Raw genomic sequence first — 72,089 nt, forward strand, 5'->3', positions numbered from 1 at the left:
AACTATAAGCAAGAACCAGGAAGAAATGAAGAATACAATATCTGAAATTAAAAAAAAATACACTTGAAGGAATTACAAGCAAGCTGGATGAAGCAGAGGACTGAAGAAATTAGGGAGCTAGAAGAAAAGGTAGAAAGAAGTACCCAAGTAGATGAGCTGCAGAAAAAAAAAGACTAAAAATATGAAGATAGCTTAAGAGAACTGCATGAAATTATGAAATGCAACAACACTCGAATATTAGGAATACCAGAAGGAGAAGACAATGAGCAAGAGATAGAAAACTTGTTTGAAAGAATAATGATAGAAAACTTCCCTAACCTGGAGAGGGGAAACACCACACAAGTTCAGGAAGCACAGAGGGCCCCAAATGAGATGAATGCAAAGAGGCCCACTTAAGACACATCATGATTAATGCCAAATTTTAAAGACAAAGAGAGAGGACTTCTGGCCAAGATGGAGGCATAGGTATACACACTGTACCTCCTTGCACAACCAAAAGGAGGACAACAACAAATTTAAAACAAAAAACAACGAGAACTGACAGAAAATCAAACTGTATGGAAGTCCAACAACCAAGGAGTTAAAGAGGAAACATTCATCCAGACCAGTAGGAGGGGTGGAGATGGGCAGCCAGGGGCAGTGGCTGGAGGACTGTGTGGTCCAATATCTAAGTGCAGATAAACTGGGAAGAAAAACTGGGGAGCGAGACAGACCGTGAAACCCAGGGTTCCAGCGTGGGGAAATAAAGGCTCAAAACCTCTGACTGAAAAAACCTGTGAGGGTTGAGGCAGCAGGAGAAACTCCCAGCCTCACAGGAGAGTTCATTGGAGAGGCCCACAGGGTCCTAGAACATATATGACCCAGGAACCAGCACCAGAAGGGCCCAATTTGCTTGTGGGTAGTGGCTGAAGTGACTGAAAGCTGGCAGAGAGCTGAGCAAGAGGCTTTGTTCCCATAGTGACATGGGTTTTCCCAGCCTGGTGAACACCTAAGCCTCCACCCCTTACTGTGTATGAAACAGGTGCGCCAAGACAAAACAAAAATGGCCCAAATGAAAGAACAGACCAAAGCTCCAGAAAAAATATAACTAAGCGACAAAGAGATAGCCAACCTAACAGATGCACAGTTAAAAAAACTGGTAATCATGATGCTCACAGAAATGGTTGAGTATGGTCACAAAATAGAGGAAAAAATGAAGGCTATGAAAAGTGAAATAAAAAAAATGTACAGGGAACCAACAGTGACAGGGAGGAAACTGGGACTCAAATCAATGATTTGGACCAAAAGGAAGAAATAATCAGTCAACCAAAACAGAATTAAGAGACAAGAATTAAAAAAAATGAGGAGAGGCTTAGGAACCTCTGGCACAACTCGAAACATTCCAACATCTGAATCATAGGGGTTCCAGAAAGAGAAGAGGAACACCAAGAAATTGAAAAGTTATTTGAAAAAATAATGAAGGAGTACTTTCCCAATTTGGCAAGGAAATAGACTTCCAAGAAGTCCAGGAAGCTGAGACAGTCCCAAAGAAGTTGGACCCAAGGACCCACACACCAAGGCACATCATCATTACATTACACATGATTAAAGTGAAGGACAGAATCTTAAAAGCAGCAAGAAGAAAGGAGACAGTCACCTGCAAAGGAGTTCCCATAAGACTATCAGCTGATTTCTCAAAAGAAACCTTACAGGAAAGAAGGTTCTGGAAAGAAATATTCGAAGTCATGAAAGGCAAGGACCTACATCCAAGCTTACTCTATCCAGCAAAACTACCATTTAGAATGGAAGGGCCGATAAAGTGCTTCCTAGATAAGGTCAAGTTAAAGGAGTTCATCATCATGAAGCTATTATTATATGAAATTTTAAAGGGACTTATCTAAGACAAAGAAGATAAAAAATATGAACAGTAAAATGACAATAAATTCACAACTACTAATAACTGAACCATAAAAAAAAAACCTAAACAAACAACTAGAATGGGAAAAGATCACAGAAATGGAGATCATATGGAGGGTTATCAGTGGGGGAGTGGGAGGAAGAGAGAGGGGGAAAAGATACAGAGACTAAGTAGCATAAATGGTTGGTAGAAAATAGACATGGAGAGGTTAAGAATAGTATAGGAAATGTAGAAGCCAAAGAACTTATATGTATGACCCATGGACATGAACTAAAGGCGGGGAATGGGGATCGGAGATTGTGTACAGGGCAAAGGGGAATAAAGGCGGGAAATGGAGAACTATAATCACATAATCAATAAAATATATATGTTTAAAGAATAAAGACAAAGAGAGACTCTTAAAGGCAGCGAGGAAGAAACAGAAAGTAACATATAAGGGTACTCCGATAATGCTAGCAGCTGATTTCTCAATGGAAACACTACAAGGCAGAAGGGAATGGCAAGAACATTCTGACTAATGAAAAGCAAATGCCTGCAACCAAGAGTACTCTCTTCAGCAAGGTTCTCATTTAAAATGGAAGGAGTTTCCTAGACAAGAGAAGGCTGAAAGAATTCACCTCCATCAAACCAGCACCACAAGATATGCAAAAGGGACTGCTATAAGAGATGAAGGAAAAGAGTGAGAGAGAGAGGAGCACAGGTACAAAGGGGAAAATGCCTAAGTACCTATCAATAATAACCTTAAATGTAAATGGAGCAAATGCTCCAATCAAAAGACATAGGGTAGCTAAATGGATAAGAGAACATGATCTGCACACATGCAGCCTATAAGAGACCCACCTCAGAACAAAAGACCTACACAGACTGAAAGAGGATGGTCGGAAAAAAAATATTCCAAGCAAATGGACAGCCAAGGTAGCAATACTCATATCAGACTAAGTAGACTTCAAAACAAGGGCCATAAAAACAGAACCAGAAGGTGAGTTCATAATACTGAAGGGAAGAATCCATCAAGAAGACATAAACATTATAAATATACATGCACCCAACATAGGAGCACCCAAATATATAAGGAAAATCTTGGAGGACTTCAAGAAAGATATAGAGAGCAACATACTTACAGTAGGGGATTTTAACTCCCCACTGTCAATAATAGATCTTCCAAACAAAATATCAGCAAGTATATTGTGGCATTGAACAACACCCCAGATCAAATGGATTGATCTATATAGAACTTTTTATCCCAAAGAAGCAAAATACACATTCTTTTTAAATGCACATGGAACATTTTCAAAGATAGGCCACATGATAAGGCACAAAACAAGCCTCAAAAAATTCAAGAAAATTGAAATCATATCTAGTTGAACAACAATGAAAGAAAAGAAAAGAAATCATGTCAAGCATTTTCTTGGACCTCAAGGGCCTGAAACTAGAAACCAACCTCAAGGAAAAAACATAAAAAAATTCAAATTCATGGAGATTGAATAGCATGCTATTAAACAATGAATGGTTTAATAATAAGATCAAGGGAGAAATAAAAAGTTTCTGGAAACAAATGAAAATGAACACACAACAGCCCAAAACCTATGAGACACAGCAAAGGCAGTCCTGAGAGGGAAGTGCATAGTGATACAGGCTTACCTCAAAAACATAGAAACATTTCAAATGAACAAACTAACCCCACATCCACAAGAACAAACAAAGCCCATAGCAAGTAGGAGGAATGAAATAACCAAGATCAGAGCAATATTAAATGACATAGAGACTGAAAGAACAATTCAAAAGACCAGCAAGTCCAGGAGCTGGTTCTTTGAAAAGATAAGTGCAGTCAACAAGCTTTTAAGCAGACTCATCAAGAAAAAAAGAGAGAGGACCCAAATAAATAAAATCAGGAATGAAAGAGAAGAGATTAGAACTCACACTACAGAAATACAAAGCATTGTAAGAAATTACTATGAAGAACTATATGCCAAGAAATTTGAAAACCTAGGTGAAATGGACAAATTTCCAGAAAAACATAATTTTCCAAAACTGAATCAAGAAGCAGAAAGCCTGAAAAGACCAATAACAGCTGGCGAAAATGAAGCAGTAATCAGAAAACTCCCAGCACACAAATGCCCTAGACCAGAGAGTTTCACAGGAGAATTAAAAAAAAAAATTTAAGTAAGAGCCTACCTCTATCCTTCTCAGATTATTCCAAAACATCCAAGAAGAGATAATACTCCAAAACTCTTGTTATGAGGCCAGCATCATCCTAATCCCCAAACCAGATAAAGACACAACAAAGAAAGAAAACTACAGGCCAATATTGTTGATGAATATAGATGCTAAAACCCTCAGCAAAATATTGGCAAACTGCATCCAGAAATACATTAAAAAGATTACACACCATGATGAAGTGGGAATCATCCCAGGAATGCAAGGATGGTAATACTCACAAATCAATAAATGTAATATATCACATAAACAAAAGGAAAGACAGAAATCACACAGTCATATCAATAGATGCAGAAAAAGCATTTGATAAGGTACAGCACCCATTTATGATAAAAACACTTAGCAAAGTGGGAGTAGAGGGAGCATACCTCAACATAATAAAGGCCATATACGAAAAACCTACAGACAACATCACACTCAATGGGCAAAATCTAAAAGCTTTCCACTAAGATAGAAACAAGACAAAAGTGTCTGCTTTTACCACTTGTATTCAGCATAGTATCGGAAGTTCTAGCCACAGTGATCAGACAAGGAAAAAAATAAAAAGCATAGAAATTGGAAAGGAGGAAGTAAAACTATCATTGTTTGCAGACAATGTGATAGTGTACATAGAAAATCTCGTAGATTGACCAAAATACTACTCAACCTAATAAGTGAATTTGGCCAAACAGTGGGATACAAAGGCAATATTCAGAAATCAAAGGCATTTTTGTACACCAACAAGGAAATAGCAGAAACAGAAATCAGGAAAAAATCTCATTACAATAGCAACAACAAAAGAATAAAGTACCTAGGAATAAACCTAACCAAGGATGTAAAAGACTTTACAAATTAAGTTACAAATTTTACAAATTTACAAATTTAATTTTCTTTAAATTCTGAAAACTACACAACACTGAAGAAACAAATTAAGGAAGACACAAATAAATGAAAGCATATGCTATGTTCATGGAATGGAAGAATTAACATCAGTAAAATGTCCATACTATCCAAAACAATTTATAGATTCAATGCAATCCCTATTAAAATATCAATGGCATATTTCACAGATATAGAACAAACATTTCAAAAATTTAAATGGATCCAAAAACTACCTCAAATAGCCTCAGCAATCTTGAGAAAGAAGAACAAAGTAGGAGGGATCACAATACCTGATATCAAACTGCATTACAAGGCCACTGCAATCAAAACAGTCTGGCCCTGGCTTGTGTGGCTCAGTGGATTTCCGGTTTGTGAACCAAAGGGTCACAGGTTCCATTTCCAGTCAGGGCATATGCCTGGGTAGTGGGCTAGGTCCCTAGTTGGGGCACATGAGAGGCAACCACACATTGATGTTTCTCTCCTTTGCCTCCTCCCTCCCTCTGTCTCTAAAAATAAATAAAATAAAATATTTTTAAAAAACATTCTGGTACAGGCATAAGAACAGACACATAGATCAATGGAACAGAATAGAGAGCCCAGAAATAAACCTTTTCTCTATGGTCAATTAATATTTGACAAAGTGGGAAAGAGCATAAAATGGAGTAAAAATAGCCTCTTCAACAAATGGCGTTGAGACATCTAGGCAACTACATGCAAAAAAATGAAACTCGACCACCAACTTACACCATACACAAAAATTAAGTCAAGATGGATAAAAGACTTAAATATAAGTTGCGCCACCACAAAAGTCCTAGAGGAGACCATAGGCAGGAAAATCTCAGATATCCCATGCAGCAATATTTTCACTGATATGTCCCCTAGAGCAAGAGACATAAGGGAAAGAATAAACAAATGAGACTTCATCAAAGTAAAAAGCTCATGCACAGCTAAAGAAAACATCAGCATAATGAATAGGGAACCAACCATATGGAAAAATATGTATGATACCTTAGACAAGGGTTTGATCCCCAAAATATATAAAGAGCTCACATGACTCTATTCCAGAAAAAAAAATCCAATTAAAAAATGGGCAAAGGACCTGAACAGACACTTCTCCAAGGAGGATGTACAGAGGGCCCAGAGACATATGAAAAGATGCTCATCATCCCTAGCTATCAGAGAGATGCAAATTAAAAGCACAATGAGACACCACTTTACACCTGTGAGAGTGGCTATCATAAAGATATCAACAAACAACAAGTGCTGGCAAAGTTGTGGAGAAAAGGGAACTCTAGTACACTGTTGGTTGGAATGTAGACTGGTGTAGCCACTGTGGAAAGCAGTATGGAATTTCCTCAAAAAGTAAAAATGGGCCCTGGCTGGCGTAGCTCAGTGGATTGAACACGGGCTGCGAACTGAAGTGTCGCAGGTTCGATTCCCAGCCAGGGTACATTCCTGGGTTGCAGGCCATAACCCCCAGCAACCACACACTGATGTTTCTCTCTCTCTCTCTCTCTCTCTCTCCCTCCCTTCTCTCTCTAAAAAATAAATAAATAAAAACTTAAAAAAGTAGTTAAAAAAAAAACAACTAAAAATGGAACTTTTTTTTGACCTGGCAATTCCACTGCTGGGATTATACCCTAAGAATCCTGAAACACCAATTCAAAACAACCTATGCACCCGTATGTTCATAGCAACATTATTTACAATAGCCAAGAGCTGGAAACAGCCTAACTGCCCATCTGTAAATCAGTGGATCAAAAGACTGTGGTACATTTACACAATGGAATATTAGACAGCAGAAAGAAAGAAGGAACCCCTACCCTTTGCAACAGCAGGAATGGAACTAGAGAGCATTATGCTAAGTGAAGTAAGCCAAGTGGTGAAAGACAAAAACCATATGATCTTACCTATAAGTGGAATCTATTCAACAAGAAAAACAAACAAGCAAAATATAATCAGAGACATTGAAATAAAGAACAAATTGATAGTAACCAGAGGGGAGGGGGAAGGAGGATAATGGGGCAAAGAAAGGGAAAGGTCATCAAGGAACTATATAAAGGACCCATGGACAAAAAACAGGGGAGGGGAGAAGGTTTGAATGTGGGAGGTGGGGGTGGGGAGGGTCGGGGAGAGAAATGGAGTAAAATGGGGACAACTGTAACTGCACAACAATAAAAATACAATAAAAAGTATATTGCTTTAGGAGACCATTCTGCATGGTGTGGGCCCAGTTCCCACTCGGAGATGCACAGGACCCATGCCCATGGATAGGTTCTCCCGTGGGGAATCAGGCCTGTAATGTACCTAGGCCACTTTGAGACCTGTTTTTCATAATAGCTTAAACTGTAGAGAGAAGTATGGATAATTTGCAAATTATGAACATACCACTAACTGCAGAAAGTTTTCCTAAGGATGAACATTACCACTATTGTTCATTTATACAAAATCTCAGATGTAAAGACATCACTGTCTTTAAGCTATTTAAGAACTACTTCTTTATGATGAAATCTTACTTAAAGTGATTAACAGAGTGAAGAAACTTTCCTTAATCAACAGGTAAACCATCCAGGAGAATCCACATCAGGAGGATCCCAGAAGCTGAGAAAATGATCTTGCACAGCTGGACCAGACACTCATATTTAGGCTGGAGCTCTGGAGGAGAAGGGAGCAAGGTAGAAGGAGAGAATGGCCAGACACAGAGAATGCTTTTAGGGACCAAACACACAGCCTGTTTCAGGTCCTGAATGCCACAAGTAGAGGAAGAAGTCTAAAAGGGATGTGGGGTGAGCAGCTGATCACAATAAGAGATGTGGGAGATAGAAGAGATAGAAGAAACCAGAACCTTTGGTGCCCTTAAAGGACAATAATGACCTGGTGACTGGTTATGTCGGGATGGGGGTGGGGAGAGGAGAAGGACGAAAGTCTTCACATCAGGCTTTGCTTTGGATGATCCCCTCTGATATCTCAGCATAAGAAGGGGTTGGTCCTAACAAACACAACTGTTTCTAGACTCTCTCATTAAAAACCTAATTGTTACCTGACTTGCTGTAGTGGACCTGAATTAGTAATTCTGTTAAGTCTGGCTATAGCAGTAAATTTGTCACTTGAGATGAAGAAATAATATTTTTGTCCGAGTAGTACTTAAATAGTTTTTACTATAACTATTTGTTCTTTTAAAGATGATTACATGCTTAGGGACCTTAATCTACTAAATTTGTATATGACTTACTAGATGTGTAAGAGGTTTTTTATTAAATTTTCTTTACTCTTTTTAGGTATTATTATACTTTTTATTGAATTTACTGGGGTGACATTGGTGAATAAAATTACATAGGTCTCAGCTGTACAGTTCTATAATATACCATCTGTATGTTGTATTGTGTGTTCACCACCCAAAGTCAAGTTCTTTTCCTTCACCATTTTCCTCTCCTTTACCCTCTTCTTCTCCCTCTCTCCCTTTCCTTATGGTAATTATCATACTGTTGCCTGTGTCTATGAGGTTTATTTTTTTCTTTATTTAATTCCTTCACCTTTTTTACCCAGCTTCCCAACCCCCTTCCCCTCTGACAGCTGTCAGTCTGTGTTCTGTATCTATGAGTCTGTTTCTTTTTTTTATTATTTTGTTCATTAGATTCTATATCTAAATGAAATCATATAGCATTTGTCTTTCTCTCACGGGCTTGTTTCACTTAGGTTCATTCATGTTGTCACAAAAGGCAGGATTTGCTTCTTTTTATAGCTGAGTAGTATTCCACTGTGTGAATGTACCACAGGTTTTTTATCCACTCATCCATTGATGGACACTTGAGTTGCTTCCAAATCTTGGCTATTGTAAATAATGTGACAATGAACACAGGGGTGCATATATTCTTTTGAGTTAGTGTTTCAGGTTTCTTTGGATATATTCCCAGAAGTGGAATTGCTGGGTCATAAGGCAGTTCCATTTTTAATTTTTTGAGGACACTCCATACTGTTTTCCAAAAAGGCTGCACCAGTCTGCATTCCCACCAACAATACACAGGGATTCCCTCTTCTCCAAATCCTTGTCAACACTTACCTGTATTTGTTGTTCATTTACGATAGCCATTCTGTCAGGTGTTAGGTGATAATTTGCATCTCTCTGATGATTAGTGATGTTGAGAATGTTTTCATATGTCTTTTGACCATCTCTATGTCCTCTTTACAGAAGTGTCTATTCAGGTCCTTTGCCCATTTTTTATTGAATTTTTTGGGGTGCTGAGTTGTAAAAGTTCTTTATAAACTTTGGAAATTAACCTCTTACCAGCTGTGTCATTGGCAAATATGTTTTCCCATTCAGTGGGTTGTCCTTTCATTTTGTTGATGGTTTCCTTTGCTGTACAAAAACTTTTTAGTTTGATGTAGTCCCATTTATTTATTTTTCTTTTGTTTCCCTTGCTTGAGAACATATATCAGAAAAAATATTGTTACCACAAATGTCTGAGATTTTTCTTCCTATGTTTTCTTCTAAAATTTTTATGGTTTCAAGTCTTACATTTAAGTTATAAGAGGTTTTTTTTTTTAAACTGTGTTTAGGGAGGATCTGTTAAATATGCAAGTTTGCCTTATTAAATTTGGAGTGCTACAGAATCAAAATAGATTTATTTTCCTTTGAAAAGTCTATGGAAGTTTAAATAAATATGTAAGTTGTATGTAACAAAGTAACCTAAAAACCAATTCAGAAACTAATGACTATCATCAAATGTGTGAAAATAAGAACAAATTTGACTTAATTAAAGGTGTCATAAAAATCAATAGTATTTAATGCCATTAAAAGGGAAGATCAAGTATTAAGTACTTAAATTGCTCCAGGGCATTCCAACCCTTAAGTCTGTAAAGTTGAGAATGGTATTAAATTACAAAATGTTAAAAGAGGAGTCTTGGAAATAAACCTAAATATCTGCCATAGGGATGGAGTGAGTATGGGAATCTGCACTTTATGTTTTTGTAAGGCATATAATACATGAGCCAATTATCAGTAACATTTTCTAAAAGGTCATTGAAGAAATGTACCATTGAAACTAGTTATTTATTTCACTACCATTTAGGTTTAGTTTTAAATACTCCTCTTTTCATTTCATATTAAATTGTTAGATATAAACAGAAGGGTATTTATGTTAGTTTTGTTGGTAACCAAAATTCTGGTTAGAAGGATACTTAAAAGACTTAATAACCATGAGGTGATTCAACAAGCTGATGAGACACATTAGAATTTTTTTAAAAGAGAGAAAAAGAAAATAGATGCTACTGCAGACCCAACTGGCCAGCCCTGAGCACACAGTTTTACAACAGGACTTGGAAACTCCCACTATAATGGAGCTGAAGTGAACTACAGGGCCAGAGTAAAAAACAAAAGTAATTTGAATCAGTATAATAAGTTGCAGAAAATAAATATATTTGATTGATTAAGTACCAGTGGAAATGTGTGGGCTCCAAAAGTCTGAATGACACGACAGACAAGGGCTTCCTCTAAGAAAGTTAAAGAAAACCTTAATAATAATGCATTTAATAGTCATAATTACATAACAGAGAGCATTCCTTTTTTTTTTTTTCATCCTCACTCGAGGACGTGCTCACTGATTTTAGAGAGAGGGGAAGAGAAAGAGACATCAATCTGTTGCCTCTCGTCCTAACCCTGATGGGGGACCAAACCCACAACCTAGGCATGTGCCCTGACCAGGAATTGAACCCACAACCTTTCAGTTTACAGGACAACACTCCAAGCAACTGAACCACACCAGCCAGGACAAGAGAGCATTCCTTTCTTAACATAACCATGCCTCCACTGCTTCACATAACTATTCACCATTAGTAAGAGCTCACTAGTGATAATTAAAGACTTTTGAAAGGTAGTAGACAATACCTTTTCAGGTTTAAAACATCATTAAATTTTTCAGTATATTCAAAATCAAAATACCTAAGCTAGTTTTAACTTTGAATGCTCTTTTCTGTTATTAAGGAAACATCTGAGTAGCTACTGTATGCCAGAAAATATTGCTAAGCATAGGGGATAAAAAATTATTAAGATATTATACCTCTTTCTTATGAACTTAGAGTTATGTTAGAAAGATATATATGGATATAGTTGAGATGCAGCATAAATGTCATACTAAATGTCAAAATTGCTGTAGGAGCAAAAAAATATGACTAAAGCTACTTGAATAATAGGAGAGATACTTAAACTGATGTTTGAGCTGGGTCTTAATAAATGTAGAAGTTTGCTGCATAGGGAGCAGTGCTAGAATGATCCAGGTGGAGAGCAGGAGCAGCACCCAAGGTACAGGAGCAAAAGGGAAGATAGGCTGTATGTTCAGACCTCTCAACCAGTGTGTGGGGCAGAGAACAGAATTTGTGGGAGAACGACAAGAGTTGAGGCTGAAGAAATATGTAGGTACCAAGTTATGGAGGACATTGTGTGCCTGTAAGAAATGGGGAGTCATTTAAGAATTTTAACCAAAGTCAGGAGAACAATTAGGAAATGTTGATTATGATGATTATACAAGTGAAAAATTAGGCCTTGATTTTATTAAGGGGCAGAGGGGACAGGGAAAAGAGAAACCAGACAGGACAAGACTTTGTGATTGAATCTTTATGTTGAGAGAGGAGATTGTGTTTGTGCCTGATGATCCCTTTTCATCATTAACTCTTTTGGTGTCAGGGAGACGGAAAGGACAAATAAAGATAGGAGGTGTAAAAAACAGGGGAGAGGAAAACAAGGCTTCCAAATGTAGGGATCTGTAGGTGTAAGCTTTCTTAAAAGAATAATTATGCACCATTGAGGTTATCAAAATTGCTTTATTTCAACTGTAGAAATATAAAAACCACATATATATGGAATATAAAGGTATTGAAGCACACCCAAACTTTACGTTCCAGCTTTAGCTCCCCATAAGTGTAATTAAATTTAATTGAGAATATATATATTCATGGTTGGCATAAATATAAAGAGGATTATATTTCTAAAAATTAGAATGGGAGAAAAATAATACATTCAGTCACTGATAAAAGCACAGAACTGTACCTGTGCTTTTCAGTACCATGGACTTCCCAACTCCCACTCCATCCCAAAAAGTTACTAGCAGACAATTACAGGAATTTCAGTGATGTTGTCAGTGACTGGGGAGAATGGCCATGTGATCCATTCCTGCCCAATAAGACATGAGGAGACACAAGGTTTTCTTGGAGAACCTCTGTGAAAGAGTTCTTCAAGTCTGTGAAGGAGACACAGAAAAATTGTTCATCTTTTTCCTCTGGGTGTTGCCAGGTCTCAACAGGTCGATGGAAGAGCTATAGCTAACATGCCACCAGCTTGAGAATGGAGCCTACACTAAAGGTGGCAGAGCAAGATGGAGGGAGCTTGGTTCCTCACTGAGCTACAAAGCCCATCCTGTTTGAATTTCTTGTTATTCAGGATTATAAATGTCCTTATTCTTAAGCCATTAGAATCACGGTTTTCTGTTACTTTCTGTTACAAAAGTTCCCCAACTAAAATAATAACTAAAGGTAGAACAAAAGTAAACATTAACAGATGGTTATAACACATTGAACTAAATTTTCTCCTCCTGTAAATCAACTTCCCTTATAGTTATTTTTTCATTTCATTTGAATCTTACATAATCCCATCCCTCTGTCAAAACAATTGTCTTTAATTATTTTTTATATGATCACATCTATCATCTGTCCTCTCATGTAGTATTACTGACAAAGACAAACAGAACAAAGAGAAGAGAAGCAGCAACTGAATCTTGCTCTCTGTAAAAGTGCAAAGAGATTTTGTCTCTCTTTTATAGACAATTTGAAGGTTATGATGTAAACTTTTTCTGATGGGTGCCCATGGAGCCAGTCTATGCAGGAATAAATGTGACAATCTTCTAATAACTGTTTCTTTGAGAATAAAAACAACTCAGTACTTTCTTAAAACTAATAGTATATCCTCACTTACTTGCCTCATGGCTATATTAGAAGCATTCATATACATTTTTAATAACCTTAAATACAAATATTACATGCAAAGTACAATCACAGTGTTTGGCACAAGGTCTTATTACCAGCAGTGGTTTACTCAGAACAAAATACTGTGAGAAGTCTAGCCTGAAGGTGTCTCAGTGTCTATAAAGCTCCCACTAGTTGATTTGTAGCATACTTGCTTGCTTTTCTATAGCTTGAGTTTTGCTTTCCTCTTCTCAATACACTTGAAAAATTCAGTCTCAGGGCTACTGTATGCCTTTCATTTTCAGAGGCAAGCAGCAACTCTGGCATTTCGTATTACAAAAAACCCATATGAGAAAGCTGGCAAGCTTAGTGGACTTCCTGGGCTGAGAGGTTTCTCTGTCAAAGCTGGCAAGGTCTGATCATCCACCATCTTCAGAGTTTTATCATTGAGTTGGACATATCTGCAAAGTGGAAAAATACATCTAAGTTAGCCAAGTTGTATGTGCTCTGCCTGCTCTACAAAAGTCATGAGATTGTTTCAAAGCCAAAAAAAAATTTTTGTGACAGCCTATGGTACATAACTTGTATTTCAAAACTCTTATCAGTTAGGTATTTGAACTAGATGATCTCTAAGCTACACTGACAGAATTAACTAGTTGTGACAGTGACCACATGGCCTAGAAAACCTGAAATAGTTACTGTCTGGTCTTCTACAGAAAATGGGGCACACATAATCTATACTAAGTAATATGATGGAAGTACAAAAATGATAAACATGACATGACTTCTGAATTTGTGGAAATTTTATTTGATGGAAAAATAATTGAAAACATTTTTATACAGAGCAAATACATACATTGAATGGCATGTAAATTTCAAAATTTACATAATAATGACAGTCAATAAAATTTCCCACTGGTAACTATGCCCATAACCCTCTACCTCCCCTCTCCTCAGGAGGTATGCTTGCATTTTCTTATGTTGTGGAGATATTTTGGTAGAATGTATACTGCTGGGTAAAACAAAATGGTTTTGTTTGGTTAAACCACAGATTCCAAAAAAATTTGTTTTCTTTGCATTTCACTGTAGTATTCCAATTCAAACTGAGTCAAAGACTGGAAAAATTGTTAAGAACAAGTATTATTTCTTATGCATATTTATTGTTATAAATCAAATGAATACATGTTGGCAGCAACAAATCCAATAAAGAGCAGATGAAAAAAGCTTTAGTCTGCTTTAAATTCCACTAATAATTACTTCTGTAATTCTAAATGATGCTCATATTTCTACTATCTTTTTCTCAAGTGGTTTTTTTTTTAAAAGATTTTATTTATTTATTTTTAGAGAGGGAAGGGAAGGAGAAAGAGAGAGAGAGAAACATCAATGTTTGGTTGCTGGGGGTCATGGCCTGCAACCCAGGCATATACCCTGACTGGGAATCGAACCTGCGACACTTTGGTTCGCAGCCCGCGCTCAATCCACTGAGCTACACCAGCCAGGGCTTTCAAATGGTTTTTACATCATGCAAAAGGTAGCACTTTATTGTTGAAATTTTAGGAGATTAGTTAATGTTAGAGTTATATTTATGTCAGATATGTAATACATGTAATATGTGTATAACACCTAAAGGAGTGTGTTGCATATAGTAAGCACTATGAAAGTATTATCATCATTATTCAGAAATAAATACAACAAAAGTAACCTGTTAAATCACCCCAGCTACTTTTAGTGTTTTGTGTATATTCCTTCATCTCTTTTCTATGCATGTATAACACATATTTCCATTTAAACAAAATGAGTATACTATATATAGTCTCTTAAAACTTGATTCTTCCAAAGAGGACATACAGATGGCCAATAGACATATGAAAATATGTTCAATGTCACTAATCATCAGACATGTGCAAACAAAAGCTACAATGAGATATCACCTCACACTTGTCAAAATGGCTATCATTAATAAATCAACAAACAACAAGTGAGGATGTGGAAAAAAGAGAATCCTACTGAACTGTTGGTGGGAATGCATATTAGTGCAGTCACTCTGGAAAACAGTATCAAGGGTCCTCAAAAAACTAAAAATGGAACTGTGTTATGGCCTGGTGATTCCACTTTCCATTTCTGTGTATATAGCCAAAGAAACCCAAAACACTAATTCAAAAGAATATATGCACTCCTATGTTCATTGCAGTGGTATTTACAATAGCCAAGACATGGAAGCAACACAAATACTCATTGATAGATGAGTAGATAAAAAAAGTAGTGGTACATATATAATGGAATATTACTCGGTCGTAAAAAGAATGAAATTTTACCATTTGCAATAGCATGGATAGACTTAGAGGGTATTATGCTAAGTGAAATGAGTCAGACAGAGAAAGACAAATACCATATGATTTCAATTATGTGTAAAATCTAAAAAACAAAATAAATGAATAAAATGGAAACAGACTCATAGATACAAAGAAGAGGCTGGTGGTTGCAAGAGAGAAGGGACATTGAGAGACTGCTGGAAAAGGTGAAGGACTTTAGAAGCACAAATTGGCAGTTACAAAATAATCCTGAAGATGTAAAATATAGCACAGGGAATATAGTCAATAATATTGTAATAACTATGTGTGGTACCAGATGGGTACAGGAGGTATTGGGGGGAACACTTTGTAAAGTGTATGGTTGTCTAACTACTATGCTGTACACCTAAAACTAGTACAAAATAATATTGAATATAAACTGTAATTAAAAAATAAAATTAAGAAATAATTTTTTAAAATTAAAAAAAAAACCTGATTCTTTTTCTCTGAACGCATCTTAATATTTGTTCACACCATTAAACATTCATCCACTACACTACATCATTTTATAGGTTGCACAGGATTCCATTGTGTGAGAATGCTAGTTTAGTTAATTGTCTAATGTTAGACATTTGGTGGTTTCCAATTTAGCATTATTATAAAGATTTCGGTTTTAAAGATCTTTCACACTTCATCTTCACTATTAGTCAGCAGAACTGTGTTCCGTTTAACCTTGGTTCGAGGCCCAGCTCTGGGGTCTGTACTATCTGGACTTTAAGACAAAGCAATAAGATGCCTATGATTGTGCTGGAGGCTAAGGAGCCCATGCGGTGGTTGTACTTGGTCCACATGCACCAGGGTTTGTTTTCATGCCTGTATCACATCAGTTTTTCAGTGGGCTTCAGGAGGAAATGACATGATCATCATCAAGAAACCACAAACGAAAACCAGATTTTCAAAACATCTGTATGGGACAGTAGTAAGAACTGTTGTGTATGACATTGAGGATCACTTACAAGGGTACACCAAAATGTTTCATAAAAACTTTGGAATTAGGCTACTGAGCTTAAAGATAAATCTGATCATTGTAAATTAATATTGCTCTGGGTGAGGCTGATGAAACATGGGCAAGATATTCATTCCATCAGGCTAAATTGTTTAATCACCTATGAATATGATAAGGTCTGTCCAGAAAGTATCCAGGCACATAATATGAAAAATAGACACATTTATTGAAGATACAAGAAACACTGTCCATAGGACAATGATGCCTCAGTTCCCTTCAAAGTAGGCAGCTTGGGACCTCATACAGTTCTCCCAACTGCAGCAAAATGTTCCTTCTGCTCTGGTAGCAGAAGCCATGGAACAAATTTTGACAGGACACACTTCATGCCAAGATCCTATATCAAAAATCTCAGACACAGTAGTTTTTGGAATCCCCAGATCAGCTTCTAGTTCTTGCACTGTCAGTTGCCAATTTTGTTGATTATAGCTCATACACATTGAGCATTCCCAGGTATTGTGCTTGTTGGCCTTTCAGAATGTGGAGCACTTTAAACAGATTCTTGACCATCTTTGAAGCATTTGTGTGACACTTTTATTTGCACTGCACTCACTGCATTGTTCCCCAAAGCCTTCTGAATCATCAGAATAGTTTCCACAGAGGAATGTTCAGGCTTAATACATATTTTGATGCAGATTTGTTACTCGCTCAGTTATTTTGAGTGTGATGGCCACATCACACACATGATCAATCACTCAGTGGTGCCTACTGCCCCCACTGACTAGTACAGTGAAGTCATCATTGTTTATGCATGTGCATTCTAGTCCACTCTCCTTGGCTGACAGGTTACATCAATGTCATGCAAAGCATTCTGGTTATATTAACAATGGCTAGACTTTTTCCAGAGACTATCAGTGTAAGCTTAAAGCATGTTGGTGATTTCCACATCAGGCTGGACAATGTGGATGAAGTTTTATTTAAGAGGAGTAGCTTGTTTCATATTTTGAGGTTGGTAACATGAAGATGAAGAAATATAAGATGCATTTGTAAAATTCAGGTGAAATAGGGCTGGAACACAAACCATTTGTCTTTCAAATATTTGAGAGTTATTCTGGAGGAAATGAGGTAGTTGGCATTACTCCAGACTAAGGGTACTCAACTCAAATGCCCTCGGGGGCCAAGACGGTTATATTTGCTAGTGTAGTAGGAAAGGCATAAGATAACAGGGTCACATCTAATAGAAAGAACAAGCCCAGAGTTGCCAGAGTATCCATTCTTTTTTATTCACAGTTTTACTTCTCAGTATTTTTTATTGATTATGCTATTAGTTTTTCCAATTTTCCTCCCTTTATCCCCCCTCTGCCAGACACCTCCCCATCCCTCCAGCATTTCCCCTCCCTTAGTTCATGTCCATGGGTTGTACATATAATTTCTTTGAGTCCTCTGTTTCCTATACCATTTTTTATCTCTACCGGTCTATTTTATGCCTACCAATTATGCTTCTTCTTCGCTGTACCTTTTCCCTGCTATTCCTCCCTTCCCCCTCCCCACTGAAATCCCTCCATGTGATGTCCATTTCCTGATTCTCTTCCTGTTCTAGTTGTTTGCTTAGTTTTATCTTCATTGTTTTTCTTTTCTTTTAGGTTCATTTGTTGATAGTTTGAGTTTGTTGTCATTTTATTGTTCATACTTTTTGATTTTCTTTTTCTTAGATAAGTCCCTTTAACCTTTCATATAATAATGGCTTGGTGATGACAAACTCCTTTAACTTGACCTTCTCTGGGAACCACTTTATCTGCCCTTCCATTCTAAATGAAAGCTTTGCTGGATAGATTAATCTTAGATGTAAGTCCTTGCCTTTCATGACTTCGAATACTTCTTTCCAGCACCTTCTTGCCTGCAAGGTTTCTTTTGAGAAATCAGTTGATAGTCTTATGGGAACTCCTGTGTAGGTAATTCTCTTCCTTCCTCTTTCTGCTTTTAGGATTCTCTATCTTTGATCTTGGATAACTGAATGATGACGTGCCTTGGTGTGTTCCTCCTTGGGTCCAACTTCTTTGGGATTCTCTGGGCTTCCCGGAAGTCTATTTCCTTCACCAGATTGGGGAAGTTTTCCTTCATTATTTTCTCAGGTAAGTTTTCAATTTCTTGCTCTTGTTCTTCTCCTTCTGGCATTTCTATAATTTGGATATTGGAATGTTGCAGGTTGTCCCAGAAGTTTCTAAGCCTCTCTTCACTTTTTTAAATTTTTGTTTCTTCATTCTGTTCCCGTTGGATGTTTATTTTTTCCTTTTGTTCCAAATCATTGCTTTGAATCCTGGTTTCCTTCCTGTCATTGTTGGTTCCCCAAATATTTTTCTTTATTTCATTTTAGGTATCTTTCATTTGTTTTTTCATTTTTCAACCAGGCTTAATCAGATCTGTGAGCATTTTGATTACCAGGGCTTTAAATTCTCCATCAGTTAGGTTGGCTATCTCCTCATTGCTTAGCTCCCTTTCTGAAGTTTTGCTCTGTTCTTTCATCTGGGCCATATTTTTTTGTCTGAGCACACCTGTTGATTTGTAAGGGTGGGGCCTTAGGTATTCACCAGGGCAGGGGAACCCTCTTTGCTGCACTGCAGGGCTGCCTGTGGGGGAGGGGCCAGAGAGGAAACAGTTTGGCTCGCCTGCTCATCTCTAGCTCACTTTCCAACAAACTCTCATGTGAGACTGGGAGCTTCTTCCACCACTGCAACCCCTGTAGTACATAGTCAGCTCTAAGTTTCAGTTTTGTGTTTAGCCAGCCCTACCCAGGCGGTCTGCCACCTCTCCACAGGCTCTTAATGGTCTGGTTATTCTGTTTGATGTTTTTTTTAAATTCCTTGGTTGTTGGAGTTCCATGCACTTTGATTTTCTGGCACTTCTGGTTGTTTATTGATGTTAGATTGATTGTTATCCTCTTTTCAGTTGTGCGAAGAATCAAATGGTTTGTATGTATGCCTCCATCTTGGCCAGAACCCCCATTTTTAAAGATTTTTTAAAAAATGTATTTTATTGATCATGCTATTACAGTTGTCCTATTTTCCTCCCTTCATTCCCCTCCACCCTGCAGAGCCCCTCCCACCCACATTCACCCCCTTTAGTTCATGTCCATGTGTCATACTTGTAAGTTCTTTAGCTTCTACATTTCCCACGCTATTCTTGCCCTCCCCCTGTCTATTTTCTACCTACCATCTATCCTTCTTATTCTCGGTTACTTTTCCCCCTCTCTCCCCCTCTCACTCCCTTGTTGATAACCCCACATGTGATCTCCATTTCTGTGGCTCTGTTCCTGTTCTAGTTGTTTGCTTAGTTTTTGTTTTTGTTTTAGGTGTGGTTGTTAATAATTGTGAGTTTGCTGTCATTTTACTGTACATATTTTTTATCTTCTTTTCTTTGCTAAGTCCCTTTAACATTTCATATAATAAGGGCTTGGTGATGATGAACTCCTTTAACTTGACTTTATCTGAGGAGCACTTTATCTGCCTTTCCACTCTAAATGATAGCTTTGCTGGATAGAGCAATCTTGGATGTAGGTCCTTGCCTTTCATGACTTGGAATACTTGTTTCCAGCCCCTTCTTACCTGCAAGGTCTCTTTTGAGAAATCAGCTGACAGTCTTATGGGCACTCCTTTGTAGGTAACTGCCTCCTTTTCTCTTGCTGCTTCTAGGATTCTCTCCTTCATTTTAATCTTGGGTAACTTAATGATGATGTGAATTGGTGTGTTCCTCCTTGGATCCAACTTCTTTGGGACTCTCTGAGCTTCCTGGACTTCTTGGAAGCCTATTTCCTTTGCCAGATTGGGGAAATTCTCCTTTATTATTTGTTCAAATAACTTTTCCACTTGTTGCTCTTCTTCTTCTCTTTCTGGTAACCCTGTAATTGGGATGTTGGAATATTTAAGGATGTCCTGGAGGTTCCTAAACCTCTCCTCATTTTTTTGAATTCTTGTTTCTTCATTCTTTTCTGATTGTATGTTGTTTTCTTCCTTCTGGTCCACTCCATTGATTTGAGTCCCAGTTTCCTTCCCATCACTATTGGTTCCCTGTACATTTCCCTTTATTTCACTTTTCATAGCCTCCACTTTTTCATCTAATTTGCGACCAAATTCAACCAATTCTGTGAGCATCCTGATTACCAGTGTTTTGAACTGTGCATCTGGCAGGCTGGCTATGTCTTCATGGCTTAGTGATATTTTTTTCTGGAGCTTTGATCTATTCTTTCGTTTGGGCCATTTTTTTTTTTTGGTCTTGACGTGCGTGTTACATAGTGAAGGGTGGAACCTTAGGTATTCACCTGGGCAGGGTAACCCACATTGCTGGGTTGTGGCGCTGTATGTGGGGCAGGGGTCCAAGAGGGAACAATAGCGTTTGCTCAGCTCTCTGCCAGATTTCAGTCACTTCCTCTGCTTCCTACAAACAAATTGGGCCCTTCTGGTGCTGATTCCCATGTGAGTGGGTTTGTGTACATTCTAGGACCCTGTGGGTCTTTCCAATGAACTCTCCTGTGAGGCAGGGAGTATCTCCCAGCACCTCAACCCTCACAGGTGTTTTCAATCCATGGTTTGAGGCTTTATTCCCTGTACTGGGACCCTGGGTTGTGCTGTTTGTCCCACCCCCCAGTTTTGCCTTGTTTATCTGCATGTGAATGTGGGACCACCTGGTCCACCAGCCGCCACCTTGCTGGCCAGCTGCAGCCTCACATGCTGCACCCCATTCCACAATCCATGGCCTTGCTGGGTCTGCTAGACACTGCCTTGCCACGAGTCTCCTCTCCTCTGGCTGCCCAACTCCACCCCTTCTACTGGTCTTGATGAATGTGTCTTCTTTAACTCCTTGGCTGTTAGACTTCCATACAGTTCAATTTTCTGTCAGGGTTGGTTGTTTTTTGTTTTTAAATTGCTGCTGTCCTTTTTTTTTGGTTGTGTGAGGAGGCATAGTATGTCTCCCTATGCCTCCATCTTGGCTGGAAGTCTTTTAAAGATTTTTTACTAGCTATCAATTGTTAAATGTTGACAGCTAATTTCAAATAAAAAATAACACAGAGTACATGCCAACCTCCTCTTCCAGGAGAAGAGGGAAAACAAAATCCTCTAAACCCCTTTGTCCACAGGCATGAGGTGTAGTTTCTAACCTCTGACCTAGAAAACAGAGCTAAGAGCATCAGAAAAAAACACACAGCAGCTCCCTTTAGCCCCTCCTGGAAGAACAGTCACTGGGAAAGGCTGTGAGCTTGATTAGAGGAGAAATCAGAGATGAATGGTCTTAGATACCCAACTAAAGTTGGACTAAAATGATCTTAAGACACTTCCAACTCTACTGCTCATATTGAATTACTTTACAAAAGCTTTTTCCTTATCAGCATCAGACACAAATATGCTAAAAATACCCACTTCAAAAAGAGTCAGAACCCAGAGAAAAGTATCTGGAAGCCAAATATGCATTATTTACAATAGGAAAAAAATACTTTAAACAGTAGAAAAGTGGGTAAGCCATGGTGTTTCATAAAACATGCAACCCATTAAAAATGTCTGCCGGGTGGTGAACACACAATACAACATACAGATGATGTATTATAGAATTGGACACCTGAAACCTATATAATTTCATTAACCAATGCTACCCACAAATTTTCAATTTAAAAAAACTTAAAAATGTCTACAAAGGCTATGCATGGAAAGACATGGGAAAACTTGTGGGTTCTTCCTCTTTTTTCCCCATTAGAGGTTGTATGATTACAGTTATAATAAAAGGAAGCCCAGGGAAAAAATGAAGGAATGATATTCACTGTTAATAATGTTGTCTATGGGGGATAGGACTTTGGAGAAACATGCTTACTGTCCTTTTTCAGATTATGATGCTAATTGTCACTGAAAACATCACCCATATAGCATTTGCAAAGATGGGAGGAGATGGTGAGAATATTGTGAACCCTTAATTTTTTAATTTTCAATCTGAGAATAGCCATGATGAAAAGAGCTCCTTCTAATACAGACTGAACAGAAATCTGACAATGTTTGTGTGCCTAACTCTTTAAAGCTCATAGTCATTCTTGAATATTCTATTAAATATGGTCTTTTATGAGACATATTCAAGGACAGGCTTTTAAAACCAAAATGTGTTTGAAACAACTTTAAATAATCTGTCTAAAAGGTATATTTCTGGCTATTTTTTTCTTACTCTAATTAAAAGAACTACTTTAATGCAGTTAGAGAATCACACCTGCTCACATAACATAATAGTTTATACCAACCCCTTAATAGCCCTTAATAGCAATTTTATACAGGTATGATTTTCTTTTGCAACTGTGTTACCAGGAATTATGTCTTTTTAAAAAAGATTTTATATATTAAGTTTTAGAAAAACAGGAAGGGAGGGAGAAAGTAAGGGAGAGAAACATCACTGAGTGGTTGCCTCTTGTGTGCCCCCTACTGGGGAGCTGGCCTGCAAACCAGGCATGTGCCTTGATTGGGAATTGAACCAGCAATGCTTTGGTTCTCAGGCCAGCACTCAAACCACTGAGCAATACCAGCCAGGGTGGAATTATGTGTTTTTAGAGAAAATAATCTAAATGCATTTATATAAAGTTGTTTTAAAATGCAAACTACTCCCTAAGACAACTGCTACCTTTTGTTCATATCCTTCTGCTTTTGACTCTCAGAGTCAGTTATATCCATAATAATAGGTAATGTGTGTGTGTGTATACTTTCTGAATATTAAGAGTTGTTAATACTTGATATAGTTGACTATTTTTTCTCCCTATCGACACTCTCTATTCTGATAAACACTGATAAATTTGATGAAAGTTTAAAATGAACAAGGAAAATGACTCACTTGGAAAATAATCCATCAGGTCCTGAAGGTTTTACAAGGTATCTGTCCACTTCTTTGTCAAATAAATAATGTGGTAACTGGAAGTGCTCAGTGACATTATGAAGATTTAAAGCATACAGCGTTAAATCTCCTTCTTTATACCTTGGGCTAAAAGCAAATAGATTAACTCAATAAAAATATTTATCTCACTTAAGCAATTAAAAACTTGATTACAAATACAATTATGGATAATAAGTATTTATAATGATGATGGGACCTCTTTTTACCCTTCCTTTTATAATGATGTAAGACCACTAATGTGGTCCTATTTGAAAACATAATTATAAATATTGCTCTTCACAGCACCATTTTCTGTTCCAAAGCACTCTGAAATCCTTGCTGTTTTGCCAGGCTGAGTTGCTAGAAGTCAGTCAGCTTATTCATTTGCAAACATTGGAAGGTTAAATGGTGAAAGTTGAATTTTGTGGGTTCATGTGCACTCGAATTATAAACCATATAAGTAGGGGCTCTTTCTAGCCTTATGAAAAGAGTGAAGCAAACAAGAAAATTAAATCTATTGTCACTTTTCAGAATTTATCTATCCAAACTACTCCATGACTTCTTCCCAGTGGGGCTCTTATTGCTCGTTAACTCCACTTACCAGAAACTGGAAGTGTTGGGTGGCTATTAGGCTAGAACTGGTATTTTCACTATCATTCTATCTGGAAGGTCAGATTGAAACTAAGAAGAAGAAAAAATCTCTGAGATTTGGGAGCATTTTTTGCTATTAAGGTCTGAATACTGAACTACATAAATCTCTGTGAGCTCTTCTTCTCAGAAACTAGATTGAAACTTGAAAACAAGATTGTTGTTGTTATTGTTCTTTAATCCTTCTTATTAAATTGATCAGATATAATGTAAGGGTTTAAGTATATTCATATAATTATTTATTCATATGAATTTATATTTATATTCACTCATAGTCATTCAATGAAGTAATTGCTCATATACAAATATATTGGTACTAGTCTTCATTTAAATTTAAGCTATATATCGATTATGGGTTATGACAATTAAAGTCATTGTAAAACTCAAATGCTATTATTTAAGCTATGTGTGTTTTTTTAGTTAGACTCTGGCACCAATCATTATGAATAGGAAAAAAATTAAGAACGATGACACAGCTTAGGCCTCTGGATAGATAGAGGACAGCAGGGCATCACAGTAAAAAGCTACGTGTCTGTTAATTAAAACTTGGTTTATAAAGACTGTGTTGCTTACTTACTGGTTGATGTTTGTGCAATGAAGGTACACTCGAAGTTTGTTTCTGGCTCGACCTTTCACACTTGCCATTAATACATTGGTGCCCACCAGTTTCTTGAATAGAAGAGAGAGCCAATAATCCTAGTTGTGGTGGTTGGGGAGGGGAGGGATGAAAATAGATCTTTACTTAGTTCTTTATTTAACAAAAACCATGCCAAGTGAGTAGTTCTACTACAAAGAGTACACCTGTTATTCTGGAGGTATTTAAATATGATCCACCTTTTGATTTGTGTTACCCATGAGGGCAACATTTTGCTTGCTGCTTTTTATCACAAGAGGACTATATTTCCACAATTCAGGGGGCCATGCCTGCTAGGAGATATAGCTCAAGCCTGTCATTCATGACTCAGAAAGAGTTTAAATAGTTTGCTGTCTATCATCTAAGAATTTAAAGCAAGCCTCAAAGCAGAACTTTTAGACACATACAACATAAAGACAAGTTTTTAAAATAAAGTTTCTGTTTAAGAGATTAAAATACTTCATTTAAAACCCCTTAATAGGAACTTCCAGCTAAGATGGAGGTGTAGGTAGACACACTGTGCCTCCTTGAACACCCAAAACAAGGACAACAACAAACTTAAAAACATAAGACAACCAGAACTTACAGAAAATCAAACTATATGGAAGTCTGACAACCAAGGAGTTAAAGTAGACACATTCATCCAGACCGGTAGGAAGGGCAGGGTCGGGCAGATGGGTGGAGAGGAGTCTCAGCAAAGTGGTGGCTAGCGGTCCCCGGGGGGCCCAAGGTGGCAGCAGGCAGACCCAGGGAGGTAGCAGACTGTGGAGGGGTGCACCGCTCAAGGTGGCTGGCAGACTGGGTGGTCCCACATTCACAGGCAGATAAACCAGGCAAAACTGGGCAGCAAGACAGACCATGCAACCCAGGACCCCAGCGTAGGGAAATAAAGCCTCAAACCACCGATTGAAAACACCTGTGGGGGTTGAGGTGCTAGGAGATACTCCCAGCCTCACAGGAGAGTTCATTGGAGAGACCCACAGGGTCCTAGAATGTACACAAACCCACTCACATTGGAATCAGCACCAGAAGAGCCCAGTTTGCTTGGGGAAAGCGGCAGAGGTGACTGGAATCTGGCAGAGTGGAGCAGGCACCATTGTTCCCTCTTGGACCCCTGTTCCACATACAGTGCCACAACGCAGTGACTGGGTTGCCCTGCCCTTGTCAACACCTAAGGCTCCACCTCTCACTACATAACATGTGCCTTGAGACACACACAAAAAAATGGCCCAAATGAAAGAACAGATCAAAGCTCCAGAAAAAATGCAACTAAGCAATGAAGAGATAGCCAACCCAGCAGATACACAGGTTAAAACACTGATGATCAGGATGCTCACAGAATTGGTTGAATTTGGTCGCAAATTAGATGGAAAAATGAAGGCTATGAAAAGTGAAATAAAGGGAAATGCACAGGGAGCCAATAGTGATGGGAAGGAAACTGGGACTCAAATCAATGGAGTGGATGAGAAGGAAGAAATAAACAACCAAACGGAAAACAATAAAGAAACAAGAATTCAAAAAAATGAGGAGAGGCTTAGGAAGCTCCAGGACATCTTTAAACATTCCAACATCTGAATTATAGGCGTAACAGAAAAGAAAGAGGAAGAGCAAGAAATGGAAAACTTAGAAGAAATAATGAAGAACTTCCCCAATCTGGCAAAGGAAATAGACTTCCAGGAAGTCCAGGAAGCTCAGAGAGTCCCAAAGCACATCACCATTAAGTTACCCAAGATTAAAATGAAGGAGAGAATCCTAGAAGCAGCAAGAGAAAAGGAGGCAGTTACCTACAAAGGAGTGCCCATAAGACTGTCAGCTGATTTCTCAAAAGAGACCTTGCAGGTAAGAAGGGGCTGGAAACAAGTATTCCAAGTCATGAAAGGCAAGGACCTACATCCAAGATTGCTCTATCCAGCAAAGCTATCATTTAGAATGGAAAGGCAGATAAAGTGCTCCTCAGATAAAGTCAAGTTAAAGGAGTTCATCATCACCAAGCCCTTATTATATGAAATGTTAAAGGGACTTAGCAAAGAAAAGAAGATAAAAAATATGTACAGTAAAATGACAGCAAACTCACAATTATTAACAACCACACCTAAAACAAAAACAAAAACAAACTAAGCAAACAACTAGAACAGGAACAGAGCCACAGAAATGGAGGTCACATGTGGGGTTATCAACAGGGGAGTAGGAGCGGGAGAGTGGGGGGAAAGTAACAGAGAATAAGAAGGATAGATGGTAGGTAGAAAATAGACAGGGGGAGAGTAAGAATAGTATGGGAAATGCAGAAGCCAAAGAACTTATATGTATGACACATAGATATGAACTAAAGGGGGTGAATATGGGTGGGAGGGGGTGTGCAGGGTGGAGGGGAATGAAGGGAGGAAGATAGGACAACTGTAATAGCATAATCAATAAAATATATTCATAAGAAAGGGAAAAAAACCTTAATAAAGTAATGGATTAGGCAACAATCATCACTCGATATAAAAAAAAAAGAAAGAAAGGCAACTGGACATTATGTGTCTGTTGATGGAAGCACACAACATTGCCTATGAAGAATTGCAAAACAAAACAAAAAAAATCTGAGTAAGCTCAGGCCTCTAGTTTTTATTACCAGTTTATAGGAAATTCAGGGGACAGAGAAATGTACTAAATGAATAAATTTAGCAAAATCAAGGATGTGGAAAACACCATAGAACAAATTACCTGTTTTCTTTCATGAATAAATTCTAAGAGACCAAAAAAAAAGAGAGGGAAAGAAAACTTAAATATTAATAGACTTAAGATATATATTAACCAAATGCTGTATGTGAGCCTTCTGGATTTGAATATACTATTAAAATATTTGCAATGATTAGAAAAATATGAAACACTAACTTAATATTTGATGATACTGAGGAATTACTGTTAATATTTTAAAGTATAATAATGACATTGTTATGTTTTTACAAAGGAGAAACATGGTGAAATATTTATGGATAAAGTGATATAGCTGAGATTTGCTTGAAAGTAATATAGTAGGTGGGAGGTGAGGATTGTGTAGAATTGTAGATTAAACAAGTTTGGTGATTCATATACTTTTCTCTCACTTGAATTTTTCCATAAGAAGTTTTAAAAAAACCACTATGTATATACCTCAATTCTTCCTTCTTGAGCTAAGGGAAAGTAGGGTCAACAGGGTAGCTTTTGTCCCTGTGCTTAAATTCAAATTCAAATCTCCTTTTGAGACAAGAGTGGAATTAATGGAATGTATCAAAGGAGACATAACTTTAGCATGGTTCAGTTAAGGGAAGAACAGAACACTCACAGGCCTGGGAGGCAAGAGTCTTTAGAATAACACGGGACAACTGTGTAACCTTGAGCAAGTCACATGACTACATCTCAATTAGAAAATTCTCATCTGAAAAATGGATCTAAGATACCTGCCTTGCTACCTTCTGGCATTGGTATGCAAATTAAATAAGAAAACAGACATGTACAATGGGTTTAAGGTCAGTTCCCTTGGATCATCTTCATAGTAACACTGCATTTATTCTTGCAAGTTTTGCTAGCTGATTCTGCACCTTGAGGAAGAAGTACATTTAATGCATATAAAAGGATTTGGAAGACAAAGGTTTATGTTTGGGCACTGAAAAGATTTAGATAGCATAATAAATAACTGACACTATTTACAAAGGGTGACAAGATAAGCTGGCTAATTTCTAGGCATTCTCAAAGTGAATTTTGTGGAAACTATTTACCTTTCTTGTTGAAGGTCCATTTAAGAAAGGGTCTGGAAGCAACCTAAGTGCCCGTCTGTAAATGAATGGATCAAAAAATAATGGTACATTTACACAATGGAATCCTATGCAGCAGAAAGAAAGAAGTAGCTTCTACCCATTGCAACAGCATGGATGGATCTGGAGAGCATTATGCTAAGTGAAATGAGCCAGGTGGTGAAAGACATACACCATGTGATCTCACCTATAAGTGGAGCCTAATCAACAGAACAAACAAGCAAGCAAAATATAATCAGAGACATTGAATTAAAGAATAGACTGATGGTAACAAGAGGGGTGGGAAGAGGGATAATGGGGAGTATAGGGGAAGGATCATCAAGGAACAGGTATAAAGGACATGTAGATAAAGCCAAACAGGGTGGGAGGTGGGCATGGGTAGGACGGGGTAGAAAATGGAAATGACTATACTTGAAAAACAATTAAACAAAGAAAAAGGAAAGGGCCAGCAGTAGATTTTGATACTTGTCTAGTGAAATTATCATGTTTGGCTTAACCCTATAGATGGCTCATAATATCCTTGGGGAAGATAGATTTGATTTTGTGTAAGGCTATTTTCTGAAGAATTTTCTAAAAGTTATGAGCAGTCTTCTCCATGAGCTTGCACCACTATAGATTAAAAAGCAATTTTGTTGGGAAATCTAGCTACAAACCATAGAAGGTTAGCTTATATTTTGGCATGTGCTCTTTGCAAACCTTCTTAGCATTCCTGTTTTTAAGGAATTATTCCTAGAAAACAGACATCCTCAAATGTCAGTTTATTTAATTTTATTTTTTACTTTCATGAGGGAAGTGGTATTATACTTCTTAATTAATGTCAACTTTAATTAACATTTAGATTTTCAAATGTCATTTTAGACAATAAAAATCAAGATCATTCTTCTAGTCACATATATATTCCAGGTGGCTTTTTAGATGGAAAGGCTACATTACCTAATTTAGCACTAGATGCAGTTGGAGGTAGGGCAGACATTAGACCTGTTTTTTAAATTCATAAATATCTTGAAGATTATCATCAAAATAGCCAATTCTTAGGGTGAGATTTTTGAACAAATGCATGGTACTATCGGCTTATCTTAAATAAATTAGATTTTATGACATAAAAGTTTCAACACTTTGGATATTATAAACAATTTCAACTTTTATTTAATTCATAAAACATTTTCTGATCCAAATTTAATATCTTGTAAAACTAAAGTCATAAATTTTCAAGCAAACCCCCCTTTTTAAAAGATTTTATTTATTTATTTTTAGAGAGAGAAGAAGGGAGGGAGAAAGATCCATTGGTTGCCTCTCCCATGGCCCCAACTGAGAACCTGGCCTGCAACTCAGGCAGGTGCCCTGACCAGGAATTGAACCAGCAACCTTTCAGTTTATAGGCTGGTACTCAGTCCACTGAGCCACACTAGCCAGGGATCAGATGACCCTTTTTAAGAAATCCCATGCTATGTCCAAAATAGCCCACATTAAAAACATTATTCCTGGATCTCAATGTCTTCTGAGACACAAAAATGTTAGAATGGATTACCTCTAAAGTTTTCTCCTGTTCACCTCTCCAAGGTTTGGCTACTTATTGAGAGCACTGCATTTATTGAGAGGATTGACAATCACTGGTGGTTAATACAAGGGGTTTTCAGTATACTCTAATCACAAAAATAGGAGAATAGTGGCTACTTACAGGTAAAGGTTCAAAGTTCTCATCCACCAAGTGGTAGTTTCCAGCTCCGAAGAACACTTGCCTCATCACCACTTCTATGCCCAGTCTGGCCGACAGGCCCAATTTATCCAGCCACCTGCAATGGAGTGAGACCCAGCTTTCTTTGGGTTTGAAAACAAAATGACTTATTTCTAATTATAGACCATTTAATTTATTCATCAATGAGGAATTGACAGGAAACCAGAAAACTGGCATTCATTATAAATAAGTTATTCAGATGAAATGGAGACTACCCTTCCCTTCACATGCTCCCATAACAAATTCTAGAAGACTATTACTATGCCCCTGAAGTGGCATTACTATCCCCTTCAGGGTAAGGCAACATCTACAAAGCAGAGTGGACAAATTCCCACCCCTATAGATAATTAATTATTCCTTGTCCTTGGGTGTACCCTAGTTACCACGTGAGGTCTAAGGACTGCAGGGTTGCTTGTAGTCAATAGTAGTAAAATGTGAAATAAATAGAATCACACTTAAACTTTTATGGACACCTCCTGCTCTTCATCCTTAATTAATGGTAAAACAAACATTTCCATTCTTTTCTCTACTCATCATGCCCCCATGAGCATAAACAATTTACACTATTCCGGGCTTACAAGAATGTAGGTAGGAGAGGAAAGAGGATAAGTCTCAATGTGAGAGCACAGAACTATAAATTAAGAGTGGGAAAAGGATTATGAAATGCAAGTTAACCAGTTGTTCTTTTTCAAAAAATTAAAATAAAAAATTTAGCTTTGTTTAATAATTATAAAGCATCTTAAGGGCAAGACTACCATGATAGTATTAACACAGCTGGCAAAGAAACCACCTGTTTAAAGCAACCAGGTTTGTGGTGGTTGGCCTAGGAGGTAATTAAGTAAGTCTTTAAATTCATTGGAAGCCCTGCTGGTGTGACCTCATATGTCAGGCTCCAATCTTGCTGGGAATCTATAAATACTGTGTAGCATGTACTACATGTGCTTCTTAGAGTCAGGGCTCTAGATATCCTACTTTACAATGTATTTTTGTTTTTACATTGTACTTTAGAAGAGGAATCCTTGGCATGTTCATGGGTCATAATTAAGGAACCAAACTTCTAAAGCAATTCATTCATACAGTGATTAATTTGGAATACACATTAAAGATGCCCACCAAACTTTTAGTAAATAATTTTCTTGCAAAATCTGGCACAAATTTTTGGGCTCATCCACAGAAACCATGTTTGATGAGATTTTTGGCTGGTGAGCTATTTCAACCAAATAGACTAAGAGCATGCTTCAATCAGCTCCCTGAGGTAAGTGCCACTTCACTCACATAAAACCAGCCGCAAAGGTGTCGGACAGCAATGGTGCTCCACCTCCGTATGCAGAGCTTGTTTCTCCTAACCAAACTTTCTTGTGGGGTCTGGTCTTCTCAACAACCTATGGAATAGCAACATCTCCATGGTAACTGCAAACAAGCTGACCAGTTATGGTGTTGAAGATGAACAATATTCAAAATCTTGTATTCCCAGACCCACTTTTCGAAAATAGTTACAAAATATGTTCACAGACATTTAGGTCTTGGGCAATGTACTTTTGCTGGAATACTAGGTGTAGAAGAAATGTAAATAATTCCATTTTGATGGCCTGTGAAAGTTAATTCTAACAAAAGGCTATTAGAAGTATTTTTTATTGTTATTGTTGGAAGCATTCTTAATTTTTTAAAAAGATTTTATTTATTTATGCTTTAGGGAGGAGAAGGGAGGGAGAAACAGTAATATGTGGTTGCCTCTTGTGTGTCCCCAACTGGGGATCTGGCCTGCAACCCAGGTATGTGCCCTGATTGAGAATTGAACTGGCAACACTTTGATTCACAGGCTGGTGCTCAATCCACTGAGCCACACCAGCCAGAGAGAGTATTTTAAATTTCTAATCAATGTACATGGATAAGACCTGATGCTAAGGGGAAACTGAAGGTGAATAAGACCAGTGCTTGTTCTCTAAAATTAGAAAACACATAAATTCATATACATATAGAATGTAGCACCAGCTAAACCATAGAATAAGGATTCTGGTTTTACATTAAAAAGAAAAAAAGACTATTACCTGAAAAGTTTTTTGCACAGGTGAAATAAAAGTGTCCAACACATCAGGGTTTAGAAAATCTTCTTTGGTAGCAGTTCGCCCATCCAAGTAATAGCTAAATTATTAGAAAATATTCAGAAAAAAATAACAACCTTTACTTTCTACTGTAGAGTTCATTGGCTGAACTTGCACTTTTTACTACCCCTTCCAACTTCCCTGTTATGAAAAAAAAGGCAGAAGTTGTAGTATAGAGAGACCAAGAAAGAAGGGGATCAGTTACTCTATCTTGAGAAGACACAGTCGCCAGTGCAGGTACATGTGGGTTACTGTCACTTGTCCTCTGGCAAGCCTATTGGCTTTAGCTACTTATCTGCTCCATGGGTTAAAGGATAGTGTGCCTTGATCATGTAGAAACAACCACAATACTTAAAATAAGTTTAAATTTTTGTTTGGTTAATATTAAAATTGTAGTACAGTATTGTTTGAGATACTATATGATTCTTACTTGAACTAAAAAGCCAATTAGGAACTAAATGGAAATAATTTTTTGAAACTAAATAATAAGTACAGCTAGCAGTTTAGTACTAAGAACAGGAGACATACTTACTGATGCCATGTAACTGAATCAATCACTTCTCCCCCAGCCTTCAGGAAACTAGAAAAAAAATCTATTATGTTATCACTAAATTCTCATAAACACAATGTATATACACAACATATGCAGAAGAGGTCGATTCCTCAGAAATGGGATGTTTACTACTTAAGGATCAGGCAAACACAAACTTCCTAACTCATGATACAATTTGCATCTAGGCACCATTTGCCCCAGATCCTTGATATTTGGAGCCAGTCAATGTTTCTCTTTCAGCAAACCATCTATCTAGTCGGGTAGCAAGTGGTTTAATAACAGGTGGACTGTCGAGGATACTACACAACAGAGAAATCTTATTTTTAAGAAAAGTGATTCTGCTTCCTTAAGCTCTTACTTCCTCAGCATCTTAACAGTCTTTCCTCGAGGCTGACCGACATCAGGACCATAGAGATTTGCATTTTTGAAAGCAGATTTCTCTAAAAGTTTATGCAACTTAATAAAATCTTCTCCTAACTGCAATCCATCGATGAAAATACCAGCCTTCTTCTGGAAACTGTTAGGTTCTGAAAGAGCAATTTTCAAAAATAATCACTATGTAGAAATTTCTTATTTACCAGGAAACATAACAACAGCATATTTTAAAAGCAACAAAGCATTTTTCAAATTATAAAAACTTAGCATCCAAAGTCAAGGAAAGTCAGACTTCTAGTTATAAGGAAGATATCACAGAAAAATAAAATCTTAAATTATGTAACAAGTATGATGGGGTATTAAAACAATTTGAAATAAATAATGGGGATATTAAACAAATGGATAGCTGAAAAAATTTGTGTTCAGTATTTTAATAACCTAATTTTTTTTTTTTTGCTTTGAGGAAAGACATTCCAAAAGCAGTTTCTACAATGCAATAAAAATTATTACTAAGACATGCCCTGGCTGGTGTGGCTCAGTTTGTTGGAGCATCATCCTGTGAACCAAAAGTTTGAGGCTTCAATTCTGGTCAGGGCACATATCGAGGTTGTGGGTTTGATCCCTAGTCAGGGAACATATGGGAGGCAACCAATAGATGTTTCTCTACCCCTCTTTCTCCCTCCCTTCCTCTCTCTCTAAAATCAATAAGCCAGGATTAAAAAAAGTCTTACTGAGCCTATTTACTCACAAATTATATTTGCAAATGAGCCTAGAATTAGCAAAGCTGAAGAGATGGGAGGGAGACACAGAGAGTGTCCAAACTACTTCCCAAATATAGCTTCACCTTGGAAACCAGACCTTTTCTTTGCAACATGGGCCCCAAAAGAGGAAAACATGTTATCTCTCTTTTATCTCACTCTAAAGAGCAGACCGAGTTGGGCTAGTGTAGGGCAGAAAGGTAGGGAAGGAGGGATGTATGGAGATGGGTATGGATGGGTTCAGATGACCTATTATTCATATGGTTGTTATGGTAAAATTGTTCATCATCTAGCTAAGATACAGTTGCCTCTATCCTTCTATTCTGCTTTTGTGTTCCAAGTTGCCAGCTATCCTCAGCAACCCAATCACAAAATTTGCTTCTAGACTTTACCATAACACATACCACTACAGGCATGTGTAATTTCTTGGTTTGTTTTCCTGTTGGTCTGGCTCCCTACCTCCAGAATGGAAGTTACAAGAGAGCAGAGACCTTGTTCTGGAGCCAGACTGCCTGGATTCAAATTTTAATTTCTCTAAGAATCCTCTAAGAGTTGCACAGCATCACAAAGCTATTCAGCTAACCTTTTTGTGCCTCTTTTGTCGTCTTTGAAATGATCATAATTGTATCCACTTCAGGGTGGTTAAAAGGTAAAATAAATTAATACTTATTAAATGCTCAGAACTATGCCCATCATACCACTACATCTCATTTCCCATTTTATCTTTGGTTCCCCTGGCTAATGTGTGGAAAAGCATTATAAATATGTTTGGATCAGTGTAGCTAGTCACTTGCACTTTAGCAAGATTTTATAAGTTCCTTGCAAAAAAGAGTGAAGAAGGAGACAATCAGGACCTCAATCTGGATTCTATACTGGGAACTTTTAGCTTGAGCATATCATGAGGACTGGAATGGGGTTGCTGAAATTAACTGGCAAGTCAAGGGACAGAGAAAAAGTAAATTTCCCCCTTTACTGTCTTGCTGAGTTCAGCCTGCCAAGCATAATAGTCTTAACTGACCCTGAAAATCTCAAGGGAACCTGCGAGCTGTGGAAGTTGCTGGTTTTGAGTTGTTTTCAGTTCCAATGTAACATAAACTGGGATTAGCAGTAGGTTCTAAGATATGCAAAGGAGTTTTCTGCCTTAAACCATCTGAAAGTTGCACTGCTGAGCAGTGCACAAAAGTGCTAACAAGTATATCAAAAAAGAATGTCATAAATAGAAGCAAATAATGCAAAAGGGGAATTTCATTAATAAAATGTGCCCAGGTATACTTACCATTGCCTAGTTCCCAAGAAATGTTATAACTCTTAGAAGAGCAGTAGTCCAGGAGCAACTGGGCATTAGAACTGTTCCACTGCAAATCTGCTGTTCGTAGTAAGGCATTTAGACCAAAGATCAAGTGCAGGCCTGAGCAACTTGCAAAAGTATACAGTATATCCACTGAGCTTCCTAAAAGAAAAACGTAATTTAATAGTTGGGCTGGCACCTAACTATTAAATTGATAAAGGTCTCCAGGTTTGTTCTTCGTAGTGAGTTACTATTTCTGCTGTTAAATCAAAGGAATTATTGTCCTCATGAGCAACTATAATTTATGACTAAGAGACAATAAAATTGGACTAGAAAATAAACAAAAATCAGTGTAACTTCATTTTCCTCAGCTGTTGAATAAAGTCCCATGCAGGCACTGGAAGCTTTGGTCTGACACTCAGATTTTGTTCAAGTGACCTCAGGTGAAGGCAAAAAACCATTCTGCACCAGCTTAGCGCTCAACATGCAAAGGCCAGAACTTCATCAGTCAACATAAACCCTACTCTTCATAATCTAAGTATCTTTACTTACAAACCTGTCATAGAATATTTTCGTAAATTTAATTATATTTAAAACATTTTTGAAAAATTCATGCATATGATTTATTCATTTTAAATGAATAGAATTTTACATTAAAAAACTTGCCTAGGGCTACAGAGTTACGGTTTCCAAACTGTATACCAAGGCATCCCGAAGAGGCACAGTGAATTCATCGGTGTGGTCATCAGATTTAGCAAATAAAAATACAAGGCATCATGGACAGATGCCATGTTATCCAAGACAGCATGGAGAGACCTTAGAATATCATATTAAGTGAAATAAATCAGACAGAAAAAGTTAAGAACCACATGATTTCATGCATATGTTGGATATAAAACTGAGAGCAACAAATGAATAAACAAAAATAACCAACAAATGAAAACTCATAGGCACAGACAACAGTACAGTGGTTGCCAGAGGAAAAGGGGGCTGGGAGGATAGTAGATGGGGCCAAATATATGGTGACAGAAGATGCTTTGACTTTGGGTAGTGGCCACATAAGGCAAGATACAAATCATGTACCATAGAAGCATCCACTTGAAACCTACATAATCTTATAGGCTAATGTCATCCACTAAATTTAATAAATATATATAAAAACATAGGGTATCTAGTTAAACTGAACTTCAGATTCATAATGAATAATTTTTAGTGTATGTTCTATGCAATGCTTGAGAAATACAGTAAAAAATTATTATTTATCCAAATTCAGTCAACCCTACTCACAGGGGCATGGCAGGATCTTTGAAATTTGCAAGGGAAACACATCAACATCTGTTGGACATGATGAGAATTATTACTATCAGGTTGTTAGGACCTAATAACCTAGTAACAGCTTAATAATTGAAACTCTTAGGTATTTTGGGGGGGCTAGATATGCTGTGAAAAAAATTTGCTAAGTCACTAAAGTGCCACAAAAGTTTGAAAACTTTTGAACTCAGCTTTTTAAATTATTATATTAGCTAGTCTACAATCACTTTTTGAGAGTGGCAACATGTAATTTTTAGCATTTTCTTTAAATCACTTATCATATGCTGAAGAAATTCTTCAGATTTTCATGTGTAGTTAGAGTCATTTGTTCAATAGAAATTCACCCTAGAATTCTCCTAGTTTAAAAAATAAATGTCTGTCTATCTGGCAAATTTATACCCTTTCTTCTTAAAAGTGGTTTTGTATTTTTTTGTTTTTTCCTAGGTCTTCAGCCTGGATTTCTTAGTGAAACCCTGGACTTAAAATTGCTGATTAAGACTGAGAGGCAGAAATGAGTTTAAGCAAGTATTTTGGGTGTTTTCGATGTTTGCTGTGTCACCCACTTCCTCAAAACTGCTGCCTGTCATCAGAGTTATAGACATCCGGGTGTGCAAAGCTCTCTGAGTCCTGCAGCCCAGTGTTCCACTGGATCTTAGAGCCACAGTTTCAGACAGCACAGGTCTTTGGAATTACTGGGTCCTCCCAAGCCTCCACCCTCATTTTTCTATGAGGAATCTGACACCCAAAGAAATGAAGTGCTTTGCCCAATGTCACATAGGTCTTCGGTGGCAGTGTCATTACTATGGTCTGTTATAAAAGTCCTGGAACTACCTTAGTCACAGCTATACTTTAGCCTTACATATTGCAGAAAGTGTCCTGGGTCAGGACTCATAAGTCCTGAGCTCCGGGCTCCACTCTCCTTCTTACAGACTAAATGACTGGGAAGGGGTATCAGGGGTGGGGTGGAGTGCGGTGGAGAGGGGTGATTATGGTACTTTCAAAAAACTTGAAATTGTTGCATTTTAGAATATTTATTCAACTCATGCTTTACTCTTCCACCATTCATTTTTCCAAATGACTTGGAATGTATATAGCTTGAAATTCTATTATCTGCCCCCTATAACACAGTAACATCTCCTAGCATGAGGGCTGAGTTTAAATTACTGAGTTTAAATCTACTTTAAAAAAAAGCCTACTCACTCCTCAAAATAAGAACAATGAGAAAACTCATACCTAATTATCCAACATTTGATCATTATCCAGTCTCTTCCCTCTTCCTGTAGGAGAGCATGAAAAGATACTTGGGACAAAGGGATCTAGATGACATTAAAAATTGTCACTGACTTTCCCTGGCATCATACTGTACCATGCACATTTGCATAGGTGTGTCCAGCATCCAGCATAACAGTGGGTGGTGGGGTGGAGGAGTGCAGTAATGAGGAAGAGAGGTGGAGAAAAAGAGCCAAGAATCAGCTCATTAAATGTGATTAGTTTAATAAGAGAGTCCTCCTTTCTGAAATCACATCCAGAATTACACCTGTAACATTTCTTCCTTTCCTGTCTTAACAGGTTTACAGTGTGAGTTTATATTCTCATGACAAATGTTTTTGTCATCTTCTGCTTAAGTGAAACACACCAGCAATGGGTACTAGAATTAGAAAACTTACCTGTATCTTCTAGGAAAACTTTTTTATGGATACAAGCCACTAACTAAGCAAAGTGTCTTTGCCACAATAGACTTTTGCTGTCTCTCCCATTGTACAATGCCAACCCAATTTGCTCAGGTATTAGCAACTTCAGCTATGGATGCGGAACAGTGGGTGGAAACTCCTATTGGCGTCTGAGATACTATCATGGTAATGAGTTGTAGCCAGAATAAACATAGTGGGTTCCTATTTATATGTTTGCAAGTCATGCAGACGAAAATAGAACATTTCAAAAGAGAAATCAAATGGTTATAAATACAAATAAACTATCTGTATTTATTATATATTTTCTCATTGCCAAGAGGGTGGCTAAAGTTATACTCATGTTACTATGTAGTTAACAAAGGAACTTTTCCCTGATGAAGGAACTACGAAGGCCCAAGTCCCACAGGCAGGAAAAATGTTGAAAACCTACCATTTTGGATCTCAAAATATCATGTGAGATATCAAGCCTTTACTTTTTAATTAGGAAAATTGAAGATAAACTGGTAAAATGTTTAACATAATAAAAGAGTGGGAACCTATAGATTACTTAATGGTGTGGGGTGTTCTCTTAGCAGGCCTACACCATAAAGATTTATTGCAAATGAGATCTTACTGCTGTAGGTCTCTTGTACTTCTATCATCCCTTTAATGGGATCAGAGATGGCCCTGCCTTATGCCATATTCTGTTCAACCATAGATCATGTTATTAAAGTGTCAGAGGAGTCCCCCCATTTTAAAATGCAAAAAATAATTTAGAGAACTACATTATCTTACATTATCTATTAGCATCTAACATATTTTCTGATTTCTTATGTGTTGTGTTTTATTCTGTATCTTTTATATAAAAAACACAAAAATTAAAAATCCATGGAATACACTGAAATCCAGATAATGTACAGTAAAATCTTACAAAGATAATTTACTTTCAATAATGTACTTTTACAAATGCTGGCTTCCAGCCAAGATGGAGGCAAAGGTATATATTCTTTGCTTCCTTGCACAATCAAACAAAGGATAACAACTAATTTTTAAAAAGCAACAGAACTGCCAGAAAAATGAACTGTATGAAGTCTGACAACTAAAGAGTTCAAGAAGAAACATTCACCCAGATAGGCAGCTGGGGTGGAGAGGATGCACGGCATGGCAGTGGCTGGCAGACTGGGTAGTCCCGCATTTGTGTGTGGATAAACCAGGAGGAACAACTAGGGAACAAGACAGACTGCACAACCCATGTTTCTAGCATGAGGAAATAAAGCCTCAAAACCTCTGGCTGTAAAAACTTGTGGGGGTAGTGGCAGCAGGAGAAACTCCCAGTCTCACAGGCGAGTTCATTGGAAAGGACCACTGGGTCCTAGAATGTACACAAAACCACCCACCTGGGACGTAAGACCAGAGGGCCCAATTCACTTGTGAGTATTGGGGAAAGTGACTAAAAGCTGTGGAGAGTCAAGCAAATGGCATTGTTCCTGTCTGACCTCTCCCCCACATACAGTGCCACAATGCAGGGAAGTGGGTGGGACAACCCACCCACTGACAAATACCTAAGGCTCCTCCCCTTACCACATAACAGAAGCACTGAGACAAAGAAATATCGCCCAATGAAAGAACAGATTAAGACTCCAGAAAAAGAACTAAGTAATGAGGAGATGGCCAACCTATCAGTTACAGAGTTCAAAACACTAGTAATCAGAGTTCCAGCCAAGATGGAGACATAGATAGAAACCCTTCACTTCCTTGCACAACTAAAAGGAGGATAACAACCAATCTAAAACAATAAACAACCAGAAGTGCCAGAAAATCAAATTGCATGGAACTCTGACAACCAAGGAATTAAAGAAACAGTCAACCAGACTGGTGGGAGGGAGATGGGGCAGATGGGCAGACTGAGAAAACCTGGGGCCAGGCGGCAGACCATGCAGGTAGGGCTGGCTGAATGGGAAACAGAGACTCAAAGCTGACTGCAGACCATGGTAGGGGTTGCCATGGTGGGAGAAACTTCCAGTCCCATATGAGAGTTTGTTGGAAAGTGGGGCTAGAGCCCAGCAAGCAAGCTGCATTGTTCCTTCTCTTATCCCTTCCCCACAGAAAGCACCATAACGCAGCAAAGAGGGTTGCCCTGCCCTGGAGAATACCTAAGGCCCCGCCCTCTTACACTTCACAGGAGCCCCAAGACAAAGAAATATGGCCTAAATCAAAGAACAGAGCAAAACTCCACAGAAAGAGCTGAGTGATGAGGAGATAGCCAACCTATCTGATGTGGAATTCAAAACGTTGGTAATTGAGATGCTCACAGAACTTACTGAGCTTGGTTGAAAAATGAAAGAACAAATGAAGACTACCCAAAGTAAAATAAAGCAAAAATATTCAGGGAACCAACAGTGACAGGAAGGAAACCAGAAATCAAAGCAACGATTTGGAATAAAAGGAAGAAATAAACATCCAACTGAAACAGAAAGAAGAACCAAGAATTCAAAAAAAATGAAGAGAGGCTTAGGAAACTCTGGGACAACCTGAAATATTCCAATATCTGAATTATTGGGGTGCCAGAAGGAGAAGAACAAGAGCAGGAAATTGAAAACTTATTTGAAAAAAATAATAAAGGAAAACTGCCCCCATCTGACAAAGGAAATAGGCTTCCAGGAAATCCAGGAGGCCCAAAGAGTCCCAAAGAAGTTGGACCCAAGGAGGAACACACCAAAGCTCATCATCATTAAGTTACCCAAAATTAAAGATAAAGAGAGAATCTTAAAAGCAGCAAGAGAAAAGGAGAGAGTTACCTACAAAGTAGTTCCCATAAGACTACCAGCTGATTTCTCAAAAGAAACCTTACAGGCAAGAAGAGGCTGGGAAGAAGCATTCAAAATCATGAAAGGCAGAGACCTACATCCAACATTACTCTATTCAGCAAAACTATCATTGAGAACAGAAGGGCAGATAAAGTGCTTCCCAGATAAGGTCAAATTAAAAGAGTTCATCATCACCAAGCCCGTATATGAAATGTTAAAGGGACTTGTGTAAGACAAAGAAGATCAAAACTATGAACAGTAAAATGACAACAAACTCACAACTATCAACAACTGACCCTAAAAAAATAAAGGGAAAAACAAAACTAACTAAGCAAACAACCAGAACAGGAACAGAATCACAGAAATGGAGATCACACGGAGGGCTATGACCAGTGAGGGGGTAGGGGGAGGATGCGGGGTAAGGTACAGGGAATAAGAAATATAATTGGCAGGTACAAAATAGACAGGGGGAGGTTAAGAATAGTATAGGAAATGTAGAAACCAAAGAACTTATATGTATGACTCACGGGCATGAATTAAGGGGGTGGGGGAGGGAATGGGAGTGCTGGGAAAAGGGGTATAAAAGGGAGGAAAATGATGGGACAACTGTAATGCATAATCAATAAAATATACTTAAAAAAGAAATGCTGACTAATCCAAATTAACTTCAAAATCATTTATTTTTCAGAAGTCAAAAGAAGACAGTTGTAGACTATCTGAGTAGGTTGTTTCCTTAACCTAGGTCTGGGGCAACATCATCCCTTATGTGAGTATAAAATGTGAACTTTCAGAAAATAATATATTTTATAGTTAAACAAGGCTTGCTTGTTTCAGTTGCTTCAAAGCCCTGTGTGACAGCATCATCTCATTTTGAAGACTGGTTCAGTGAATGGAAATAAATTTCTGGTTAGTGAGCTTCTCCTGTGTTTGCAAAGCCACAGAGGAAAGAAAAAGAGAAAGCTGCTTGGTGGCCAAGCCTATCTGTGGAGGCCCAGGATTCCCCAGCCTGATGATACACCAACTCTTCACAGGGGTTGCTTCTTAGAGGGGAGAGAGAATGGACAACAAGGTGTGAGTGTTTTCACATTCTGCTCTTTATACTTTTGTATTTTACATGTGGAATGTATCCATGTCTTCCTTGATTTCCTAGTTCTTCAGAGAAACTAAGATTATTATTAGATTGTGAGTAAATAATTTCTATATTTCACTGTGTGGCTAACAGGTAAAGGCAGGTGAAGAAACCCTCCCCCCACCCACCAGAAGTTTTGGGTTCACGATTTCCCATTAAGTCTTAATAACATTTTAGTATTATGCAGCTTCATACTGCTGTAGGGCTCATTAGATTCAAGTTCATGTTCAAGCTCCAAATAGTTTAGGGGCTGGGACACTTGCAGGGTGCGATTCATTTCTTACTTGAATAGGTGCTGTTCCTGAACCTTTTGTAATACTGTTCTTTAAGTAGTAATTGCTCCTGGAATGGCCATTCCAACTGTAACCTCTTCTCTACATCAGAAGGGATGAATCCATATTTGCAAATATCTGCAAATGAAAGACAATTTAGGATAACCATTTCAAAGTGATGAAGTTGAAACCCCTACATTTATTTAAGTAGATAAAGTCAAGTTTGCTGGCTAACCAGTTACCATGAACAAACAAAGGGCAGGTTTCCTAAGAAACATTGGCCAAACACTGGACACAGGAACACTGGACACAACCTCAAGTCATTTTACAATCCAGAAAGCTCCTCAGAAACTTGAAATCACCAGAGAACCTCTCTGAAGAAAGCATAGTTCAGTATTCCTAAGGTTCACCTTCAAAAATTCATAGAAACTTGTTTTACATGGACTATAACTGATTTGTGGCACTATCTTCTTGCCACAATGGTAGGACAGCAAATGTTGACTTTTTTCTTCCAAATTTGGTATCTTCAAAGCTTCTAAGACCACAACATGTGCACTTGGAAAATCCATCAGTGTCCTTTCAGGCAGACTGTGCTTCTTTATCACAAGACAGCAGGGCTGCCAGGCACTTGCTGCCAGTGTTGGCTAACCCACCAATGACTTCCTTTCTGGGAAGTTGCACACTCTGGCTTTCTGGCAGCCAGTGCCTTTTCCATCCCTACGCTCACAAAGGATGTTTCAGAGGCATTTGGATGATTCTAGTGTCCTCCACCCCTCCCCCAACCCCAAAAACAGAATAAAGAAAATTGATGAGTACAGGACAGTTTCTGGTCTAAACTTATGAGACCTTCTGAACGCATTATGACTGGTGGGAAAGGGCCAAGTCTAAACATAAACTATTCCAAAGCATTGTTCCAAGAGAACCCTCCTGCTTTTTTTCATTTTTTCTAATTACTATTCTATCAATTTTGAACCAATTATAGGGCAACTATTCTACATACTTGCTAACTAAAGAAAATAAACAGCAGGAAAATATGTAATATGTGAAAAATGAAATATTCATTAATATATACATTCTACATATTATCATTCAACAAAGTACATATTTTTATAATTATTAAGATAATGATTCAACTTCCATTTGATACGTGTATAGCAGTTAATGAAAAACATGTGGCAAATCTTCGTGGCTTCTCAGGGCAGGTTTCTGAAGTGAAGCCAACAGACTTCCCAAATCAGGATTACCTGTATTTTGCCATATATAATGTGCACCCTTTTGCAAAGATTTTTGAGGGAAAAACAAGGATGCACATTTTACATGGAAAATACTAATTCTGTATCTATATAAATGTTTTTAATTCTTTTATTTATGCTTATGCATTAAAAGTGTAACTCTAGAAAGCAATAATGGTATCCGTATGTCCAAAAATAAATGCTAAAATTCCTTTACAATACAAAATCCAAGTATCTAAATGTAAATAAACAAAAATTGAATTAAAAAATTAAAACAAAAGATTTGTCCTGAAAGTTTGTGCTAAAAACATGGGGGCACATTATACATAGCAAAATACAGTACGTGAGAAATTTGCTAAACTTGGAACCAAGGTTGGAGCTCAGGTATCCAAATATTCAAACTCACTCCAGGTAGTGTAGTCAACAAAGTTTGAGAACCACTGTCCTATAAGTTAAGTCTTAAAATGTATTTTAGAAGCAGAGTATATCTCACATCCTCTTCCTATACTTTTCACCCACATTCTATTTCTAGAATAAAATGGTTTCAAATCCATTGCTGTGCCTTCAGCTGGAAATACTCTCTTCAGTTTGAGGCATTTCTACCTTTAGCTCCCTCTAAATAGCTCTTCCAGCTGTTATCATTGTTCTATTTACACACAACTAACTCTCATTTGTGCCCAAGCACACCTTTTTTTGTGAGGTGTGTCACATTACATGAAAACATCAGGAGGAGGAAGCCTGCCCACTGCTTCCTTCTTTTGTGTGGGTGCCTCCACAGGTCAGTCAGGAGCCCTAACTCTCTTATTGAATGTCCAGGACCTACTCAAGTTAATGAAAATATATGGTTAATCTTTAAAAAGGTTTACCCTGGTTGAATTGAGATTGCCAGTAACTTCTCTCTTCAAAGCTTGGCTCCTTCTTGGGATCAAAAATGAGAAAGTCTGTCTTGGAGCCACCAAATCTCAGGTACGCAGGAGACAAACCTCTGGCCAAAGTACGAAGCTTTGGAGAACTATTAATCAACAAAACAAAGAAACAAGCGAAATATAACCAAAGACACTGAAATAGAGAACAGGCTGACAGTGTTCAGGAGGGAGAGGGGAGGGACTTTCAGGGGAATTTCAGGGGCAAAGGGGAAGGGTTTACAGGAACAAGTATAAAGGACACATAGACAAAAACTAGGGGGGGTAGAAATGGAAGAGAGGTGGGGAGGGCTGGGTGGGAGGGCTGGGATGGGAGTAAAAGATAGAAAATTGTACTTGAACAATAATTAAAATAAAGCTATTAAAAATAAAAAGACAAGCAAGAAATTAAAATGATTTTTCTCAGGCCAATCCAATCAAACACGTTTATTCCCTTCTCTCTTGGTGAACCTGTTTCTCAATATCTAGTTGGACAGGGCTTGGAGGGAGAGGTCATACTGCTACAAGGGATGAATCATCTCTATCTGAGCCTTTCTAATTGCAAGGCTGCCCTTCCAGGCACCTGGAGGCAGCTTGGAGCTCTGATTCTGGCTAAAGCTTATATTTTTAACTTGACAAGTAAGATAGCATTCAGTACTTTCAAAAAACATAATCATTTATGACTGTTGGAGGAAAGAGACAGAGAGTGGAAAGTACAGAAAAGATGACTTTGTGTTTCTTTCAAAAATAGACTGTCTTCAAAAATTTATTTTCCCAGAGAAGTTCACGAATGATAAGATTCTTCCTCCTTCCCCTAACCATCCCCTTCCCAAGGAAAACCATCCTTTTAAATTTAAGTCAAATAACTTAGAATTACATAAAGGAATTCTAATTCATGCCATTGATACCTCCAATTTGAGCAATTCTAAATGCATATCTCATCAAGCCAAAAATGTTCCTAACAGATGCTTATTAAATGCTCAGAATGGTATTAAGTGCTACAGAATGGAATTGGAATGATTTATAATACCTTCCCTCAGAAATGATGTCATGAATCTTTAAGTGACTAAAACTAGGAAAACAGAAGACCCAGGTGACAGGGACCCCTGCCCTAGATTTCTTAAGTGTCACACCTGTGTTCCTGGCCACGCTGCTTTCTAGAACACTCTTTAAACACATGAAATCAATGCTGTGTAGTTATCAGACTGTCCTGTGTTTAGTTTACATCTGGAATTATTTCAAATAAAAAAATCATTCTAGGAAAAATATCTCATTGTGATATTGAGATATGTGAGAGCAATGGGAAGCTAAAACTTCAAACATCCGAGGAATTAAAGACCTAACCTAAAATCTGAAATTTTAAGATGTACTCCTGCTTAATTATATACAGTTAATATTTTGAAAGATTTCTTTATTAAGAGGTGGAAATTGACCAAAAGATAAATCACCTGCGTTCAAAGCTTCAGTGATTTCTCCTCATAGTTTTTTTTGTTTTGTTTGTTTGTAACTTGAGAGCTTTTTACTGTATTATGTAGGCACTTTTTCCGTCATGAGCCTCTTCCTCCATAAACAATGCATTTTAAATTATATTTTATAATGTTGTTTATTTATTTAAAGACAAATATACTAATATTATATAGTAAAACATTTTCTTTGACTTAAAAGTTCATTTTCTCTGGATCTTAATAGAACTTAAAATATTTTCACAGGCCCCTACACATATGTGGGTTCTGGCATGAGGAAGTACAGCACAAAGTGAGACTGCAGAAATGTCATTCACCTGGAACTTGTCCTGAAAAACACCTGACAGCACCAGGACTCTAGGAAGGATTGCATCTACCATGGGATCCTCGAAATCCCTAGAAAATACATGGAAATGCTCACCTGGACTAAGTAAGGATTTTGAAGACAGCCGATTCCACTTTGCTATAATCCCAAACAAAAATAAACTGTGGAGAGGGGAAATAGAACACTATTGTGTAATGGGCACAGAGTTTCAGTTTGGGAAGATAAAAATTCTAAGACGGGTGGTGGTGGTGATTGCACAACTATGTGGACATACTTAATGCGAGTGAACTGCACACTTTAAAAAAGTAAATTTTATGTTGGCAATATTTTACCACAATAAGACGAACAACTGTAGACACAATGTGATTTCAACAATGAAAAAAATATATAAGAATGAGATAACAATGACTATTATTTTGTGATGAGATGGATGATGGACTCTTTTTTTTCTATTGCTTTTCTGTATTTTACCAGTTTTCATAATAAGTACATATTTTAATTTATACAAGGTGGTTTTGTGTGTGTGTTACTGTGTTTTTTTTAAGAATAGGTAAAGAAACTAAGATACTTAAAGGAAATATAGCCACCATTAATTTATTCAATAAATATTCATTGCAGGCCCAATTTGTATCAGGCATTATGCTAGTTTGGGAGGTACAATGGCAAACAAGACAGAAATAGCTGCTGTTCTCATGTAATTGATAGCCTAGATATAGACAAACAAGTAAACAGGCAATGAGAACATACAGGGGATCCTAACCCAGACTTTGGGCTGGGGGTAAGGGTGGTTAGAGGTTTTCCAGGGGAACTGGCTTCACTTTTAGACATTCAAAAGGAATATATCTTATCCAGATCAGAGATACTGAAGTGGGATTGAAGGAAGTGTTTCAGGTGTCAGGGAAAGTCTGCAATAACCAGGGGCAGAAGAATATACGACGCCACTGAAGAGCTGACAAGTGTGGCTGGAGCTTAGACACTGGGGCCAGGGAGTTGCTGGGAGAGGTTAACAGGCAAGGAGCAGGCCCGTATCACTGCAGGCCTGTAGGCCACCATGTCTAAAAGTTCCAACTTTATGTGAGAGCAATAGGGAGCCATGGAAGGATTTAAAGCAGTGCAGTGTCTTCACCAGATTTTTGTTTTAGAAAAGAATCTGGCTACAGTGTAAATAGGTGGACAGAAGGGCCAAGAGTATGGTCATGTTAATGTAGACAGAATGTAATGGGCTGAGGTAAGGTAACAGCAGAGGGGATGGAGAGAAGTGGGTAATTCAAGATACATATGGAGGAAGAAATATCAGATTTGGTGCTTAATTGAATATTGAAGAAGAGTCCAGGATTACCCCTGGGAAGCATCTCAGAAGAAGGTTATATCATTTGTTGAGATGAAGAGTAGGTGATAGATTGAAGTTGGGGATAAAGGTGAGGGAACTCGGTTTTGCAGAATTTGAGATGCCAATAGAACACTCACCCTTTCAGCAGACTGAAACACATTTCCATCAGGCCCTTGCACATGTATGTCTGGAGTTCAGAAGACACAGAGGTGAGGTATAGAATGGAGAGTCCTCAGTCTAAGAGTCAGTGACCAGTAACCCTAGCCCCCAGGTGTGGAGACATGGCCCTAAAACTGATACAAGGAACTTCCTCAGAGTCACTCCAGGCTGACCCTATTCCACAGCCTACGGCCAGACACTGATTCTAGTCCTTGATATTTTGATTGTTTTTAATGATAGAGGAAGCTCATTTAAATCTGTGTAGCTGGTATTTGTAAGCTGGGGAGAGGCTGGTCTTTCTGGGAAGTGGAGGGAAAACTAGCACCAGGTAGAAGGCCTGTGGCGTCACAAGACATATATCTGCACAGCCAGGACCAGATGTATGAGTACTGAGCCTAGGTCCCAGTAGTAGTGACTCTACTATCTTGGGTCACTCTTAGTCAATTTACCCCACCTTTATTTCCTTCACAGCATTCACTGCTCTCTAAAAGTAGCTTCTTTATTTGTTTCCTTGTTTTACTATCTATCCAAGACCCATCCTTGATGTCAGCTGTGTGAATGCAGGGACCTTACATGTGTGGCTCATCAGAATTTCCACAGTGCCTAGAAAACCATCTAGGTAAGCACCTGGCACACAGCTTGTACTTAATTAGTATTTGTTAAATGAATGAACAATTGGATCCAGCTTGCTGAAAGGGCAAGTGGGACCAGACAAAGGCTGTTTTCTGGACAAAATTAAAACCCAGTGCTATGGCTCCTGCCAAGTAAGAGAAATCACATGTTTGGAAGCATTGGTATTCAGGACCTTTTTGTTTGTTTCCTTTGCAATGGAACATTTTTTTTGTTTTGAGAATACAATATTGATGTCCTGTGACAAAAACCAGATTGAAACAGCTGCAAAACATGTCATAAAAACAAAATTGATCAAAGATATTTTCATCATATATAGGAAAAAGAAAGGGGAAAAAAACACTGTTACAGTGGCATGGAAATAACAAAAGGATACATAAACATGGCTGCAGATATTCCATTTCTGGAGCAGTTTGTTAGAGGAAAGATGTGTCTGCGGATACATTTATATTACCTTATGTGTGAAAATAAGTTGCTTATGTCTGACACAAAAGCCAAGGTGTACTGGAGCCAGCTTGTACTGGCTCGTGCCAGCTTGTGGAAGCCAATTGTTAAGTTTGAGAATCAGTTGTTAAGCTGTTGACAGTTTGAGATCGGCCATGGTGGGACTATTTATAACACAGAATTTTTTTTAAAAGCCTACAGCAGTTTCCCCTCCTCCTGGAGAGCCAGTTGTTAAACATTTCCTAGCATAACACTGCATGAATAGTAACTCAAGCCACGGAAGTAACTGAAGCCACGGAAGTGGGTAAGACCACTCAAGATACTATGTGAAATGACAAGGGCAGAGGAACATCAACATTTAAGACATGCTAGAGAAAGAGCTGGAGAAGAACAATTAGAGAAGTGGGGAAACCCTGAGAAATGGATGTGACACAGGCCCAAAGGAGTGAAAAAGTGTTTCAATTATCAACCTTGTTAAATCCTCCCAACAGTTTGCCAGGGCTGCAGTAACAATGTACCACAAACTGGGTATTGTAAACGAGGGATATTTATTGTCTTATAGTTCTGGAGGTTAGAAATCTGAAATTAAGGTGTTGGCAAGGCCATGATCCCTCTGAAGTTACTGGGGAAGTACCTGTGCCAGACCTCTCTCCTTGTTTCTGGTAGCCTCTGTACTAGCATAAATCTAATCTTCACATGACATTCTTCCTGTGTGCATGTCTCCAAATTTCCCCTTTTTATAAGGATATCAGTCATATTGGATTACATCCTGCTCCATTGCAGTATGACCAGTTCTCAACTAATTGTGTTTGCCGTGATATTACTTCCAAATAAGGTCACATACTGAAGTACAAAGAGTTAGGACTTCAACATACAAATTTGGGAGGGCCCCCAAAAATTCAACCCATGACAGAGACCAAAAAAGATAAGGATCGAAAGTTGTTCATTGGATTTTGCAATAAAAGAAGGTCATTGATGATGTTGGAGAGATTGATATTGTACTGATGGGCACATCATGAGGGAGGGACAGGAAGGAATGGGCAGTAAGGAAGGCTGCAAAGGGGAGGAGAGATTGAGGGCAGTTACTGCAGAGGCGCATGTGCAGAGAGGAGTCTGAGATGAGAAAGCCTTGAGGGTGTTGCTGAGAGGGAGGATCCAATAAAAACAAAGAGGTTAAAGATCCAGGGAAAAGAAGAGATTACTGATAGAGCCAAGTCCTTGGGGAGGCAGGTGGGGACAGGATCTGGAGCAGAGCTATAAGAACTGGTCTAAGAAGAGACAAGGGAAGAAAGCTGCTGGTAGGTTTGATGGCAGGAAGAAAAGGAAGTTCTTATTTACTGACTTCATTTTCTTTGAGAAAAAGAAATATAGTCATAGGCTAAGAGTTGTGAGATGGAGGTATGCTAAGAATTTTGAAGGAAGTGGAGAGTGAGACAATCAGGGAAATGAAGAGTTAAGAAGCAGCACTAAGGGCCAAGTAAGTCTGGAGGCCACAGCTTTACAGTATAACATCAATCCTTGTGGCTGGCAGAGTCCCTTCCACCCCCCAGAACTCTGTAGCTCAGCTATAGAGGGTGGCCAATGAGACTGGTAATTACATTATGGTGGCTTATTAATATGCATTACAATTCACGATTAGTTAACATTTTCCATTTCTAGACTTTAGATTCCAATAGATTCCAAAGAAAGAAAATATAGATTCCAAAGAAAAAAAATATAGTTAGAGTAAGCTAGGTTTGGGGTTTTAGCAGGAATAATGGGGCTGGGGTTTGTGGATGTTACCACACTAGCTATTCATGTGATAAATCAGGAAGCCAAAGTCAGATATAGAAGAAGCAGAGACAGGAGGAGGCTGCTCAGAGAAGGTACTTAAAAAAAATAGCTGTGGTCAGATCCACAGAGTGAAAGAGAGCTAAGAGAGTTAGGAGCAGAATTCAAGCATGGGAGGTTTTAAGATTTTTGATGTTGAAAGTGATGAAGAGTGAAGGTATGGCCATGGCATTAGGTAGTTGAAGCGGAGTGAAGCAGTGTGTGCTAGTAAGCTGGCTCCTTGAAAAAAAGTGTCTTATTTTTTAGTGTTTGCCCATCTCCATAATGTAAATATTCCCATTAGGGCTGATTTCAAGCTGTCAGTGTTGATGTCACTGGTGGAGTTGAAAAGAGATGCACACTTTTATAAACTGGTAAAAGCTGGTCCCAGTACAGCACTGAATGAAGGTTAGTTTAGCCCTGGCCAGGTAGCTCAGTTGGTTAGAGCATTGACCTGATACACCAAGGTTGTGGGTTAGATCTCCAGTCAGGGCACATACAAGAATCAACCAGTGAATGCATAAATGAGTGGAACAAAGAAAATTGATGTTTTGTTTCCTCTCTCTCTTAAAGAAAATGTGGGTGTGAAGAAATAGAGGGCATCTGAAGTCATCCAGGATGATGATGTGGTGTGGGAGAGGGGAGGAAGCTGAAATCAGTGGCCCATCTTCCATCAATAAAAAGTGAGTTGAGAGTGGAGCAGAGCATGGTGACAAAAAGGAGAGGATGTGAGCCAAACATGCAGACAGTGAACCTCATAGTACAGTCATGACAGTCATCTTTAGCATGCACCAAGTTAGTGTAGACTGAGTATTTTGGGCACTTGACATAAATTATTTCATTTAATCCCAAAACAACCCAATGAGGTGATGTCCTTATTATCTGCATTTTATAGACAGGGAAACTGAACAAAAGGAGACTAAGTAATTTGCCCAAGATACCAACACAATAGGGACTTAAACCACAGCAGCCTGGAATTCAAACTGGTGGGTACTGCCCTGCCCACCGTGGCTCAGTTGGTTGCAGCATTGTCTTGTAGACTGAAAATCATGGATTCAATTCCTGGTCAAGGCACATGCCTAGGTTATGGTTTTGGTCCCAGGTTGGGGCACATATGAAAAGCAATGGATCAATGTTTCTTTCACTTTGATGTTTTTTTCTCTCTCTCTCCCTTCCTCTTTCTCTGGAATTTAAAAACAAACCAATAAAACTAGTGGCAGCTGACTAGAAGCTGCACTGGGCAATGGGAAAAGGGCTGTGGTATGGGAGATTGCCCAGCTTCTACACCAAAGGGCTACTTCAGAGAAGGAATCACATCTATGTCTCTACTGGGTCTTCAAAGAAGAGTCCAACTCTGCTAGGGCAAGGAGGTAGCAGGACTATCTGTGAGGAGGATAGAACAACATGGTTGATATGCAAAGGACTCCAGGGAACTCAGAGGAAGGTGTGTGAGGGAAGAGAGGAATGAGCACTCAGTCAGGGGCAGAAAATGTACGTCTGACATTTTCTGACATTCTTAGAAGTCAGAAAATGTGAGTCTATGTATGTCTATAGACTTTGATTGTTTTAGGTTCTCTGTCTTTGTTTTTTTTTTTTCTTGTCAGCAACAGGTACACAGAGGGCCTATGGCCCTTTCTAACATCAGTTATCAAACCTTGTGACTTCCAGCCAAGATGGACACGTAGGTAGATGTGCTTTGCTTCCTCACACAACCAAAAGAAGGACAACAACCAATTTAAAACAAAAAGAAACCAAAATGGCCAGAAAATCAAACTGTGTAGAAGCCTGACAACCAAGGAGTTAAAGAAGAAACATTCATCTAGACTGGTAGGAGGTGTGGGGATGGGCAGCTGGGGTAGAAAGGATGCATGGAAAGGCAGTGGCTGGTGGACTGGGCAAGTAAGGCAGTGCAGTGGTGCCTGGAGGACTGAGTGATCCCACATTTGCATGCACATAAACAGGGAGGAACAACTGGACAGTGAGACAGACTGCACAACCCAAGGTTCCAGCATGGGGAAATAAAGCCTTGAAACCTCTGACTATAAAAACCTGTGGGGGTTGTGGTGGGTGGGAGAAACTCCCAGTCTTACAGAAGAGTGTACCCATGGGGTCCTACAATATACACAAACCCACCCACCTGGAATCAGCACCAGGAGGGTCCAATTTGCTTGTGGGTATCAGGGAAAGTGACTGGAATTGGGATGAAGGATGAGGAAGCAGCATTGCTCCTGTCTGATCCCTTCCCCACATATAGCATCACAATGCAGTGACATGGGTTGCCCTGCCCTGGTGAATACCTAAAGCTCTGCCCCTTACTATGTAACAGGTGTGTTAGATAAAGAAATATGGCCCCAAAGAAAGAACAGATAAAAAGTCCAGAAAAAGAACTAAGTGATAAGGAGATAGCCAACCTATCAGATACAGAGTTCAAAACACTGGTAATCAGGATGCTCACAGAAATTGAGTATGGCCCCCCAAAAAAGGAAGAAATGAAGTCTATATAAAGTGAAAAAAAACCCCAAAATATACAGGCAACTAACAGGGAAGCCAAGGAAACCAGGACTCAAATCAATGATTTGGAACAAAAGGCAGAAGTAAACATTCAACTGGAACAGAATGAAGAAACAAGAATTCAAAAAAATGAGAAAAGGCTTAGGAACTTCTGGAACAACTTGAAACATTTCAACATCCAAATCCTAGGAGTGCCAGTAGGAGAAGAGGAAGAGCAAGAAACTGAAAACTTATGTGAAAAAATAATGAAGGGAAACTTCCCCAAGCTGGCAAAGGAAATAGACATGCAAGTCCAAGAAGCTCAAAGAATCCCAAAGAAGTTGGACACAAGAAGGAACACACCAAGACACATCATAATTAAATTACCCAAGATTAAAGATAAAGAGAGAAGCAGCAAGAAGAAAGGAGAGAGTTGCCTACAAAGGAGTGCCCATAAGACTATCAGCTGATTTCTTACAGGCAACCTTCTTAAAGGAAACCTTACAGGCAAGAAGAGGCTGGGGAGAAGTATTCAAAATCATGAAAGGCAAGGACTTATATCTAAGATTACTCTATTCAGCAAAGCTATCATTTAGAATGGAAGGGCAGATAAAGAGCTTTCCAGATAAGGTCAAATTAAAGGAGTTTGTCATCACCAAGCCATTATTATACAAAAGGTTAAAGGGACTTGCCTAAGAAAAAGATCAAAACTACGAACAGTAAAATGATAATAAACAACTATCAACAACTGAACCTGTAAAAAAAACAAAGGGAAAGACAAAAGAAACTACACAAACAACCAGAACAAGAACAGAATCACAGAAATGGAGATCACTTGGAGGGTTATGAGCAGAGAGGGGGAAGTGAGGAGAACAGGGGATAAGGTACAGGGAATAAGAAACATAATTGGTAGGTAAAAAATATACAGGGAGGTTAGGCATAGTATAGGGAATGATCTCATCATTAGCAAGAACCTAATCAGCAAAACGAACAAGCAAGCAAAGTATAGCCAAAGACATTGAAATTGAGAACAGACTGACACTGTTCAGAAGGGAGAGGGGAGAGGGTAATGGTGAAAAGGGTGAAGGTTTACAGGAACAATTATAAAGGACATATGAACAACAAGGGGGGAGTAGAAATGGGGGAGGGAGGGAGGGAGCACTGGGGCGGTGGAGAAGGGTACAGGGAAAATGTAGAAAATTGTACTTGAACAACAATAAAAAAAACTGTTCATACATTAAAAAAAAAGTATAGGGAATGGAGAAGCCAAAGAACTTATATGTATGATCTATGGACATGAACTAAAGGAGAGAATTTTTGGAGGGATGGGGTGTGCAGGGTGGAGGAGGATAAACGGGAGGAAATAAATGGGACAACTGTAATAGCATAATCAATAAAATATACTTTAAATAACTTTTAATAATTTACACAATGGAATTCTATGCAGCAGAAAGAAAAAAGGAGCTCCTACCCTTTGCAACAGCATGGATGGAACTGGAAAGCATTATGCTGAGTGAAATAAGCCAGGTGGCGAAATACAAATACCATATGATCTCACCTTTAACAGGAACCTAATCAACAAAACAAACAAACAAGCAAAATATAACCAAAGACACTGAAACAGAGAACAGGCTGACAGTGTTCAGAGGGGAGAAGGGAGGGAATTTCAGGGGAATTTTAGGGGAAAAGGGGAAGGGTTTACAGGAACAAGTATAAAGGACACATGGACAAAAACTAGGGGGGGGTTGGAAATGGAAGGGAGGTGGGGAGCACTGAGTGGGTGGCCTGGGATGGGAGTAAAAAACAGACAACTGTACTTAAACAACAATTAAAATAAAAAATGTTATAAAAACAATAAAAAGTTATTATTAATAAATATTTATCAGATTGGCAAAAAGTGATGAACTTTGCTGAAGACAAATAAGCAAATCCTTATGAAAAGCAAGCACAACTGTTATTGCTATCATTGTTTAGCACCACAGTGCTCCTCTGTAGTACCAGAATCTCTGTCACTGACTCAGTGCTGTTTTTACCTTGTACTAGTGAATCATGCTTGACTGAAATGGGGACTGCACTGTCTAATGTCGTAACCACTAGCCACTGATGGCTGTGAGTGCTTGAGTGTAGCTAGTCTGAATTTGAGATGTGCCGTGAGTATAAAATATACACCAGATTTTGAAGACTTGGTTTGAAAAAGAATGTGAAATATCTTATTAATATTTTTATATTAATTGCATGTTGAAATACTATTTTATTTAAATAAAATATATTATTAAAACTAATTTCACCTGCTTTTTTTTTACCTCTTTTTAACATGGCTACTAGAAAATTTAAAGTTACACATGTAGCTTGCAGATGAGGCTCACATTCTATGCCTATTGAGCAGTGCTGGTTTCAGCTCTCCCATCTTTAAGGGCCAGGGCCTCTTGAGAACTCTGCACAGAGTCAGGCTTAGGAAGTTTTTGATTGGGTTGTTGATTAGTTACCTCTGGGAAAAAGGCAAATCGAAAAGATGGTCCTTTAAAATTCTATATTGTTCTATCATTGGCATTTATATTCTGTGTACTCTATGTTTTCTAATTGCAAATGTGAAAGAAAAAAATATGCCATCATGGGAGACAGAGCCATGCCAGAGGCCTATTTTCTGTTAGGCCTCCTTGGAAGTACCTCAGAGGTTTAGACCCTGATTCTTCTATTGTCAGGTCAGTGCTTCTTTTCACTGTATCAACCATCTCAATTTGTTTCCAGACAATCTTTTTTTTTAAGTCCATATCTTACTCTATTGCCTTAAACAAATATTTTTAAGCTTAGTGTTGTATTCTGAGATGGCCAGGACATTCTGGGCACTGTGCTAACCATCATGGGGGATTGGATCTTCAGATCCTGCTTTGGAAGCAGGTTTTAGATGAGAAGGAGAGGGTGCTCCTGTCTCTCTGAGCTGCAGTCTTTTAGGCCTCACCTGGGAGTAAGTAGTATGGCAGTGACTGCAGATGCTTCTGGAGAGTAGGCATCGAAGACAGCCTCTGCTATGGAAGGAATCTAGAGTGGCCAGAAGCCAGCCCGGGAGAGAAGCCCATATAAAGAGGAATACACTGTGTTCAACAAACCAAAATATAGTTTTATCTTTTGCATGCTAGGCCTTTTTGGTTTTCATTATCCTCCAGCCTTTAACAAAAAGGTGGAGGCCAGGGAGGAAGAAAGAGTGCTACGGGATATTAAGAGATAGGTTTAAGAGGAGGAGAAGGTATCATCCTCACTAAATTTGGCAGCCTGGAAGTTCTGAGTGTGTAGGGGGCTGAGGGTCCTAGGAAATTGGTTAGCTTAACTGCAGGGTGATTTGGACCCCAAAAGTCATACTATAGGTTTTTTCATTTTGGACCTGTTTCTCCAGGAAGGTATCCCCAAATGCCCTTCCTTGAGGAGGGGTTGGGCAGAGGCTGCAACAGCAGTAGCAGAATAGAAACTGAGTTCTAACATTTCAGTAAGTGGTCATTTACTTAGTCCCTTGGTTTTCACTCAAGTACCTCACACCCTATCTCTCCTTATCATCCCTCCCTGCCCCTCCAGAGCTAAGCTTGGGGTCCTCAGATATGTAGCCCTGTACTTCAGAGTTTCTCCAGGGTAATCTAGAGTCTCCCAACAAGCTACTGCCTGTATCACATTCCTATCCCTAGGAAAAAGGGCAAAAAATGGGGAATCCTCCTCAAGAAATTATCCCTCTCCTGCCACAGGTGGAAAGATGGAGGTTAACTATGATCAAAAGATACAAGAACTGGTGAATGGTTATCAAATACTTGCCATTTTCCTAGAAGAAGTTAGCTTAAACTGTGAACATTCTGTGTCAAACACTGTGCTAAGTACTTAATTGTTATGTCATCAAATCGTCATTACAATCCTGCGAGAAAATTTTATCCTCAGGTGAAGAAATTGAGGCTCGGAGTTGCCAAGCAACCAGTAAAAACTAAGCCAACCAGCTTTGGCAGAAGCTGGGAATGAAGCCAAGGTAGTCTGACCATCAACCTATTAGCCAGTGGGCTACCTGCTTTTATTTGCAGAATAAATGACTGAAATTAGTAATGGCAGCTGACAGTGTGGGCACAGGAAGGACAGCATGTAGGTGTTTGGCAATGGCAAGATACCCAGCTGTCTGGCTTGGTTGAGGTGTGGCTTTCTCTGGAGGCTCTCATGACTTAGGTGAGCGGCCTAGGTGACCTGGGACTGTCCCTGTAGCTCTTTGTTTTGGGATCGGCTTGTACCCCTGGGACAGAGGCCAGTGAACCTGCACTGGCCAGTGAACCAGGTTTGGTCTTTCTCCTGTGAGAAAAAAATTACAGCTGATAAAGCAGTGTCACATTTTGTAGCCTCACCTTGGAGACATCTTTTTATTAAGCCTCTGTAAGGTGCTGAAATAGTCTCCCAGGTCTCATTTATTTATATTTAGATTTTTAAAAAAGTATAATATGGGAAATCTGTACCTTGTGCTTAATTTAGCTGTGAACCTAAAATTGCTCTTTAAAAGTTTATTTAAAATATACATAAAATATTTTGTGTATAATTTTAAAAGACACATATGGAGTAGGTAAGCTTATTCTCCTTTGAGATTTTTTCCAACTGACTTTTCAAAAAAAAATTTTTTTTAACCCTTCTTAACAGAGTTAAGCGACTGAAGCCTAAACGGTCCACAATCTTATTTGTCCCACACGGTGCTGCTAGCAAATTCAAGCATTCACAGCCCTTCCGGTACACTTGCCCGGGTCCCTCTTCCGGGCGCATTGCTGGGCAATTGGGAAGTTTCTTTCCTAAATTTCCCCTTAATACCTGCCCCTTAGTTGGCGCTCACTGAATGAATGAATGAAGTCGGGAGGAGCGAGCCGTACCGAGGGTGTGACAGAGACAGAGGCAGAGAGAGATGGCGGGAGGGAGGGAGAGAGAATTTCCGTGTGGCAAGAGACAAAGGAGAGGAGAGGAGGCGAGCGACTGGAAGGGAGGGCAGGGATGTCAGGAAGCCAGGAGAGGGCACAGGGGCACAGGGACCCACCCGCAGGCCGGCGCTTACCCCAGGAAGGTGAGGAACCGCGGGTCCGTGGCCAGGTTGGCGTCGATGGTGAACGACAGGAAGGCGGGGCTCACCAGGTGCACCGGCTGCTCAGTGGAAAAGTCCAGCTCCACAGCGTTCTCGGTTTGCGCGGGCGCAGCTAGGACGCCGGGGGAGGAGGCACTGAGCGTCCTCAGGAGCCGCAGCAGCAGCGGCAGCAGAAACGGCTTCGGCAGCCCCACCTTCAAGTGCAGCAGCATCTCGGGCTCACCTGGCTGTCCCACCAGCAAGCGACGCAGCAAGACTGGAGACCTGGCGTACTTCCTCCAGCCACGCCTCAGCGTTCTTTTCTCTTTTCCTCCACCAGCTCACTCCGCCTCACCCCACCCACTGCACCCAGCAACCCTCCTGCTCCTGCCCGAATCCCTCCCACTGCTCCATCTCGCACTCACACTGCCACTGCCTTGCACGCGTTCCTTCCCCTCAGTGGAGGTCACGTCCACCTTCGAAATAACCCACACCCATTTGGCACGGCCACCATCCAAACACCCAGGAGGCCTGGGGAGGGAGCGCCCTGGGAGGAGCGCTGGGCATCCGGAGCCAGCTTCCGTGTGAGCTCTGCTGGGAACACCAGTGTTTCCCTCTTCCACGACTTATCCAGGTGGCTCCAGGTCTTCCGACCCTTAATTGAAACCTCCAGTTGAGCATTCATCGCTTGCCCTTTCACCTTGTTTATAAAACTTTGTTCGTTACTTGAGCCTGCCAAATTCTGATTAACCCGCAAGTGCGCTGTCCGGGGAGCTGTTTCCCAGGTATCTTACTTTTGCCTGAAAAACTGACCGGGGCATTGGCTAGCCTACAGCTAGATAGAGCACTTCCAAAAATTCCTTATCAACGTTTCACGAAAACCTAGTTAGCACAGCCTTGAAGCATTAACATCTGAAACTCAGCACATGAAGCCTCTTACAAGTGTGGGGTAGTGACTGTCCCTTGAATTTGTAACCTTTCCCAAATTTCTTCTCTGCACATTTATCTTTAGCTGTTGGCCAGACTTTTTTTCAGTTTTCTTTTGAAGCCTACACTGAGGTATAATTATATCAATCACCATGGCTTAGGATTTACTACTTGCCTGATACTACAAGAGGTGCTTTACCTGTGTTCTTTCTCATCACCCACAACTCTGCCAGGTGAGTATTATCCTCATTTTACACACGAGGACCCAAGCTCTGAGACACTAACATGTCTGAGTGTCAGAACTGGGTGTGAAGGTAGTTGCATAACCCCAAGCAGATGGCAGCCTGTTTCAGCTGAAATGTAACTTCCTCCAAGAAAGTTTGCCTGAACTTCCAGGCAGCTGACATCCTCTATGACACATTCTCAGAGCATACTGAACTTGCTAGAACTTACCACGTTTGCTAGTGTTGTGAATGTTGCTCCACGTTGGCCTCATCTGCTAGATTATAAACTTTGTGAAGGCAGAGATGAGGTGTGCCTTATCTACTGCTTTCATGAGAGCTCATGGCAGCATGCTTGGCACTTAGTAGGCATCCAATAAATATATGTTGAGTAAGCACATTATACCAAAACCCTTAGAATTCTCCACTTAGATTGTACCACCACTAAAGCAATAAATAAAAATGAATTGTTTTGAAATTTATATCTAATAGATCTAATTTGCATAGATCTATTCTTAAGCAACTTGAAAGTTAAATGTATAATTAACTGAGGAAGGTTACAGTTTGGAGATTTTGTGTGTATGTATTGGTCACTATTTTGCAACTGGAATCAGGTTCATGTCCTACAATTATACATGGGAAAAAAATTCATATGTAAACCCCAAGTTACCAAAAGGTCATGTGAACACATGTGGAGGTAGAAAAGCAGATCCCTGGGCTCTTTCTCTGACTTTGTCATGACATTGAGCCTACCTACATCTGACCCATGCTCCTGTTGTCATGGGGCAAAAGTCACACCAGTTTCTTTAGAATATGTGGGTAACTTGAAAATTTACCCTTTGTGAGTTTTCTAAACAGTGAGTTTTCATGACATTCTGAGATGTGGGTCAGTGCAGTTCACGTGTAATTTTCTAATATAGAAACTGGGAAACCATAAATGAGGAAGTAAAGAAAAGTGACTTGCACACAGGGTGATCTGTTTGTTGAGATCAGATGATGTTATAATTAGGCACCTATTTTTAAGTGACATGAAATGTAAATATGTGCTGGGGGCTGAAAAAGAGAAAGTTAACATATATTGAGTGCATGTTGCTCTCCAAAGTGCTTTCACATATTCACTTATTCATCTAGTCATTCAGCTGTTTATTGGGTGCTTACTCTGTGCCAAGCACTGAACTAGGTGGCAGTAAATAGCAAGCAGGAGTGGTCCCTCGACTCAGGAGCTTTCAGTCTTACTGGGGAGGCAGACAAATATATATATATATTTTTTCACACAAAAGTAAAATTCCAAGTGTGGTAAATGCTCCAAAGATGATCATGGCTCTTTACACATGTATGTGGGGGATTTGAATGTGGAGTGAGAGTTGTTCCTGTGGAGGTTTTGCTTAAGGTAAGATCTGAAAGGTGAGTAAACAACTTGGTGGGAGGGAGTCATTAGAGGCTGAGGAGATGGTGTGTGCAAAGGTGAGGGAGTTTTGGAAGTAAGAGGACTGAGAGAAGGCTGGGGCAGCTGGGTAAGAGAGAGTGAGGGGCAGGCTAGGGACATAGAAACTGACACTGCAGGGTCTGGAGGTATCCTTGAAGACACTGGAAGCCATTGAAAGGGGTTGAAACCTGGAGTGGAGGCTGTGATATGATCAGATTTATCCTTTAAAAATGCAAAGTATAGATGTCTATTTCCAGTCTTGTGCAGATGCCTCTTTATAGAACAAGGGTGTGCATTCCTCCATAGATATAGACAGAGTTTGGTATTTTCTTCTATTAAGATTATATATATATATATATATATATATATATATATATATATATATATATATATATATTTACTCTATAAATATGTATTTCTCTGTGTCTGTAGTAAAGTGGACACTTGGAGACAGTAAATAAGCCAGAGATCATCAGAGAAAGCAGGAAGTGTCCCAAGAATAAGACTCATAAGTCTCAGGGGTCACATATAGTAGTCATTACTGTGTAAGCCAGCAATTTTCAAACAGTGTGCCACGAAAATTTTTAAAACATGCAATACCTGACTATTTGGTCAGGGGCACTGACCTCTTTTCCCTTAGATTGTCAAATAAAAAATGACAACGGTCAACATAATGATAGCATCCAGTATGAATGAATCAAAGCTATATCTATTTTTTGTCAGATGTTTAGTTTTTTTAGCAAAAAACTAAAGTTTTTGGTGTGCTGCAGAATTTTAGTAATTAGTTTATGTGTGCCATGAGATGAAAAAGGTAGAAAATTGCTGTATAAGGTAAAGAATAAGACCCTAATTATTTATATTTATGCTAAAAATCACACTAAAGTTAATTGGAACATTTTTATTGTTACCCTCAGGTTTATAAACACTGTAAACAACCCAAACATGGGACAGAAAAGAGAGAGCTGCAGAAAATGCATTGGATGTAGGGAAGTCTGGGGTAGGGAGGAGGTGTCCTATCCTAACATTAGATGTAGGCTATACTCTACCATGGTCTTGACTTTTGGCCAGGTGTAGGTAGTTTTGATCTCTTTCAACAAATAAGTGCTATGGGAGGGTTCCAGTCAAGAGGGTGGTGTAGGTAATGCAGTACCAGAATCCTCTCACAACCACATCAAAATTACAACTAACCTATAGAAAAAACATGATCTAGAATAGCATAAAATCTAGTTGAACAGAAGTCCTATAAGTAAGGCTATAAGGAAGAAGCCAACCCTAGCCTGGTGGCTCAGTTGGTTGGAGCATCATCCCATACCCCAAAAGGTTGCAGGTTCAATCCCTGGTCAGTGCATATACCTAGATTGCATGTCTGATCCCCAGTTGGGGTGCGTATGGGAGGCAACCAATTGATGTTTCTCTCTCACATCGATGTTTCTCTCTCTCAAATTAATAAACATAGCCTCAGGTAAGGCTTAATAAATAAATAAATAAATAAATAAATAAATAGGAAGTCATATCGAGATTGGTAAGAGTGGTGGAGATGCGGAATGGGCTGGTCCTATACTCACATGTTGCATATGAAAATTGCACTTGGAGGTGGAGGTTTACCCTGAGAGTGGAGGTCTCAGCCCCACACTGGGCTTCCTATCCCAGGATTCCAGTGCCAGGAAGAGAAGTCCCCTTGACTTCTGGCTATAAAAACCACCAGGGATTGAGTGAGACAGAGGACTTCTGAAGTCCTAGGCATTCCTCTTAAAGGGCCCATGCACTGACTTACTTGGACTCTCTCCCTCTGAGGTCCAGTGCTGGGGTCACAGCTCAAAAGTCACCAGGAACACATGGGGAGGAACAGGATTGTCTGGCTCCAGTGCGATGGCTGGAGAGGGAGCTTTCTCCCAGACAGAAGTGCTACAAGAGGCCATTGATCCTTTGAGGAGCCCTTCCCTCACAGAGCCACAGCCATATCTGAGTCCCCATCACCTGGCTATTCACCCCATCCTACTGATTCCCAGACACCCTGGCCCACCCAACTTTTGGGTCCACCCAATTGGTTTCCAGTGGCTTTTCCATACAAACAGCCTGTCTTGGTTCATGCTTCAGACTTTCCAAAAATCTCTCAAACATGCAGCATTTGGGCTTGGTGTGACTGGCACCTCTTGCTAAGTGGCCCACAGGTTGGCCTTTCCCAGGCACCTTCAAACACAGCACAAGTAGCAGCCAACTGCAGATCACTTTGTACATCACCCTAGGTAGGGCACTGGGAATGGCAGAGCTTGGCCTGTACTTTCTGGGTAGGCCCTAGACCCAGTGCACCCTGTTGACAGCTTCAGACCACATTGAAGCACCACTGAACCAAGTCCACAAGCAACACACTCAAAGGGTGAAGTCATCCGTCATCAAAGCCCTAGTAAAGTTAAGTCCTGCTCTGTGCAGTCAGCCCTTGCACAGCTGATCCTTCACAGTGGTCACAGCCAGTCTTTGAAGCTGATCATCCTGGAGTAAATCCCTCCCATTAGGTGCCAGCAGTAATCAAGGATCAACTGCAAGAAGGTGCACGTAGCCCACACAAGGAGAACACTTGGAATGCCTAGCTCAGGTGAATGGAGAGGCTGTGCCACTGGACCCTACAGGACACCTACTACATAAAACCATTCTACCAAGCCTGAGAGATGTAACAGCTCTACCTAATACATAGAAACAAACACAGGGAGGCTGCTAAATTGAGGAGACAAAGAAACATGTCCCAAAGGAAAAAACAGAACAAAAGTATAGAAAAAAAAACTAAACAAAATAGAGACAAGCAACCTACCAGATGCAGAGTTCAAAACATTGGTTATAAGGATGCTCAATGAACTTAAGGAAAGAGTAGATGAACTCAGTGAGAACTTCAACAAAAAGATAGAAAACAAAAGTGGATATAGAAAACATAAAAGAGAACCAGTCAAAAATGAAGAATTCAGTAACTGAAATAAAGAATACATTACAGGGAATCAGCAGTTGAGTAGATGAAGCAGAAGATTTGGAAGATAAGGAAGCACAAAACACTCAGTCAGAACAGCAAAAAGAAAAAGGAATTAAAAAAAATGAGGCTAGTGTAAGGAGCCTCTGGCACAACTTCAAGAATACCAACATTTGTGTCATGGGGGTGTCAGAAGAGAGAGTAAGGAATTGAAAACCTATGAATTGACAGAAAAATTCCCTAACCTGGTGAAGGAAAGAGACATACAAGTCCAGAAAGTGTAAAGAGTTCCAAAGAAGATGAACCCAAAGAAGTTCCCACCCAGACACATCATAATTAAAATGTCAAAGGTTAAAGACAAAGAGAGAATCTTAAAAGTAGCAAGAAAAAAGCAGTTAGTTATCTAGAAGCTCCCATAAGACTGTGAGCTGATTTCTCAACAGAAACTTTGTGGTCTGGAAGAGATTGACATTAAATATTCAAAGTGATGAAAAGCAAGCATTTACAACCAAGATTACCCAGCAGAGGTATAATTTAGAATTGAATTACAAAATAAAGAGCTTCTCAGACAAGAAAAAGCTAAAGGAATTCATCACCACCAACCCAGTATCACAAGAAATGTTAAATAGTCTTCCTTAAGGAGAAGAATAATGATAAAAGTATGAATAATAAAATGGCAATAAATACATATTGATCAGCGATTACTTTAAATGCAAATGAATTAAATGCTCCAATCAAAATACGTATGGAGGCTGAATGGATAACAAAGCAAGATCCTTACATATGCTATCAACAAGAAACTTCAGTTTGAAAGACACACACAAACTGAAAGTAAAAAGATATTTCATGAAAATAGAAACAAACAAAAAAATGTAAAAAGCTGGGTTAGCAATGTTTATACCAGACAAAATAGACTTTAAAACAAAGGCTATATAACAATAGACAAAGAAGAAACCCAAAACACTAAATTAAAAAAATATATATATGGGGGAGGAGGGTATAAGGGGACCAAATGGTAGTGGAAATTTAAATACAATAAAGATTAAAAAGAGACATATACATCCATATGTTCATTGCAGCATTATTTATAATAGACAAGTTATGGAAGCAATCTAAGTTTCTATCAATAGACACATAAAGAACAAGTGGTATATATATATAGTGGAATATGACTCAGCCATAAAGAAAAGAATGAAATCTTGCTACCTGCTGATGTGGACATCAGCCTACAGTGTCTGTGGCCTTGTGGATGAGACAAGACAAATTCACATGGGCTACCAAAGTCCTAAGGAGGAAAAGGGATGGCATGAACACTCTCTCAAGGGGAGAGTGCCCTGACCCTTGCCTTGACAAGCTTTTATTGAGTTTAATTTGCATAGGAATACAGGGTGTAGCTCATTAATCATTGTCAGGCGGAAATGATTAAATAATAGATAACATTCAAAGAACTTACTTTGGGCTTACTTTTTTTTTCAGATTTCATTTTTTAAAATAATTTTATTTTAATTATTGTTCAAGTACAATTTTCTATCTTTTACTCCAATCCCGGCCCACCTGCCCAGCCTTCCCCACCTCCCTCCCATTTCCAACTACCTCTAGTTTTTGTCCATGTGTCCTTTATACTTGTTCCTGTAAACCCTTCCCCTTTTCCCCTAATATTCCCCTGAAATTCCCTCCCCTCTTCCCTCTGAACACTGTCAGCCTGTTCTCTGTTTCAATGTCTTTGGTTATATTTTGCTTGTTTGTTTCTTTTGTTGATTAGGTTCCTGTTAAAGGTGAGATCATATGGTATTGCCTTTTACCACTTGGCTTATTTCGCTTAGCATAATGCTTTCCAGTTCCATCCATGCTGTTGCAAAGGGTAGGAGCTCCTTCTTTCTTTCTGCTGCATAGAATTCCATTGTGTAAATGTACCATAGTTTTTTGACCCATTCATTTACTCGTGGGCACCTAGGTTGCTTCTCTCACTTGGCTATTGTAAATTGTGCTGCTATGAACATTGGGGTTCATAGGTTCTTTTGGATTGGTGTTTCAGGGTTCTTAGGATATAATACTAGGGTGGAATTGCTGGGTCAAAAGGCATATCTATTTTTAGTTTTCTGAGGAAATTCCATACTGATTTTCATAGTGGTTGTACCAGTCTGCAATCCCACCAACAGTGTACTAGCGTCCCTTTTTATCCACAACCTCTCCAACACTTGCTGTTTGTTGCTTTGTTTATGATGGCCATTCTGACTGGTGTGAGGTGGCATCTCATTGTGGTTTTAATTTGCATCTCTCTGATAGCTAGGGATGATGAGCATCTTTTCATATGTCTCTGGATCCTCTGTATTCCCTCCTTGGAGAAGTGTCTGTCCAAGTCCTTTGCCCATTTTTAAATTGGGTTGCTTGTCTTCTTAGAGTAGAGTCGTGTAAATTCTTTATATACTTTGGAGACCAAACCCTTGTCTGAGGTATCATTGGCAAATATGTTTTCCCATACAGTTGGTTCTCTTTTCACTTTAATACTGTTTTCTTTAGCTGTACAGAAGCTTTTTATTTTGATGAGATCCCATTTGTTTATTCTTTCCTTTATGTCCCTTGCTCCAGGGGACATATCAGTAAAAATGTTTCTGCATGAAATATCTAAGATTTTCCTGCCTATATTAGCCTCTAAGACTTTAATGGTGTCACAGCTTATATTTAAGTCTTTTATCCACGTTGAATTTATTTTTGTGTAAGGTGTAAGTTGGTGCTGGAGTTTCATTTTTTTTGCATGTAGCTGTCCAGTTCTCCCAACACCATTTGTTGAAGAGGCTATTTTTACTCCATTTTATGTTACTGCCCCCTTTGTCAAATATTAATTGACCATAGAGACTTGGGTTTATTTCTGGGCTCTCTGTTCTGTTCCATTGGTCCATGTGCCTGTTTTTATGCCAGTACCAGGCTATTTTGATTGCAGTGGCCTTGTAATGCAGTTTGGTATCAGGTATTGTGATCCCTCTACTTTGCTTTTCTTTCTCAAAATTGCAGCAGCTATTCAAGGTCGTTTATGGTTCCATATAAATTTTTGAAGTGTTTGTTGTATGTCTGTGAAATATGCCATTGGTACTTGAATAGGTATTGCATTGAATGTGTAAATTGCTTTGGGTAGTATGGACATTTTGATGATGTTAATTCTTCTGATCCATGAACATAGTATATGTTTCCATTTCTTTGTGTCTTCCTTAATTTCTTTCTTCAGTGTTGTGTAGTTTTCTGCATACAGGTCTTTCACGTTCTTGGTTAGGTTTATTCCTAGGTATTTTTTTTTCTTTTTGTTATATCAAATGGGATTTTTTCTTGATTTCTGCTTCTGTTGTTTCATTGTTGCTATACAAAAAATGCCTTTGATTTCTGGATATTGACTTTGTATCCCCCTGTTTTGCCAAATTCATTTATTAGGTCAAACAGTTTTTTGGAAGAGTCTATAGGATTTTCTATGTACACTATCATGTCATCTGCAAACAGTGACAGTATTGTTTCCTCCTTTCTGAATTGGATGCCTTTTATTTCCTTTTCTTGTCTGATTGCTGTGGCTAAAACTTCCAGTACTATACTGAATAGAAGTGGTGAACGTGGACAGCCTTGTCTTGTTCCTGATCTTAGTGGAAAAGATTTTAGTTTTTGCCCATTGAGTATGATATTGGCTGTAGGTCTCTTATATATGGCCTTTATTATGTTGAGGAATACTCCCTCTATTCCCACTTTGCTGAGTGTTTTTATCATAAACGGGTGCTATACCTTATCAAATGCTTTTCCTGCATCTATTGATATGATCATGTGATTTTTGTCTTTGCTTTTGTTTATGTGATGTATTACATTTACTGATTTGCGAATATTGAACCATCCTTGCATCCCGGGGATGAATCCCACTTGGTCATGATGTATGACCTTTTTAATGTGTTTTTGGATGCAGTTTGCCAATATTTTGTTGAGGATTTTAGTGTCTATGTTCATCAGTGACATTGGCCTGAAGTTTTCTTTCTTTCTTGTGTCTCTATCTGGTTTTGGGGTTAGGATGATGCTGGCTTAATAATAAGAGTTTGGGAGTCTTCTGTCATTCTGGATTTTTTGGAATAGTCTGTGAAGGATAGAAGTTAGCTCTTCCTTAAACGCTTTGTAGAATTCTCCTGTGAAACCATCCAGACCTGGACTTTTGTGTGTTGGGAGTTTTTTGATTACTGCTTCAATTTCTTTTGCTGTTTTTGGTCTGTTGAGGCTTTCTGCTTCTTCCTTACTGAGTTTTGGAAGATTATATTTTTCTAGAAATTTGTCCATGTCACCTAGGTTTTCAAATTTCTTGGCATGCAATTCCTCATAGTAATTTCTTACTATCCTTTGTATTTCTGTTGTATCAGTTCTAATCTCTTCTCTTTCATTTCTGATTGTATTTATTTGGATCCTTTCTCTTTTTCTTGATGAGCCTGCTTAAAGGCTTGTCTATTTTGTTTATCTTTTCAAAGAAGCAGCTTCTGGATTCATTGATCCTTAGAATTGTGCTTTTAGTCTCTATGTCATTTCGTTCTGCTCTGATCTTGGTCATTTCCTTCCTTCTACTTGCTCTGGGCTGTCTTTGTTGTTGTTCCTCAAGTTCTTGTAGGCATAGGGTTAGGTTGTTTATTTGAAATGTTTCTATCTCTTTTAGGTAGGCCTGTATCACTATGAACTTCCCTTTCAGGAATGCCTTCACTGTGTCCCATAAATTTTGGGTTGTTGTGAGTTCATTTTTATTTGTTTCCAGGAACTTTTTGATTTCTTCCCCAATCTCATTCTTGACCCATTCATTGTTTAATAGCATGCTCTTCAATCTCCATGATTTTGAGTGTTTTGGAGTTTTTTCCTTGAAGTTGGTTTCTAGTTTCAGTCCCTTATGGTCAGAGAAAATGTTTGATACAATTTCAATTTTCTTGAATTTGAATTTGTTGAGGCTTGTTTTTTGTCCTATCATGTGGTCTATCTTTGAAAATGTTCCATGTGTATTTGAGAAGAATGTGTATTTTTCTTCTTTGAGATGAAAGGCTCTCTCTCTGTATAAGTTAGTTCCATTTTGTCTATGGCATTATTCAGTGCCACAATATCTTTGTTGATATTTTGTTTTGAATATCTGTCCATTTTTGACAGTGGGGTGTTAAAACCCCCCACTATAATTGTGTTGCTGTCAATATCTTTCTTGAAGTCCTCTAAGATTTTCTTTATGTATTTGGGTGCTCCTATGTTGGGTGCATATATGTTTACAATGTTTATGTCTTCTTGGTGGATTCTTCCCTTGAGTATTATGTAGTGACCTTCTGGGTCTCTCTTTATGGTCCTTTTTTGGAAGTCTATTTTGTCTGATATGAGTATTGCTACCCCACCTTATTTTTCCTGTCCATTTGCTTGGAAAATTTGTTTCCAGCCCTTCACTTTCAGCCTGTGTAGGTCTTTTGTTCTGAGGTGGATCTCTTGAAGGCAGCATATGTGTGGTTCATGCTTTCTTATCCATTCAACTATTCTATGTCTTATGTTTGGAGCATTTAATCCATTTATGTTTAAGGTTATTACTGATAGGTACTCATTCATTGCCATTTTTGTACCTGTGTTCCTCTCTCTCACTCTTCCTCTCTTTCCTTAAAGCAGGCCCTTTAGCATCTCTTGCAGAGCTGGTTTGGTGGAGTACACCTCCACCAATATTCTTTTAGACTTCTTTTGTCTGGGAAGCTCCTTATTTGGCCTTCTATCTTGATTGAAAGCCCTGCTGGGTAAAGTAGTCTTGGTTTCAGGCCTCTGGTTCTCATTACTTGCAATATTTCTTGCCATTCTCTTCTGGCTTGGAGCGTTTCCATTGAGAAGTCAGCTGCTAACCTTATCGGGGCTCCCTTGTATGTTACTTCCTGTTTCTCCCTTGCTGCCTTTAAGATTCTCTCTTTGTCTTGGAATTTTGCCATTTTAAATATGATGTGTCTTGAAGTGTGCCTCTTTGTGTTCCTCTTGATTGGGACTCTCTGTGTTTCCTGGATTTGTGTGACTTTTTCTTTCATCAAATTAGGGATGTTTTCCATCATTACTTTCTCAAATAGGTTTTCTATCCCTTGTTCTTCCTCTCCTGGTATCCCTATTATATGGATATTATTATATTTCATATGTCTTGCATTTGTCTTAATCCCTCTTCATTCTTTCTGAGCCTCTTTTCCTTTTCTTGCTCTTTCTGGGTGTTTTCTTCTACTTTGTTCTCTAGCTCACTGATCCAATCTTCTGCTTCATCAATCCTGTTTTCATTCCTTCTACTGTGTTCTTCAGTTCAGAAATTGTATTCTTTATTTCCTCTTGGCCCTTGTTGATAGTGTCTATTTCCTTTTTTATGTTGATGTAGTTTTCAGTGAGTTCATTGTAGCTTCCCTGTAGTTTCTGGTAGCTCGTTGTGAGCTCATTGAGCTTCCTGATAATCATTGCTTTGAACTCAATATCTGATAGTTGAGTTTCCTCTATTTCATTTAGCATTCTTTCTGAGGCTTCCTCCTTTCCTTTCATTTGGGTATTGTTTCTTTGTCTTCCCATTGTTTGTGAGATTCTTCTTGTTAGCCTCACCTTCTTAAATTGGTCCGTTCTGGCTCCTTAGGTTTATGGTGTCAACTTCTGTGGTAGAATACCTGTGAGGTTCAGTGGTGAGGTCTTCTTGATCTCCTGAGCTCACTGGTCTTGAGCTGTCATTTATGTTGGCTCTGTGTTTTTCTTTGGGTTTTGATTGTTGTTGGGTCTTTCTTTGGTGGGCCCTTCCCATCAGCTGGTTAAATGATGGTCACTCTGTCCACCACCTCTTCTATTTCATTTTGCTGGTGAGGGCAGGTTGTGTTGAAGCTGCTTCTTCCATGTGTATAAGGTTTTGAGGATTCTCTCTTGCTCTTGTTCAGTTGTTTGTACTGGGTAGTGTCTCTACTGTTTAGTTGTATTTCCAAATAGGTACTGGATTGAGGTTTGTGTAGTTTCCACTCCCTCCTTCACCTGCTTTTGTTGTTATCTGTTAGTGGTTCCTTTGTTGTTGGGTTTCCTCTTCCAGTGGGTATCCTGGTCTTCACCACTTCCACCTACTCTTTTTTGTGATCAGTTGGAGGGGGGAGGCAAAATGGTTTAAGACAGCAAGAGAGTTTTCTATGATAATTACTGTAGCAGCCAGTAGAGGAGAGATAGGAGATCCTTTGGCTATATATAGTGTTAACCATGATATTCCACCCAACTAGCCAATTTTTAGAAAGTATGGAAAGAAGATAAGACTCTTGTTGGGGAAGGAAGGATTGTGAGTTAGATCTAAAAAGCAGTGAGGTTGTGGGAGGTCAGATTTTGAGGTAAGGTGAGAGTAAAGCATAGAAAATAGGTGTAGTGTATGAGAGAATAGAGTTAAGCACTACAGTAATGGAAACCATGCAGTGGGCTAAGATCTGGGAGGGGTGTTTTGAAGTATTTATAATTGTATGGAACAGCTATTTTTTACAATAATGTTAGAGCAACAATCATATGATGGAATCTATGTGCTCTAGATAACAAGAATAGGGAGTACAGGACCTTGAGTAGTGTGCCTATGGGACACAAGTGAAGTGTGGGACAGTAAATTAGCAATACACTATGAAAGAGATAAAAGGAGAAATCTGTCAAGTGACACAATATAACGAGCCTAGCAAAGCAGACTATACAGAGCAAAGAGGAATAAAAAAATACTATTAAAATAAAAGATGTAAGAATAATGGAAAATAATAATAATAATAATAATAATATCAACATGTAATAACTCACAGGTTCTCTGTAATAGCAGAGTGAAATTTGTCTCGCTGTCACAGCTGTTTTGGTGCCCCTTCTTTGGGTCCAACTCTGGTCTTTTCACAGTTCCTGGGTTTGTTTTTTGTTTTTTTTGTTTTTTTTTTGTCTCACTTGTAGGTATTATAAAAAATAAAAATTAATAAAAAGCATATGAAGGAAGGAAAAAGTGATAAAGCTGGAGGAAAGAAATGAAAAAGAAATGAAAGAAGAAAGAAGGAAAGAGAAGAAAAAAGAATTGAAAGAGAAAAAATAATAAAAATTTTTTAAATAAAAATTATTTAAAAAAATAAAAATAGAATGAAATTAGAAAGCCTCTTGGTTTCAAAGTGTCCAAGACGGTTTTTCTGGTCTTGCTGGCTGCAGCAGGCTGAGGGGTGATTGGTATGGCTTTTCTTCCTTCCCCATCTCCACTCAGTCAGCCATGCACACTGTCCTGGCATCTCTCCCCCCACCTTAGGTGTGGGAACCAGACCTTTCCCCAGGGTTACCTCTGTGGGCTGGGGTGCGGGGGTGTGCTCACTCACATGCTCGCACTCAGCCAGGCTGCCTCACCCTTCCCAGTGCTATGGGGGTGCACAGGGTCTTCTGCTTCAGCAGAACCTTCTGTACAACCTCGGGATCACTGCCTGGTTGGGTGGCAGGGAGGCTGGTGCGATTGCTATAGGAGGGTTCCCCAAAGAGTGTCTGTCTTTTCACTTTTTCTTTTTGAGAAATTCCTCCTACTCAAGCCTGC

The 72,089-nt window shown here is 38.8% G+C and overlaps 1 protein-coding gene across 1 annotated transcript; it reads right to left on the minus strand.

Annotated features, from left to right (window-relative positions):
• Positions 1-11,771: 11,771 nt before the first annotated feature.
• On the minus strand, positions 11,772-58,499 carry HPSE (heparanase). The gene is made up of 12 exons (XM_045820410.1): positions 58,012-58,499; positions 44,270-44,415; positions 42,184-42,309; positions 34,971-35,144; positions 32,920-33,088; positions 32,541-32,588; positions 31,955-32,048; positions 31,182-31,288; positions 29,850-29,964; positions 24,339-24,457; positions 23,075-23,221; positions 11,772-13,389 (listed from the first exon to the last, which is right to left on the minus strand). Exons 1-12 carry the CDS (start codon positions 58,248-58,250, stop codon positions 13,230-13,232), a joined length of 1,644 nt encoding a protein of 547 aa, XP_045676366.1. The 5' UTR covers positions 58,251-58,499; the 3' UTR covers positions 11,772-13,229.
• Positions 58,500-72,089: the final 13,590 nt, after the last annotated feature.

This window comes from Phyllostomus hastatus, unplaced genomic scaffold (genome assembly GCF_019186645.2).
Source record: "Phyllostomus hastatus isolate PE091 unplaced genomic scaffold, TTU_PhHast_1.1 phas_scaffold_39, whole genome shotgun sequence".
NCBI lineage: Eukaryota > Metazoa > Chordata > Mammalia > Chiroptera > Phyllostomidae > Phyllostomus > Phyllostomus hastatus.

What these genes read in the sequence shown, in the direction of transcription:
- HPSE (XM_045820410.1), bottom strand. Translation starts at nt 58,250, where the DNA reads ATGCTGCTGCACTTGAAGGTGGGGCTGCCGAAGCCGTTTCTGCTGCCG. An exon ending in ACTGTTAAGATGCTGAGGAA is followed by an intron (nt 32,589 to 32,919) that starts GTAAGAGCTTAA and finishes TTTTTTTTCTAG; the next exon opens with TTTCCTGAAGGCTGGGGGAG. An exon ending in ACCTTTGCGGCTGGTTTTAT is followed by an intron (nt 29,965 to 31,181) that starts GTGAGTGAAGTG and finishes ACTCCATTGCAG; the next exon opens with GTGGCTGGATAAATTGGGCC.